The sequence below is a fragment of the Arvicanthis niloticus genome, chromosome 24, assembly GCF_011762505.2.
Source record: "Arvicanthis niloticus isolate mArvNil1 chromosome 24, mArvNil1.pat.X, whole genome shotgun sequence".
NCBI lineage: Eukaryota > Metazoa > Chordata > Mammalia > Rodentia > Muridae > Arvicanthis > Arvicanthis niloticus.
Window position 1 is genome coordinate 4032986 of NC_133432.1, and position 71765 is coordinate 4104750.

General features: G+C 49.7%; 1 long non-coding RNA gene across 1 annotated transcript; it reads left to right on the forward strand.

Moving 5' to 3' along the window:
- The first annotated feature begins 42436 nt into the window (after window positions 1–42436).
- LOC143437572 (uncharacterized) lies at window positions 42437–47222 on the forward strand. The gene is made up of 4 exons (XR_013106974.1): window positions 42437–42611; window positions 44083–44153; window positions 44543–44612; window positions 45561–47222. It is a non-coding gene; the product is annotated as an uncharacterized LOC143437572 (long non-coding RNA).
- The last annotated feature ends 24543 nt before the right edge of the window (window positions 47223–71765 follow it).

The window sequence follows — 71765 nt, forward strand, 5'->3', positions numbered from 1 at the left end:
CGTGCACTGTGGCGCATGTACATGCATTATACACACAATCCAACCTCCACACGTGCACCCTGGGGCATACACATGGATGTGCACACAAACTGTTTAAAAGGTTCATGTGTGTACCAAACACATACAAACTTGCCATTCCCTGAGTAGACAGGATAGCATCACCTCTGTTTATGTCACACTGGGCGTCATGTTAAGCCACTCGGGGAGGGGTGTGCCTAGGTGATGTGGAGATATGGTGCCCTGCATGAGACTTTTTGTGTTCTGTGTTCCAGAACTGTGGACACTGAGGGGTTGTTGCCATCAGCTCTCTTGGTGAGTGTAACACTCAATGTTAAGACAAGATATAACACAGTAACATCGATAAGCCTGAGAGGCATGAGGAAGAGATGACGGAGCCCATAGTCGAGGAAGGAGAGCCAAGAACGTGACCCAGCTGTCTGAGTTTGTTTTTAGGCTGCACATGCAACGGGGGTGGGGGAGCAGTTGAATAACAGAGAAATTAGGTCCATGCACCTGTGGAAAAAAACTAAGTGTACTGGCTGGTTTTGTGTGTCAACTTGACACAATCTGGAGTTATCACAGAGAAAGGTGCCTCCCTTGAGGAAATGCCTCACGAGATCCAGCTGTAAGGCATTTTCTCAGTTAGTGATCAAGGGTGGGAGGGCCCACTGTGGGTGGAGCCATCCCTGGGCTGGTGGTCCTGGGTTCTATAAGAAAGCAGGCTGAGCAAGTCAGGGGAAGCAAGCCAGTAAGCAGCACCCCTCCATGGCCACTGCATCAGCTCCTGCTTTCTGATCTGCTTGAATTCCAGTCCTGACTTCCTTTGGTGATGAACAGCAATGTGGAAGTGTGAGCTGAATTAACCCTTTCCTCCCCAACTTGCTTCTTGGTTATGTTTTGTACAGGAATATAAACCCTGACTAAGACACTAAGGAACACTGGAGCCCCTATATGCATAGTGGGCAGGGGTGACCTATTCCTAGGAGACCTTGAAGAGCATCCTTCCAGAGAGCCTGGGGTAGACTAGAGTTGGCAGACTGTTAATGCCTCTGCCCAGGTGTCTCTGAGGGATAACCCAGCCCTAGATCACGATCTTTTCAAACATGTGTCAAAAACACTATGTAGTACTTAATCCAAAGCAACCAGATAAAAGGACAGCAGACAGGGCAGAGGGAAACCAGCTAAGGTTGTGCAAGTTACCAGCGAGGGGTGCTCTGAGAGGCACAGTTCAAAAGAACTGCATGAGGAAATTGTCGAAAAGGACTGACTTTGGAATTCTTTTTTTATCCTATTGGTGTGTTGGTGTGCATGCCCACCCACCCATGTGGAGGCCAGACGGCAGCACTGGTGTAGGCCGCCGACCCGACTCGGCTGGTCAAGATGGCGCTGGCTTCTGGTATGATCTACTGGTAAACAAGTGCACTGCGCATGCGATCATCTCAGTTTTGGCACCAACCCCTCCCGAGTGGGATATGCTAATGAGGTACTGCAATCCTGACCAATCACCCCCTCCCGAGTGGCATATGCTAATGAAGCACTGCAATTCTGACCAGTCACGCACCTCCATGTGATTTCCCAGCCCAGGGCTGAGGGTATATAAGCAGCTCACCCTGGGCACTTGGGGTTCCCTGCAAAATGAAGAAGCGCTTCTACAATAAAGGCTGTTGAGAAGGATCCGGTTGTTCGCGTCTTCCTTGCTGGTCGAGTGGGGCGTGACACACTGGGTCTCTCCCTCTGTCACCATGTCTAATCCTTTTTGAGGCAGTGTCTCTTGCTGACTGTAGAACTTCTGTTTTTTGGCCACCAAGCCCAAGTGAGTGATACTCCTGTCCCAGCCTAGTTCCATCCAGATGTCACAGGCATGTGCAGGACCACCCCTGGCTTGTCATGTGGGTGTTGGCCTGGGAGCTTCAGACTTCCTGTCACAAAGCAGTTTCCTGTGCTTGCCCTTCCAGCCCTTAACACGGGGATACCACCGGAAAAGCAGTGTTTCAGAGGGGCGGAGTGCAGACGCCCTGACACGGCCAAAGAGAGAATCAGGGAAGGGGACAAACAGACTGGGAGAGCCAGCAAGATGCAGAAAGTTAAACACAAATCACAGACCACAGACAAGGAGTAGAGAGTCAGCAAGACACAACACAGAGCCGGGCAGTGGTGGTGCACGCCTTTAATCCCAGCACTTGGGAGGCAGAGGCAGGTGGATTTCTGAGTTCAAGGCCAGCCTGGTCTATAGAGTGAGTTCCAGGACAGCCAGGGTTACACAGAGAAACCCTGTCTCAAAAAACCAAAAAAAAAAAAAAAAAAAAGACACAACACAGAAAGATAAACAGAAGACACAGACCACAGACAAGGAGGTGGGACTCTGTCTCCGGGTTGCCAGAGACAGTTGCTCCCACAGACATAGTGAGTGTAAAGAACTGGCTAGCACTGACATTTTCAGAAGGAATTATAAAGCTGGGTCTCCATAGTGAGTTCCAGGAGGGCCACACAGTGAGACTGCCTGGGAGAGCAGGTGTCTTATGATTAAATTCACACTGAGCTCACTCTCGTTTTCCCCAAAACGTTGCTCTATGGTTGTCCGTGTGTATTTTGTTTATGATTTTCATCCTCATGTGTGAGCTCTTGTTTGATTCCTAAGGATGGGGGAAACAGCCAGCTCCACTGGCTGGACTCAGTTACATTTCAAGGACTTCAGGTGCCTGGCGGAGAATCTAGGTTTAACTGCACAGTTGGGAAAATTAACCACCTTTTGCGGGCTACCTTTTAACTCCTGCACCATGGAACATCTGGGTCCCTTGGGGTGGGGCATCCGGTTCTCTTCCCTCTCCCCCCTTTTCCCAACCCTATCGGTTGCCCTCGGCACCGGTCTGTCCGTGTCTGTCAGTTTATGTCTGTAGCTGTCAGTTTATGTCTGTAGTTTCGTCTGTTGTTTGATTGTTACTCTGTTTCAAATTAAGAGGAAAACAATGTTGGGAGGCAGAGGCAGGTGGATTTCTGAGTTCGAGGCTAGCCTGGTCTACAGAGTGAGTTCCAGGACAGCCAGGGCTATACAGAGAAACCCTGTCTCGAAAAACAAAAAAAAACAAACAAACAAAAAAAAAAAAAAGAGGAAAACGATGGTTAAAGAAAGATAGGCTTCCCCCCCCCCCCCACTGCCTGAATTCACAAAGGAGATAAAATGTTTTCTCCATGCATCTTCCAGGTACACCCAGCTCAGGCACACCCAGCTCACCAGGGGCTCAAGCCCTTAACCTTTCCCTGCCCTATGAGAGAGCACCAACCGCTCCAACCTCTTCCACACTGCCGGCTTGAGTGGCCAGTCTTCCAAACCGGCCACCTGAGGCTCATTTAACCTGTCTAACATGTTTGCAGCCTGAGATATCATCTTTAGACTCCCTGGGAATGCCAGCCTCACTTTGGTCTGGTTGTCGCTCTGTTTCATACTTTAAAAGGTGGGCCAAACATATCTGCTTGCTGTTCACCTTTAACTCAGTCTCAACACAGGGTGCTGCTCTCAAAAACTTGAAGCCAAACATGTCTGGAAAAACCCCAACTCCCGTAATGAATTGAGGTGACACCAGACAGGAGGCTGCTTGATCAAGTACAAACTTGATCTCTTGAAGAGACATGACCAGCTTCTCAGTTTCTCTGGCAAGAAGTCTGATGGCTAATCCTGCTACAGAACTTCCTTGTCCGTGTGAATTGGATTCAACAGGTAGCAAAATGCTCCTCCCTTGAAATTACAGCTAAAAAAAATTAAGTTTTGTCTGTTTTAAATATATAGATATATAATATAGCCATTGCATCTTATTTCTGACAGATCTTAAATATCTCTCTATATATCTCTATTGCTCTATCTGTCTATCTATCTATCTGGTGTTAACATGTTCTACATGTCTTGGTTATAAAATATTAATTTAAAATATATAGTTAGTAATCTATAATATTGGCAACAGAAAGTTGGCTTAAAACAACTCAGGATAAAAGCCACCCTGGGCAACCAAGCTCTCTAAAGATATGTCTAAGTTGGGATAGTGTTTTGTCCTAGAAACCAGACTTTAAAAGACAGGATTTTAAAAGGTCTCTGTAATGAGGTATGGAAGCTGCCTCTTCATGCGTTGGTATACAGAGCTCTTCTTGCTGGCAGCCAAGCTTTGTAATGTGAAAACAATACACTTGCTATTGATTTGAGAAACACTGGATTGTTTAAACTGTTTAACAAAAATTAAAAATAGATTTTGTTTTCTAAAATGATGGTTACACTGTTAGAACTGAGTCTTATCTTCTAAAAATTATGGCTAGGATCTATGACTTTATTCTTTAAAAAGATACTTTATTTTGATATTGCAAAAGGAACTTTTAAAAATTATATATATATATATATATATATATATATATATATATATAACACTATGGAGCATTTTAAAAATTATTAAATAATTTAAATGTCTGTTGATATGATGGTTACAAAAAATGTTTTATGGAACAACAATCAGTTTATAAACCTATAGTGGCGGTGGGGTGGGGAAGACAATTTTGATGGAAAAGGCTCAGGTAATCCCTATCATGATGACTATAAATCTGATGATGAAAATAATAAATATGATAACAAAAGATTTTAAAATAACACAGAAATGGGCTGCAGTTATTGGCAAGAAAACAAAAACAACAACAACAGAAACCCCAAAGCGTTGTCTGAAAAGCTGCACTTGAAAGAGCTGTTCCAAATGCATTAGAAAACCAGTGAAAATCCACTGTAGGAAAGACGAGGACCAATAGTCAGAACGGCTGTCGCAGGTTGCGCAGAAGGCTGTTCTTGTTCAGGGCTGCCATGGCCATAGTTTGCAAGAACTACAGTTATTGATGAATACAAGATTAATGTAATACATTCAATATTAACTAGATATATACTCCTGGGGGTTTTAGCCCTTGTAGCTTCGTTTTTCAAAATGAAATAATTTGATAATTTTAAAACCATATTGAAAAACCGAAAAGGTTAAGAATCGCTGGCTCATGGAATCCACCCCTCCTCCTCCCTGTCAGTTTGCCTGAGCTCTGGTGAGGCTCTAGCAGCCCAAAGAGTCCTCTCAGCCCCAACTTCTTAACCTTTTCCTGTCCTGACACCGGTTTTAGCCTAAACCGAGTCATACCGAAAACTATAACGTTCTGTTGTTTTCCTTATGAAACAGGTTTTCGGGTTAAAAAGTTTAAATACTAAAAAGGCTTCCATTCAAAACTGACTGTCAAGGCTCGGATTTAACAGAGCTCGATGGTCAGGCTAAAGTCTGATGCAGTTAATCATAAATTAAAGCTTAACTTGGTCTCCTGTTTTATGTTTGCACGGTAGTTTAGAACAAACTAACTAAAACAGCCAAAGATTGTTTAACTGAGCTATATAGGAGGTCGGTCAGTACGGCCATCTGTCAAACCTGTCAGAGGCCTGCTGAATGTGGCATTTAATATGTTTGAATTTACCATGACAGACAGACACTCCCAAATCCCAACACTGGCTCACCAAGGTCTTCAAGAAGAAATGGGTGCCACAGCAGCAGACACTGCCTGGGTTGTGGTATGTTAACCACTGGGCCTAACTGCCCCAATGCCTTGCCTGCTGTCAGCGTCTGGCCTGAAGACACACAGAGGGCACGGGAGAATTGATTGTCACACGGTGGTGTAGATGAGGCAAGGTTGGCCTCTCCCACCCTCCTCCGGCGCAGGAAAAGCCTCTTCGTCTTCTGGGCCTGATGGCCAAAGGCTGCCTCTGCCCTCGGTGCCACAGAGATGCAGGAGCCTGGGGCAACTGTCTGGGCAATGGCATAAGGATCAGTCTCAGTGGTTATCATTTATCCTTCTTCAAATTCTCTGACCAAGTTGACAGGTGCTTATAGCTTAACAGATAGACAACACGCAACTAGCTACTTACGTCAGAATAATCCCCTATGATGTTAGCTCAGTGATTAAGTTATCAGTTAAAACCACCAGGTCTCTCATTTTAAGAGAAGGCAGACAAGTTTGCTTTACTAACAGGCTGCAAACAGGCAGTTTGGGAGACTAGGACTAAGTTTCTGTTTCCCAGAAATGAGAACCAGGATCCAGGAACCTGTGATCTTCCAATTACCGCCTCGGGCAGCCGATCTGAGGACACCTTGTTACCTGGCCTGAAGTAAGAATAGGTAGCTAGCATGGATAAGCTACCCCCCTCCACCCCCGGAAGTCTCCAGAGCCTAACCAATCGTAGAATCAGATAGAGCTGACCGATCTGGGTAAAAGAGCTCAAATCCCTTCCTGAAATTCTCCTAGCAGACAATAACGCTGAGCCTGTGATTCTCCAGAGCTCTCCATTCCCAAACGGGGAGACAGACCCCAGCATGCAGGAAATTCAGCTGAAGAAACACTCCTTGCTTTTGCATACTATTTGAGTCTGGGGTATCGTTCTTTGGTGATTCTTGGACTTTGCTTCCGGGATGAGGTTTATTGTGCAGCCACCCGGGTGATCAGAAGACACCTCCCCCCCACCCCGTTGTCTCCCGGATATGTTGACCTGCGAGGCCCGATTAAAGGAAAGATAGAGAAGAGAGGCAAGAGACAGGCATGGGAGGGCCGCAGGTCATTACTGCGCCAGCAGTGAGTATATTTCTCATGGTCTTCTTACACCTCAGGACCGTGAGAAGCAAAGCCAGGAGCTAACAGCTTGTCCTAAAATCTACACAGGACTTTTGTTCCCATCACACAAAGAAACCCTCTGTTCCTTCCACCCAGGCTGTCGGAATCCTCAGCCCCTCGCCCTGAGCCTCAGACACACCCCTCTTATTACTCCACGCCTCAGCAGACTGGGGAATCTGCCAACAGGCCCCAACCTGTCTTGACTCTGCCTAGCAGGCAGGCTTTCTCTCTCTCTCTCTCTCTCTCTCTCTCTCTCTCTCTCTCTCTCTCTCTCTTTCATTTTCTTTTTTCCTCTGCTTCAGAGAAGGGGCAAAGGGCTCCTGACAGTTTTGACTGGGTGCTTTGGGCTGCTGGGCATTGGAATCTAAATGGCTGGGACAGGATGGTGCGTGTGTGTGTGTGTGTGTGTGTGTGTGTGTGTGTGTGTGTGTGTGTATGTATGTGTGTGTGTGTGTGTGGTGAGGGTTCTGCAGGAGAGAGGTGATGGAATGGCTCAGACACTCGAGGGCACCGAGGGAGCAACCCCAACTGCTGTTTCCTGGTTCTCTTTCCCTGGGCTACAGGGCTCCCAGCATACTGTGAGCTCACTTTGCCATTGCCACGCCTTGCTTATACAACATTTCACAGCATCCTCCTCCACCCCCAATCTTCTGGCCCGTGTGCTCTTTCCAACTCGGAAAGGGAGCTCACCCAGTCCCTTCAGGCCTGTGTATAGCCAGATCTTCTGGGGGGGGACACATTTTCTCAGCTAAGCTTCCTTTCTCTCAGATGACTCTAGCTGTGTCAAGCTGGAGTAAAACTAACCAGAACGCTTACTAACCCAATTCCAAGAACAACTTTTTTTTTTTTAAAGCCAGATTAACCCTTCAAGGCTGGATAATGCCAGTCCTAGAAACAAGGGGCCACTAACAAAAGTCTGAGGCCACGGGAGGGAGGCTCCTGTAGGAGTTGTTGTTCAAGACACCACACAACTTGTATGCAAGATGTAAAGAAATCAGGCCTGGACGCTTCCTTCCCGCCTCCCGCTGGCTGGCTTTCTAAGTGCCCTGAGCTGCCTGGAGGGTCACTGGCTGCTCCTGCCCAGCTGTGAACTCATGAACTCAGAGTTCTAAGGCCAGGGAAGACGCACCCATATGCACCTGTATGTGCCACAGTCCTTGTGACATCACCAACTGCTCCTTGATTGGATTTGAGGCCTATTCAACAGGAAGACATCCAAGTCTTATTTTTTTTTTTCTTCAGTGCCAGAGACCAAATCTAGGTCTCTTTATAAGGCCCTTGCTAGGTGAGCACTCTACCTGAGCTACAGCCCAGACCTTTCTAAAAATCCGAGGCAGAGTTGTTCTGGTGGACCCTGGTTGAACTCACTCTGCTCAGCCCAGGAAGGCCCCGAATTTGCCATCCTGTCTCAGCTTCCCAAACAGCCGGGATTGCAAGCAAGGTCCAACATACGCTGCTGCTATAAAGGGAGAGTTTTTTCTCAGTGGGCATTGGGTTTCATCAAACGCTCTTTCTGCGTCTATTGAGGTGACGTCATACTACTTCCATAGTCCGTTGACAGAAGTGGGGCTATCAGTTTCCTATTATTGATACAACAAATTATCTCCCTGTGACAAAACGCTGATACCTCCCAGACACTGTAGGCTAGACATGGGGCATGGGCCCCAAGAACGGGGGAAGAGCACCAGTGGGGTAGGACTTGGTCCTACGAGATATTTAGGGTTGTTGTATAATAAAAGTTTACTTATCTAAGTTACTATGTGCTACTGTAGCTGACCTGCCTTCTGTGATCCTCTGAGGCCAGAAAGGGCAGTTTCTGGCACTTAGCACCGCATCCTAAAAACAGCAAAGGACTAAGTAAGCAGCCTTTGTTCTACCTCAGCAGGAGCTGCTGGGCTCTGACTTACACCTGCTAGTCTGAGGTCGCAGGAAGAAAAGACACAAGAAGTTATTATAGAGTTTATTACTAAGTGTAGAAAGTTTTCTATGAAAGCTATTTAAAAGGGAAAAGTGGAAAGGTCCTGAGTGGGGAAGAGGAAAACTTCTATCTAGGAAAAGGGAAAAATTCTCTTCCATATACTACTCTATCTGGGGAAAGGGAAAAAATTGTATTCTATCTCTCTATTCTCTCTGCCTCTCATCTCTTTGTCCTCAGTACTTATACATCTTTCAGAGTACATGGTCACATGTTACAAGGTTCATCACAAGTTCACAACAAAAATCAAATCATAAATTGAAACAGAAGTTTACGGGAGAGAATGTTTACATGCATATCCATTAGGAGTAATTATCTGGCTAAACATCCATCACCTGTCTAGCTCCACAGGTTCACTGAAGGTTTAAAGCTATAACTAAGTTATTAATGAAGTTTTGTATAGATAAACCCAGTTGATATTTTATCTTCTGTCCTAGCACCTGTAATAAATCACGAGTTCCCTTTTAATGACCTTTGGTTAATTGTTTTAAAGCCTCTTGGACTGTGCTCTGAGTAGGAGAAAGTCTGGTTACTATCTAAAAGCAACTAACTGATGACACTTGGGAGACAGGCAGCGTTCTCATCGCAGTTTTGACTATTAGAAAGGGACCTAACAGCAGTCCCGTTGTAAAAGAGCTTAATAATCACTGATATAATTTTAGGAATTCTTATAGGATCATCATTAAGACTTAAGAAGTCATCTATTTGTCTATATAGCATCACACAAGACAGTGCATATTCGTGGATCTGCAGAGATCTGCTCCAAAGCAGTGTGCTATTGCTTAGTGATGGTTACAAATGTTTAATAATAATAGGAAAAGCATGTTAATAGCAGGAATCTTTCCTAAAAATAAGTCTCTTACAGCCTTGCTGAATAAGGGCTCACTTGTCGCAGATTATACAACAATCCAAGGCAGGCCATTTCAGGACGATCACCTGCTAGTTACTAGCTTGTCCCGTTATGGCTCCTGACACAAGGTACAGGAAAGGCAGTGTTTCCTCACCGAGACTCCAGTAGAAAGAATGCCTTTGCCGGTGCGGTCTCTGTCTTCTTGTGGACACTGTGCCCCTTTGCCCCAAGCCCCTTTCATCTCCAGAGCAAGGGACGATCCACAAACAGTTTACAGCCTCACGCCCTATCGCGCTTCCCCTGATTCCCAGTTCCCCTTTCTTTTAAGATCTATTTGGCATATGCGGGTGTTTTGGTCTGCATGGTTGTCTGGGTATCATGAGCTGCCCAGTGCCTGTGGGGGCCAGAAGAGGGTGTCGTACTCCCTGCAGCCAGAAGAGGGCGTCGGATTCCCGGAGCCAGAAGGCTGCGAAACCACCAAAGCTCTAACAGCAGGTTATCTCTCCATCCCCCCACGCCCCTCACTTTCTATGAATCTGGAAGGCATTATCTCGACTTAAGTCATCCACTGTAAAGTCTCACCGCGGCCCTGATCCTCCTCGCCCATATCATGTGACCTTCTGGCAAGTTCCAAGGATTGGGACATGGTCGCTGGTGTCTTTAAGATAGTTTTAGCCTGTGGTCACAGTTAGCACCGCGTTTCTGTTTTTGAATGGGCAACTACCACCGTGACTCTGAGCTGCCAGATTTGGGAAGCTTTGCTTCAGTCACACTGAAAAAACTCAAAGGGGGATTCTCACTCAAGTCTCAGGACGGCACCCACCCAAAAACTCACGAGAGACCGGCTTGCTACAAACACATGAGGCAGTTTAATATCAGAGCTCTGGGCCAGCCCATATCTCCATATCTCACATAGGAGATAGAGGGACTGACCCCTTGGCTCAGGGGTCTAGGGTTTATATATGGGCAGGGTGGGGAAAGGAGGAACTTTTGCGTGGGGGCACACGATTGGTTGTTTTACTTTTCTGAGCAGGCCGTACCAGTCCATGGGGGCAGGGTGCAGTTCCTCTCTTGGCCAGTCAGTTTCTGGGATGTTTCAACAGGCCTTCGTCTTGTAACTCCACCTCCTCTGTAACTAATTAACTGTGCCCAGGCCTAACAAACTTGCTGACAGGCATTTTTAACTATTTAGGTTAGGGAAAAAGGAATCACAGGGCCCTGCTATTTTATTAGTTTTTCGTGGGACCCATAAAATTTTCTTTCAACATCTCCCAGGGTCAGGGTAACTGAGGACTGGAAGGGGGCTGAGTCCGGCGGCTCGCAAAAGTGGTGACATGTGACTGAGGAAAGCTGTGGCATCTGGCGCTGCTTAGAGCCAGGGGGACTCTGAGATCCCCCTCGGCTGGCCCAGAGAATTGGCGCACCACACGGAGAGACCTCATTGCACAGGCTGGCTGAAGGGTCACAGGCTCCTTTCTGGACCCCTTGGTGGGGAAAGCGTGCAGAAGTCACTGGCCTGTGTAGCCATGAGACTATCCAGGGATGTTTATTGCTAAGGCTTTGGAGGTGGAGCAGGAAGCAGCCAGTGTCCCTGCTGGGCAATACAAAGGGCCAGTCAGGCCATGCAGGCTGGGAGCAGGTGGCCGGGTTGCAGGCTCCAGGGGACTTCCCTGAGCCAGCCCCTTCACCATGGCCACCTTAGGTGAGAGAAGATAATTCTGCTGAAGCTACAAGTCCCCAAGCATCCTTTAGATTTTCATTCTGGCCGCACTGGTCATCACCATCATCACATGGACCAGTGCCACCGTCCACCTTAGCGCTTCTCTTGAGAATTGGTTGAAGTCCTGTCTCCCTGTAAACATTCAGAAAACACCCGTCCAAGCATCCCTGTGCTGTTGCGTGTGTGACCCCTCTTCTGGGTTCATCAGTTTTGTGTCCTGTGATGACCAACCATTGTTAGCTTACTGGGGAGTTGGAATCACCTAGGAGACACACCTTTGACTGGGTGGGTCCGTGAGGGTTTTTCTACATAGGTTTACATGTGGACCTCATGAACTAGGGCCCATAATGAATTACAAAACAAAAAGGGGGCAGAGTCTGGAGAGGCAGCTCTGCAGTTAAGAGCACTGGCTGCTCTTCCAGAGGACCTGAGCTTGATCCCACCTCCCTCCCCCACAACCACAGGGCAGCTCACAACCATCTAACTCCAGTACCAAAGGATCCAGCTCCCTTTCTGGTCCCCATGGGCATTGCACACCTGTGGAGCACAGGCACACATGCAGGCAAAACACCCATACGCATAAATAGTAATTCAAAGAGGAGACGGGGAAGCAAGCCGAGTATCTGCATCCGGAACTCTCTGCTTCCCGACCCTGCACAAAATAAACCAATTCATCTCACACTTCTGTCTTCATGAGAGACCATGTCCCCTTAGATCATGACCCCAAGAGAAACCCTTCATCCCTGAAGCTGAGTTTGTATTTTGTCAATAAGAATGAGAAGAAGAAGGAAAAGAAGGAGGAGGAGGAAGAGAAAGAGGAGGAGAAGGAGAAAAAAGAGGAGGAGGAAGAGGAGGAGAAAAAGGAGGATGAGAAGGAGGAGGAGGAGAAGAAGGAGGAGGAGGAGAAGGGGGAGGAGAAGTCTCCTGTCTCGATCCTGGGTGCATCACTGTGTCATCTGAGTAATTTTTCAGTGGAGTCACAACATGGGGATGGGTTGCGTCTAGCAGGTGCTTTTGTCTTGTTGGCGCCTGCAGACCACTTCCCTGGCCTTAGTGCTCTCATATGAAGACATTCTTTATTATAAAGTTTCTTTATCCCCGTTAGTGGGACAAATGACACAAGATTGGGTCACAGCCTGGGCTTCCAGGGGCTTGCACTGTCAGCTGCATAGCAGTGTAGAGTTATGTCCTGGAGTGACCTTGCAGGTGACTGTCATTCCTTTCTGCACGAGTGCACCTGAAGGTACAGGTGCATGCACAGGAGTGGTATGTGTGGATGTGCACCAATGCACAGGAGTCCAAGGGCGACTCAAAGAGACCAGGAAATGCTGGGTGTCTTCCTCCTCTGAAGTGGCGTCCTGCCCCTTCTTGCTAGCAAAGGTTGTATATATATATATTTGTCTGAATTGCTACATCTGTAAGTGAATGCCCCGGCGCCAAACTTGTTGAGGCCAGCTCCTTCTAACACAACTGTAGCCATTTACTAACTACATATTACTTAAAAGGTGAAATTAACTTTAGATTCTCACTCTGTTCCCAAGTAATTGTCCACAGCCTACATTGGAAAAGTCTCCTAAAAGGTCATAATGGAACGGTTGTAACACTGCTGTGGCCTCACAATGCTTTGAAGCTCTCCTGGTTCACCACCTGTCTGCGTCTGCCACCCCTCTTACCTCACTCGGGACCAATCAGCTTTAAAGTCAGCCAATGATACTTTGTGTAGTTAGCCAAACCTGTTGTGTTCACACACACACACACACACACACACACACACATACACACACACCTTTCCTTCTGAACTTCAGAACCCGGTTTTTTTCCTATACAGAGCCTGCCTTAAGAACAGACTGGCACCACAGTTAGGCTCTTGGGTCCTTTCCTGTGGTCCTGATCAGTCAAGCCTTGGGGTGTGAATTCAGTAAGCTGTTCTTTCCTAATCAAGATCAGTGTTTGTATGGTTTGCGTGGCGGCGCGGCACTCTCCCACTGAGCCGTCTCCTGGCCCCTGCTTCTGTGTTCCTCAGTGAAAACTTCTATTTCTTCCTGCTTTCTCCCTCCTTCCTTACGTCTTGGGTAGAATCTTGTTTTAGATAGATTTGCAGCATCACTCTGGTTCTGCTCTGGCTTCCGTGACCTTCCGTGACCTCTTGAGCAGTGTGATGGGCTCCTGCATGGGCTCCTGCAGGTGCTCAGCCCACCCAAACCCAGAGCTGCAGGGCACCAAAGCTCAACCACGCATCTCACACGTGGCCACTGGGCTGCCCCTCGGCCCTGAGTAGCCGAAGGAGGGTTTGTTTCGGCACTCGGGGGTCCATCGTGGGTGGGGAGGCTTGGTTGGCTAAGTGGCCTGGTCCCCGGCAGCAGGAGTTTACAGGCCATGCTTCTCAACTTGCTGATCTGGAACCAGGCAGGGCTAGAACCTTCTAGGGTCCCCACTCCAGTGTCTTGGGCCTTGGAGTGGGGACCACATCTCAAAGCTCTCAACCTCCAAAAATGATGTGTCACTAGTTAGGGACTGAGTATTTAACACATGAGCCTGTATGGAACACTTCCACAATCAAACTATAAAACAATGGGTGCTTTCTATTTGTGTGTGTGTGTGTGTGTGTGTGTGTGTGTGTGTGTGTGTGTGTGTGTGATGGGCACTAACCCCAGGACCCAGTGCTTTCCAGGAGAGTGCCCTACAGTACAGCCCTTGGATTCCCATAGATCCCTGAGTGGCACAGGCTCTGTGGGCATTTAGCCATGCATGTGGTGATGCGTACCACAGCTTTGCCGGGTGGTGCCACATTTTCAGCTCTTTTATTTGTGCAAAATTAGTGATCTCAGATTCCCTCCCCCCGCCAAGACATCAGCAGAACTGCTGTATACATGCCTGCTTACTTATAATTAGTTTGTGGCACTTTCATAACGTGTCTCAGCAAACAAACGGCGGCCTATGATCAGGCTTCAGTTTTCTGAGTAACTCCAGGGGAAAGGAGTCACCTGCAGACCAGGGGTACCATGGATTGAGTTCTGAGAGGACACCCCCCCCAAAAAAATAGGACAAGCCAGCCAGGGAACCAATGGGCAGATCCAACAGTACTTGAGCCTTCACGATCCGTTAGCAGGAAGGGTTTCTGTGAGACCAGTGTCCTGTCTATCACCCCTGCCTGGACCACTCGTCTTACCACTGACTTCCAACACTGGCACTGGAGGGGGGGGGTCTTAGGAGTTCCATAGACTTGTGCAGGAAGGTCTGTAGACTCAGCCTATCACAAACAGCAAGACCTCTCCTGGTGAAAGGGTTAAAATTTTTCAAAAACTCCTAACAGACTGAGCAGAACCAAGAGTGCAGGTCAGCTTGGCCGTGATCTCTGTGTTTCAGGAACTTGGCTGACCACAAGATAGATGGCTGATTACATACAGGCTCTTAGAGAATAGCCTATACAAAATGTTCCCCATGACTGTTCCTTGGACCCTGTTACAAACTGAATAATGGGCTGGGACTTTCCACAGGTACTCTCCAATAACCCTCCTTTACTCCCCCCTAGGTTGTGGTTTCCCCCCTGAGTTGTGGTTTTTGGCTTTAAATTCTGTCTCCAAAGCTCCAGGGTCAGACCCCATTGCCCCTGCATGGGTCATGGGTCTTGACCTCAGTATACTGATCGAAATATACCTCTTGCTGATTGCATCAAGTTCGGTGTCTTGTGAGTTAATGGGTGGCCGAGAATTCCTGAGGCTTGGGTGAGGTCCCTTCAGGGCCTCATGGGTGAAGGCCTCCCTTCGTGGGGGCCTTACACTGGCCGTCTCCACAAAGAGAGATAACCTACATCGGAGGAGAGGGAGGCTAAATGTCAGTGAGAACAGAGGGAGGGAAGGTGGTCCTGCAGAGGTAACCATGGCCTGCAGCTCCTGGAGACCCTGAGCCCCTAGAGTGACCTGCTCCAGACAGCAGAGTCCAGGGTCGGCACCTCTGGTGTGGCACTTATGGGCCTAGGAATCTCCACTATTCAGGTGAATTGTGCTACCTCTGGCTCCAACTGGAGAGTGAATGTGTACTTTCTATGTGTACTTTCTAGAGTCCTTGCTACAGACTGTGCCCCTACACTCTAGGCACTCAGGCTTATGGACAACAAGCACAGTGGCATGCCAGCCTGGTCATGTGATACCCTCATGACAATTCCTCAAGAGCACATTACCTCGGAGTGTGCAAATTCTCCGTGGCATCCACCCACCAATGCACTCAACCAGTAACACATGTCTCAAAATGTGTCCCCTTCCTTAAGTGACCTGTGGCTGTGTGTGGATGTCTAGTTATGTTGGCAATAAGTGATCCAGAAGAAAAAAAAATTCTGTTCACAGGAGCATCCCAAAGAGCAAAGTATTTTGGGAGTGACCCTAACCAAGGAAGTCTGACATGCTGTCAACTTTTGCTGAGGTTAAGGGCTCTGAATAAATGGGAAGTTACTGTGTAGTCCAGTCATTAGCTGGGAACTTTCCAATGGGTCTAAAATAAATACAATGTTGCAGTGGCTATTCTTGGTTGTCAACTTGACTATATCTGAAAAGAATTACAGTCTAGAACTTATAAAGAACCCACAAAAACGAATTAAAGAAAGGCCCAGTTGTGATGATATGTGCCTTTAATCCCAGAAGACAGAGGCAAGCAGATCTTTGAGTTCAAAACTAGCCTGGTATAGAGCAAGTTCCAGGTAAAGAAAGGCCGAGTCTAGGCATGGTAGTGCACGCCTTTAATCCCAGCATTCAGGAGACAGAGGCATGCAGCCCTCTGAGTTCAAGGTCAGTCTACAGAGCAAGTTTCAGGTCAGCCAAGCTTAGGCAGTGAAAGAGTTAGAAAACTGAAAAGAACAAGTGGGCCATGCCCCAGCCTCAGCAAGCAGCAGAACTCCGCAGCTTTGGCCACATGGCTCTGGCTTTAGAGTAATAGAAGGGACTGCTGGGACAATTGATGCTGGTTTGCTGGAGCTAAGAAATTAGCTGTGATTAAGAAGAGACCAGCATCATCGAGGTGAAATCTGGGAAGTGTTTTCTGACAGCACAAAGAAGCTGTGTTCCAGAAATAGACCCTCCTCCTGGCTGCCTGCAGAAGACAAGTCTCCTTCTGGCTCTCTGTGGATCAAGATGTAGAACTCTCAGGTCTTTTTCCAGTACCAGGCCTGTCGGCACAATGCCATGCTTCCTGCTATGACGAAGATGGACAGAACCTCTGAAACTGTAAGTCAGCCCCAGTTAAATGCCTTGTCTGAGGGGTCTCTTCACAGCAATAAAACCATAACTAAGACAAATGTTTTCATCAAAATTCTACTGCTGAGTTGGGGATGCTGCATAGTCAGCTGCTTCGTGGGCACAATGCTACAGGTTCAAAACAACATACAGTTGTTCGTCAATAGATGAACCGAACAGAAATCGTGCCACATACACACAGTGGAACGCTATTCAGTCTTGAAAAAAAAAAAAAAAAAAAAAAAAAAAAAAAAAAAAAAACCTGTCATGGGAACAACAAACATACACAATGTGCTTCTCAACATTTAGAAAAAAAAGCCAACTTTGAAAACCACACAGATTTGCAGGTAATCCAAAATAATCACCAGAATCTTAACATAAAATTAAGTTGGGGGTGAGTGAGCTGCAGAGGCAGCCCAGCCTATAGAGAGCTCCCAGCACAAGTATAAGGACCTGGTTTCAAATCAGGTTGAGGAAGAGACCCGTAGCTTCCACATGTCTGCTTACACACATGTGCACATGTACGTGCATAAAGCCCACACAGAGAGAAATCAGCTAATGCTGTCAGGCTATACCATTTAGATCTGATTCCACCCCCCCACGCCCCTCCCTCACCAAAGTGTTAAAGATTTGGTCCACAATTCAGCGAGGCCAAAGGCAGTGGTGAGGCTGAGAGAAAGAGGTGTTAAGAGCATGAGGAAAATTGTGAGATGCTTGTGTCTTCACCTCCCTACCCCCCCTCCAACCACGTTTCACCCCAACTATTACATGACCATGCTTTTAGGCAAACCCAAAGCAGTGGGGCCAACTGGCTGCCCCATAGGCTGACACCTCCAAAACTCAGAGCCAAAATCAGCCTTTCCTCGTTTCCAGGTGATTTTCCCCTCTTAGGTCTTTTTTTTTTTTTTTAGTGACAGAAATCTGGCAAGCACAGAGGACTTCCACCGCCCAATCTAAATGCTTATACACAGCTTCCCTACTGTGGCGTATTGTATGCATATGGGCACACAGACCATCGGGGTTATCACAGAGCCCAGCAGGAAACTTACCTACACATGGCCAGTTTGCTTTTTTTTTTTTCTCTTAAAGAGAGATACTTTGACTATTCGTTAGAGCAATCCACAGTCTTTCAAACAGATAATGCTCACCTCCGTAGAGATACTCATAAAACAGAGCTAACTGTGCCTGTACCTCACACTCATAGAAATGAAACCCGAAAAATTGAATTAAATGTAACACTGAAAAATTGGGAACGAAGCAAAGGTAGATTTTTTTTTTTTTTTTTTTTTTTTTTTGGTGGCCCTTGTCTGGCAATTTATTGGGTATGACATCAAAGAAGCAAATGAAAAAAATAAACATTTTATATACGGTATGCTGGTAGTTTGGAGAGACAGAGGAGGGTGGAAATGATGGGTGTGTGGATTGTTTTATTTAGCGATTACTTTTCTGTGTGTGTAAGGAAAGAAATCTATGCCTCAAACATGACCCATCATTTCTAAGTGGTAGAAAAACTAATTGGTTAAGTTCCTCTGGAATTGGGTTTGTACTTAATTATAATTTATTGACAATGTCACTTCGTCAATACTGAGCAAAAATAGACTCAGAATATCTGAAAACAAGAGACGAGGAGGGAGGAGCGTGGGTAAAAATAAATCAAATATAAGTCCTTTACAACTTGCTCTGCCGGCATGTGCTTGTGCATCATGTGCATGCAGTACCCACACAGGCCAGAAGAGGGCGTCAGATCCTCTGCAACTGGAGTCACATGAGGCTGTGAGCTTCTATGTTCTGGGAATTGGATCCTTTGCAAGAAGCCCCGTGCTCTCTGAACCAGTGAGGCATCTCCCCAGCCCCCAGCTATAAATTTCTTTATAAAATCAAAATACAGACTGTGCTATCTCTACAGCCCCGCCTTGGGTTGTTTCTATCCGTGTGCTGTCTGGGTACACGGTCTGGCAAGAGAGTTGGAAGTGGGGATTTGGGGGCTATGAGATCTGCGCATTTTCCGTGAGACAATGAAATTTTTAGGATGGCCCTCGTTTAATGACTGAGAACCGGGATGGATGACCGGGGTTCAAAAACCGAACAGTGGCACTGAAATCAGATTATCAGAGGCACTTTTCTTCTAGCTAGGTAGGTAGGCCTAACTGTTCATTTAAAAAAAAAAAAAAAAAAAAAGCTTTCCGTGGGCTGGTGAGATGGCTCAGCAGATAAGGTGTCTGTGGCTAAGCCTGAAAACCTGAGTTCAATACTTCGATCCCACTTGGTGGAAGGAGCGAACAGACTCCAACTTTGTGGTTTGGAAAGCTACCCTCCCACCCCATTATCTCACCCGTGTCTGCCTCAAAATAACGTGTGGGAGCGGAGGTCAGTGGGAGGGGCTTGTTTGGTATGCACAAGTCCCTGGGTTTACACACACAGGAGAAAGGGGGTAGGTTGCCTGTTAACTTTAAATAATAGGGACATCTGGGTCATTGTTGGCTGTGGTGGTTTGCATGATAGTGACACCCACAGGCTTCTAGGATGGCGTGGCTGGACCCAAGTTAGTAGACCGGCTTGGGAAGGATTGGGAGGTGTGGCTTTGTAGGAGTCTGTGTATAGCTGGGGGCGAGCTTTGGGGTTTCAAAATTCTATTCCACTTCCAGTCGTTCGACCTGCTGCCACCCGTGGATCAGGATGCAAAAACTGTCGGCTACTGCTCTAGTGCCGTGACTGCCTGCTTCCCTGCAGTGGCAGTCTTAGGCTAAACCTCTGACACTGTAAGTCCCCAATTAAAGGCTTATAAAAAAAAAAAAGAGAGAGTTGCCTTGGTTATGGTGGCTCCTCACAGCAATAGAATATTGACTGAGACAGTGGGCATAGTGAAGTATCCCCGTCGTGTTGGCAGGATGACAGGGTGTCCCCATGTCCAAGCTCAACAATAGGTAGGTAACAAGTGTGCACATGATTGCTTAGAATCACAGGTTTTTGGTTTTGTTTTTTAAAAAAAAAAAAATGCCTGAGTATCTGGACACAATTGTTTAGACGCCACACTGGCCTCAATTGATACACAGTTTCAACACATTTCTGTAAAACTCCACATTTGTCCCCTTGAGACTCCCTGGAGAGCTGCCTATCCCTGGTGTGCTGGGCAGACATTGGGCACTCAGCACCAGTGCCTAAAGCACCCCCGTGAGCACTCCTGGTGTCCCTTTGTCCACAGTTATCAGAGAGAGAGAGGTGGGAGCACTCTGACTCAGCTTCTAGACTTTCCTCTGGTACCCCAGGGACATGGAGCAAAAAGGACTGTGGGGCAAGCAGGTGGCCAGACCTGCCTCCTGCCCACACCACTGTTGGAGTGCCTGCAGACCTCTTGGTAAAGTGGGGAGTGGCGCTTGCTAAGGCCATGTGGCTGAGACTCCATCTGGCTACTGATGTGAGGTCCAGATACTTCCTTCTTGCTGGGTTTGGGGTGCCCATCCAGCCTCAGTGAACTTCTCCTGGCCTCCCCCCACTTCCCGCCCAGAAGAACACGTTTGGCTCACTGTGAGCCAGTGGGGGGTGGGGTGGGGGAGACACTGCTCTGTGCCATGCCCATCCCACATTGGGTCACTGAGCCCGATAAAAGGCGTCTCTCTCCTCAGGGGTCTTTTTTCCCTTTATTAGTGTCTGTGCATTGGGCACAGCACTGGCTCCCCTACCAAAATATCCCTTTCAAGTGCACCCTGTACTTTTTGACTACAACTGCTCTCTTCCTTCCCCTCGCCCCTTCTGCCCGACCTCTCTCATCCCTACCCTCACCTTCTGCTCTCATGGCCTACGTGTGTAGGTAGGGCTCACAAACCAAACGCTCCCCAGGCTCTTGCGTTCCCCGTCTGGCTCATTACGCACAATATGGCGCCGCCTGTTCGACTCTGTCTCCTTCCCGATTTAATATTTCTCAGGTGCTGACTAATAATACCCACCACTTTTTTTCCCCCACCTCTTCCTTTAGAGGCAAGGTCTCCAGCCCAGCCTGGTCGTGAACTCCCTCCATGCTTGAGGATGACCTTGAATTTCTGATCCTCCTGTCTCTACTTCCCAAAAGATGAGATGATGGGTGGGCAGAGGGGCAGGAAGCACCGGGCACCTGGCCAGCAGTCATACTGTTGCTCGGGTAGACACCAGGACCTTGTGCGTGCCTTGCAGTTCCCACTGGGGGTCAGGGAAAGCTGTGTCACATGGTACTCCTGTTCTCAGTTCTAATGCTGGGAAGGGGTGAAGAAAGGGGGTGGGGTCCTGACACACTACTGGTAGGAATGCATCCAGACAGGATGGAAATTCAGTGACCTCTTTCTCTGTCTCTGTCTGTGCCTCTGGATGCACATACGTGCCCAAAGCATGTAGAAGCCAGAGGACAGCCTGGGATTTAGTGTTCTGAGGGGGGAGGAGCGTTCGCCTTTGTTCTCTTTGAGACCATGTGCTTTGTGATGTTCGTTCAGCAAGCACCCGCCCAGTTTCCCCAGTGCTGGGATTACAAGCACCCGAGGCCACGCCCAACTTTGTCATGTGGACTCCGGGGACTCGACTCAGGTGGCCCACCTCCTGGTCCCTTGCTCGTGCGTGAAAGCCATCCTTGGGTGGAGCTGATGTCACGGTAGTGGGGGTGGGGCTGGGGGTGGGGATGAGTCGGAACAGAAGGAGTCTCTAACAGCTGTCAGGAGAGCCGCCACCGCCACCGTGGAGAGGGAACTCCGACGGTGGGCGCAAGAGTTAGGAGGGCCGCTGCAGTGGTATCCACAGAGACCTTAGCTATCTTGAGAAAGCAGGGACAGCCCCGCTGATGAGGCCCTTCTTGCTGCTCCCGGTAGCCTACCATCCCAAGTTTGCAACCGATGCGAAGTCCTAACAGCTGTCTCGAAGAGGAAATTGTCCAAAGTAAGAAAAGAGCCTGTCCAAGGGAGGAAGGCCAAGAAATCCATCAGAAAGAATAGGGCGTCCAGAAAGGGAAGGGGCCTAGAGGCCGGAAAAATCTCTGACCCAGAGTCTCTGGGCAGATCAGAGTCACCTTGCAGTCCTTCAGGAGATGTTTGTGTGTTCTAATAAAGACTGTGGGTTTATTCTCCCTCTCTCCGCGCCTGAACTTTCTTCTATGTGGCTGCGGCTTTCGTGTTCTCTGTCCCCCCCCCTCCCAGCACCCCCACCCCCACCCCCGTCACTTCGCCTGTTCCCTCCCCCCGGCCCCGCCCCGCTCCCATCTCCTTTCCCCGACCCTTGCTTTCAGGTTCTCCAGTGTGGTGTTCTCATGCTTCTAATGGCTGGCTGGCTGGCTGTCGCATTCGCATTCTCTGTGTTGGTCTTTCTTCCTGGGATGCGTGGTTCTCCAACCCGTGGGATGAACGCAGCGGGCTGCCGGAGCACCCCTAGAAAACAGACAGCTGCTGTGGGTCTGAGCCCTAGTAACAAGGGGATAGCTGAACTGTCCCTGGCAGTCTCCTTATCAGGCCAGGACAAAGCTGAACAGGAGACAACACAGGAGGGGGATAGACAACCGAGACTGAAAAGGTGCAGAAGGCTTATAAGAGAAACCACCGACCCAGAGAGCTGTCAAACTTCAAAGACCACGAGTCCTGGCCCTGGTGCTGAGAGCCCTAAGGCTGGCCGCTCTGAAGAGCTGGGTAGTCCTGTCTTACGAGCTTTCCTAGTTTCCTTTCTGTTGCTGTGATAAAACATCCTGACCAAGAGCAACAATGGAGAGAAACCGGGTTTATTTGGGCTTATGTGTCTGGGTCGTAGTCTGTCAGTGAGGGGAAGTAAAGAGCAAAATGCACGGTGCTGCCTGCCTGCTTAGCTAGCATTCTTCTTAGTTCAGGGGCCACTGCTTAGGGGATAGTGCCACCCACAATGGGCTCTCAGCCTTCTTACATCAAGGCTTATTTATTAGCAAGACAGTATCGTGCAGACACGCCCGTAGGGCAACCTCCTGTATGTTATTGCTTCCCAGATGATTCTAGGTTACACCCAGTTGGTAGTTAAAATTTCCAGCATGTGCAAGCTGGCCTCCCAATACCCAAGGCTTGAAGGGACATAGGAAGACCTATGGAGCACCCCTCTGCCACCCCAAAATCAGACAAAGGAGCCCCAGGCAGCCACTTGGCAACATCTCTGTTGCAGAAACTCATGCATAGGATGGAATGTAGAAAAGAAAAGAAAAAAACAGAAAAAAAAAAAAAAAAAAAAAAACCCCACAAGCTCAGAGGCTCACGCTTGCCAATTGTAAATGGTGTTGGCCTGAGGATAGATGTGTGTGGGTCTAGGTCCTGGAATGTACTTTCAAGCTGAGCTCAGCAAGGCTGGCCGAGCCACTCATTTAGTAGTAACCTTTCAAACAAATGCTGTAGTGTCACGGTCTTGCGACTGTGACACCAAAGCTGTCTAAGAAAAGTTGTGTCTCACAGTTCTAAGGAGTACAGCCTGTCGCAGTGGGAGGGCATGGCCGTTCAGGTCACATCACATCCGCAATCAAGACACGGAGATCTGACGATGGTGCTCGGCTCATTCTCTCCTTTTGGTTCAGACTGGGCCCCAGCCCAGGCAATGGCTGTCATAGCAGGCCTGATCTAGACCATCCCAGGCAATGGCTGTCACAGCAGGCCTAATCTAGACCGTCCCTCACAGGATTTGGCCCGAAGTGTGTTTGCACAGCTACTCTAAACTCAGCATGTTGACGGTCAAGAGGGTAGCCCTGGAGCCTACGTGCAAAGACAACCCCCAACCCCACCTCACGCTAAACACTGAAGTTAATAATACCCTCTCCCCGAGAATCAGCACACCCAACAAGCACAGAACCGTGCAAATCTGTACAAAACTTGCTATCCATCTACGAATGGCTCCTTCCAGATGTGCGTGGGTCTCTTGGGTTTAAATAAAGCCAGGGGCTCTGGGTGTGTGGCTCAGCTCACAAGAAAGTGCTTTCGGGCAACACCCAGACAGTCTCAACTCAAGCTACCAGAAGCCATTCTCATCTTTGTGATGAGACCCAGAGGCCGCAGAATCTGCTCTGCTCTCGAGCCTGCTGAGACTGGAGCACACTGTGATGCAGAGACAGGAGAGGCTGACCCTACCTCACATACAAGAGGGAGGTGGAAAGAGAAGCAAGTGCCCGAATACTTGCTTGCTGCGTGCACACACCCACAGCCATCTCCTCCCAAAGCCTTAGAATCCCACTTATATAAAGCCTCGTAACAGAAAAATGCAAACAAAGGGGGATGTAGGTTTCTGAGCCTACAAACCTGCAAATTATAAAGGCCTGCTTGTTTGAAAACCACACACCTCTGAAACGTGAATTTTATGGGATGTGAGTTCAATACAAGAGAACGAGGTTCAAAGTGCACTCCTCACCCCCTACTCGTTTTTTTTTTTTTTTAAGTTCGACCCATGGGAGAGATTTAAAAAAAAAAAAAAAAAAAAAAAAACTATTTACACATATATGTCTGTGTAAGTGTAGGTCACGCATGCAGGGATGACCTCAGGAGCCAGATGGAGTTACGAGCTGCCTTATGTAGCTGCTGGGAGCCCATGTCCTCCAGAGAAGGCAACAACTCAGGGTAGGGCAACTCTGCTTTTCCAATTTGGCACAGGGATTGAAGGGAACACAGGAGGAGCATCAAGTCCTCTTAATCACTGAGCCATTTCTCCGGCTGTTACTGCTCTTGTGTCAGCGGGAGGCGGTGGGGGTGACAAAACCCAAAACTGGATTGATTCTACAGAGACCATGGTGGAGTCATCTGTGGAGACGCCACTCAAAAATAGCTTTGCGAACCAATGAGTTTGTTGTGGTCATGCACAGGAGCACGGGTGTCCCAAAGGACATGACACCTCTCTAAACAGCACACCCCAGCATGGGGTCACAAGTCAGAAAAGCCCTGGAACTCTCCTGTACAGTTTGTGACTGCCATCGCCCCCCCCCACCTCCTTTCTCAAGGGACAGCTGCTTATATAACCTGGGGGATGGGAGACTTGTGAAACTCCTGACTTTTCCGAGTTACCAAATCTCTAAGATTCATTAACTTCCTGAGTCAGATAAACCGTTCTCCCTCCAGAAGAGAAGGTTTGAACTCAGAGGAAATAGCTACACAGCTTATTATTTCCAGGTTGGGTACTGGCTATCGGTTATCACTCGGCCTGTGGTAGGAGGCCGCCTGAATCGAAACCAGGAATTGACCTTATTATTATTAGCTCAGCCTTAAAATGTTCAAAAGAAAAGCTGTGCAGAAAATCAACTTATTTCCATGGGGTAAGTGTAGAAAGGCATAGTATGGCACAGGGAGGGGTGATTTCTGGTGCCTGATGGCCTGAAATCAAAGCCATGTGTATCCGGAAAAGGAGCTTAGCCAGTCTCTCTGTCTATTCCCTATTCTGTGATGGAGACACGGTCCCAGGGCCTGCTCGTTTTCACAGACACAGCCTGGAGCATAGAGTAAGCACTGTCTAGAAGGTTTGTTTGTTTGTATCCAAAAGGGTTAGGAGGACCTATTGTGGTGGTGGTCTTCACAAGAAGGCAGTCACTTAGGGGAGGGCAGAGCTTTACTTTTCCAATCCAGTATGGAGATTGTTTGGGGAAAAAAAATTAACTAAGGAAGAAAACATTGGCTTGATACACAGGAGCTAGAATGAGTGAACCCTAAGATGAGCTTCAAGAGGGGGATTAGAGCATCTTACTGCTACAGCCAGTGTGCTTAGGGGTTCCTGAAGTAGGAGACAGAGAGGAGGGACAGAGAGAGAAGGAGAGAGGAGAGAGAGAGAGAGAGAGAGAGAGAGAGAGAGAGAGAGAGAGAGAGAGAGAGAGGCAGGGGGAACGCTTAGGTCTAGAAACAAATACAATTTTTTGGCCTTATCTATTCCTGGGGTTGAGGAGGTGGTTTCATGTCACACATGTGTGCCAGGCATGAGGGAGGAAGATGCTAAATAAGAGAATAAGATTGAACACTGAGCTTCCTTCTCAGCTGCAAGGCTGGCTACCATTACAGATGTGTTCTTCTTTACTTGGTAAAGGATAGGCTGCAGGGAGGCATGGCCTGATTCCCCGAGGCTTTAGCCTCTCAATCTCTGAGCCACTCTGGAGAAACAGTCTGTTACTAGCTCCCAGACACCTGCTGCCTCTTGTGACTCAGGGTGAGGCTGGGTACGAAACATCACGTCAATAAATCAACTTGCCCGGAATCACTTCCCCCAGGCAATCTTGACTTGAAGGATAAGAATAAGAACATGGTGGGTTCTCTCAGGATAGAGATTCTCCCAACCCCTGGCATCTACATGTCATCGCCTAGATGGAAAGCCAGAGAAGGATTCAGGCCTCTTCCCAAATTCTCCTGCTCCACAGTGGTGGTTGGGAGTGGGCGGTGGTTGCTTTCCTGGTGGAGAGGCTGTCCCCATAGAGTGAACAGAACATTGCTCACTCTGGGCACTTATTTCCACCTCAAACTTGACAGGCAACACTTTAGCCTCAAATGAAGCCCTGCAGAAGGTAGGGGTCCAAGACCCCCTCTTCCTTTCTCCAGCACCAGCCACCCTGAAAGACCAGTAGTCTGCTTGAGGCCCAACTGGCCCGGAACCCAAGACATTCCGACCAACTGCCCATGTGACAGTTGCATAAATAATTAGATCTGCCTGAACCGGTCAAACCCAGAGGAGCATTATGGAGAAGCAGCTGCAGGGAGGAGCTGCTGTGCTGGGGCGGGGACGTTCAGGGAAAGTCTCCCGGCTCCCGGGGTCAGGATAACTAGATCTGACCAAGCCACTGAAGCAGCCTGGACACAGGAGAGGCTGAACACAGGCTGCAGCTGCGCCACTCTGCATGTGTAGCCTCCTGCTTGAGTTCTGGCTCGCAGGGACTCGCCTGCTACAAAGCCAAGGGCATTTGCTGAGTAGTCCAGCAAACTCTGAACTGGGGTATATAGTAGGATGGCCTTGCTGGCCACCTCCTGGTCTGTCTTGGATTCCCATGACAAGGATGCAGAACCTCTTGCCGGCACTGCAGTAGCTTTCTGGATCATCCTGTTTGAATGTTTTAGCATCTTTGCATCTTGTGCCCTTGAGCCACACGCTTAGACAACATTTAAAACAGGAGCATGGATGTCCAGGGAAAGCTTCCCAGATACCCTCCTTCTGTTGTCCCCCACTGCCTCGGGGCCAGCTGAACCAGAGCTGCATTGGGAAGAGGGTCTTACAGTGTAGGGTAAACTTAAACCACTCAAGGGGCAGATTCTGAAAGGTCATATAGTACCAAAAAGCCCAGCCAGGTGCCTGCAGGCCTGTGGTCAGGTCGTCATCCAGCTTCGGACATGGGAAAGGGGCTTCATGTTCTCTTCTCGGAGGGCGTGTGGCTTATATACTAGACCGTTCCTTTGGTTATCTACTATTCTCAGGGTATAAAGCTTACTATATTGATTGCACATGAAGTCTGAGGAAAACGGACTGGTGCTTCCTGGCTACGCCTGAGCAGCCGGTACTACATACCGGAGACAGCCAGCTATGTGAGGGTGTTTCCTCTAGCCAGAAAACTCAGCGGGAGGGGGTATTTGGTAGTAGATGCAAATTCCACATGGCTTTGTGGAGTTCCCCAGGAGGAACTGTCATCCCTGTGGCCCCCACATCAGCCCTGTGCAGCGAGTGGAACATGATGTATTTGACAGTCCATAAGTGACTTGCTCAGAGTCACAAGGGTCTCATGGACCAGATAGAAGAAATGTATTTGGCTCCCTGGGGACACAGAGCATCAACCAGAGTCCATGATGATGCTGTGGACCCCCTCCCCGGGGCTTCCCTCACTCCTTTTCCCAGATTTTCTCACCCCATAGAAGCTGTTAAAATAGAGTGGGTACCCCGAAGAAGTGCTTGGCTAAGAGTAGCTTACCCAGTAAGTAGCTAACACAGACTCCTGCCTTTGCATTGCAGTCCTGCACCAAAAGTTAGGGTGTCTCGTTTTAGTAGAATGTAACTTGGAGAGTGGAGTCTACTCCAGGTCCCCGCTTCCTAAGAATTCTCATCAGCTGCGAGGGTCCTCTTGAGGAACCGATGTTCTTCTTGGCTCCTATGTGGCTCAAAACTCAAACCTAACGCAGTCCCATGGCCCCACCACAGTGAGTGTTCTCGGATTCCACCCGGCAGCCTTGGATGAACTGTTAATGTTGATTACTGGGGACAAAGTAGCTCCGTGGCTGTGGTTCCCTGGCAGTGGACGGGAAGCTGCCGTGACTGTGTGGTCTCTCCTGACCAGATACTTCGTATGAGAAGAAGCCTGGCTGGGACCACCTGTACCTGTTCTGAGGATGTTCCCTCCTGTTGCCTCCTGCCTGCCTGGACTCACTCGAGAACTCTCACCCCACCTCTGCCCTGCACAGCCAGGGGCAGGGTGCTTCTCTGAAGTTCCTTCCATAGCCTGCGTTCCAGGTTTCTTCTGAACCATCCTGGTCCTGCTACTGCCACATCCCTCTGCCATCAAATGTCCCTACTAACTTGATGGTGATGGCTCTCTAGTACAGCCCAGGCAGCACCCCGAAGCAGGGATTCTGTCATTCCCCCCACCCCATGGAACCCCACTCTGACATCCCAGTCTCTCCTTTCTGAACGTCTCCGAGTCTAAATTGCTCTTAGTGATGTCAGGTTTTGACAAGTATTTTCAGCTGTGTTAAGGCTGTCATTCAGCTTTCCTGCGGTGTTGGTTGCTGAGGTGGCCCCAAGAGTGTCCTGTCCTGGGGGGGGGGGGAGTGTATAATGTGTGCAGCTTCCCTGAAGATCTACACTTGGGGGGTTGGGGGGGACGTTAAGAGGTTGGCATAGTTTCTACTTGAAACTGAAACTGTTTGGTGGACCTCAGAGGAGGCTCTCTGGGCCTGAGGTTTGCCTCCCAGAAATTTACACTCTGTATAGAACAGACACACGAGCAGCATTAAATATGAAAGAATCGGACACAACATTCTACCCTAAATGTCCACTAAATGTGGCCAATCTAACCAGTGCAGACCTTATTTTACAGAGAGGAGAGGCCATACGGTCAAATGGCCATGATTGCCTGGGATGCAGGTCAATTGACTTCCTAAGGTGGTGGTGCTCATTATAGGTGTTTGCTGCCACACAGACAGTTGCAGGGAGCCAGGGGGAGATGCAGAGACCAGGGAGGAGGGAGGAGGGAGGAGGGAAGAGGAGGAGGCTGGGAGACTGTGAAGTTCCAGAAGCTTCCTCAGAGATCCTGCCACTCACATCCAGCAGCCACCGAGTTCTGTCTTGTGACCTTAGCTAAGGTGTCGTGTGTGGGAAGAGTAGGACTGTCCTCCAACAGTAAGGTTGCCTGGGCTCTCACTGTGTGGGCTTCCGGGGCAGCTGTCAGGGAACCTGAAGCAGCGGAAAGGGAATCTGTAGGACCCTGGGGAGGGCGGAAAAGCCGAGTCCCATGAACCTGGGTTCCCGGGATCGGAGGCCAAATGATACTGGGTGAAGCCATGCAGTGCCCTTCATAGGGGCCATCCTGAAGCCTGCACTTAAATATGGGCTAGCTCTTTGTGTTTCCCAAGGACGTATTTTATTTCTGATCTCCTCCTCCCGGTGTGCCTGTCTCTCTAACCAGAAACAAGTCTCTGTGCTGGAGGAGGATTTCTCAGGATGGGCGTCCACTTCATGGATTTTCCTATGATTTTGATCTTTCCGGCCTTGACACAAGAGCAGCTACGGCGGCTCTTTTCTTAATCTTGATTTCATCAATTTGAAAGCCAAGGAAGAGGTAGCGGCGTGGGAGTCTTTTGCCTCTGCTCACCACACCCTCATCACACTCCCTCTGCCCTTCACCCTCCATCACCTCACCCAACCTTTGTCGTCTCCAGTGGCAGCTGAGAAGCACACTGCAGAATTACCTCCCGTCTGGAAGGCGGAACACGCTCGCTCATACACAGGTGGCCCAGGCCCTCTGCTGAACCTTGACATAAACACTGACGCCCCACAGCTGTCCTGCCCCTGTCCCCGTGAAGAGCCCCTGCCTGGCTGTGAAGGGCCACTCCTACTCAGTGCTGTAGCCTGGCCTGGCAGCTGAAACCAGGGTTCAGCTTAGCAAGAGTCTGAGAGTCTCTGCAGAGACAGTGAACTCACTGCCTTCCTGATGCCTTCTGGACCAGATCCCTCACGATGAGAGTCCCAAACATGAGAAAGAGGAACTGCAAGTGGGGACTCCTATCTTAAGATGAGGGAAGGGTAGGGCAGAGGAAGCTGACACACAGATGGCTTCTTTCTGAGTCTCCACTGTTGCCAAGTGATCTTCTGAGTCTTAGGAGCAGTAGTGTTGATGAGGTGGCCATGGGGACCAAGAGCAGGGGGAGAGGGAGGAGAGAACTCAGAGCCCTGCTGCTCCTTGGACGGTGTTACCCCCACTATTCACCTCAAGACACCACCAGTGTCCCCGCACGTCTGCAGTCCTCAGTCGCCGGCCTGCACTCCTTCAGCCTCCCTCCTGCAGTAGGGATGGAGGGAGGTGGCTGGTCTCTACAATTTCCCATTGCTCAAATTCCATAGCTGTGATGAGGAAGGGATGTCTATATCATGCTTGTTTCTCTGCAAGGCCATCCGTCTCTAGAGCCTTCTGCCCGATGTTCAGTCGCAGACATCTCTAAGAACATGGAGGAATATAGACGCCTTCCTCTCCTGACCATTACTGGGTCCATACTTGTAAGCGTAGAGCCTCTTGCAATGCACGGGCCTTGGGATGCAACGAATCCCACGCTGAGTAACTGAGTTGTTTCCTAGCATCTAGCATGATGTTAGGTACTCAGAAAAATTTGAATTTTCATACCAACCCCACACGTCCCCATACCATTAAGATGCTAAATGTTAAGTGTAGCAGTGACGACAACTTCTCCAAAAAAAAATCTCAAGACTGTGGGTAGGACTTGGAGGTGGGCATGCGTAGGAAGCAGGGACCTGCCAGTGTTTGCACCAGACACTGAATCAAACAGGAAAGGCAGCTGGAAGTTCTCATGTCAGAGAATGGAATGGGTATGCCTGGAGTCCAGGCGCGCTATAGTCGTCTTAGAGTTGTGGACCAAGAGGGCGTGGCCTTTAGGATTCACTGCCTATAGGCTACATCCTGGGTCTCCAGGATGCAGATTCCAGACTCCTTGGGTGAGTGAGGGATTGAACTCAGCCAGGGCCACACATCTCTTTGCCATCAGTTCTCAGCTTTGCCCCCAAACTCCTCACGTCCTGAATCCTGGAGCTGGCAGACCTGATGTTGCAGTATGGAGATTCTCACCCACCACCTGACAATCTGCTAGAACATTGTGTTCAAGGCTATGCCCGCTGGGTTCTTTCCTACGAGGGTCCTTCTCCTGAGTCACACCCCAAACCCAAACCCAAACCCAAACCCCATGTGCCGTACAACAGATGGGCTGCCAAACATGACCCAGTGCTTTGAAAATCCCCGAGGCAGAAGACAGCTCTGGTCTCAGTAGCGGAGATAGGAAGGGCACTGATACTCAGAGAACACAAGCCTGAGGCCCACAAGCCCTACAACAGGGTTTCTGAAGCAGTGTAAGAGCCAGACTTCTGCATACTCTTCCTTTCCCTGTGACTGCACAAGCCCCTCTCTCAGTCTCTGGAGGGCACACACTGACTGCCCTGGGCACAGTCTCCCATGACTTCCCATCTCTGGTCTTGCACCTGAGTGTCGCTGCCCACTGTGGACGGAATCACACTTGCCCTGTCAGAAGTCTGACCTCTGGAATCACATGAGTAGGAAGTTCTAGACTTTAGGGTTCTTGGGGCATGACACACGGTTGCCCACTCTTTCCCCTGGGCTTTCAGACCCTCCCTGGGGGTCTTAAGTCTGAAACCAGATCAAGGCATTGCTTACTTCGATCTCATTGGGAGTTGGAAACCCTTAAAGAGAAGAGCTTCAGTAATCACCCCTCAAACCTACCCTCTTCCACTCCCCAGGGCCCCGAATCCTCTACACCAATTCCAGCAGCTGCAATGGGCACATTTTGGGCTCGGAGTTCAGGGTGCAGACCCCGAGGCAGGTCGAGATTAGAAGCTCGAGAGCACTCTGTGAATGCCCTCTGTGTCCTCGAATTGTGGATCTAGGCACCAGTGGCACCTTTCTATATGGGAAACTTAAAGGGTGGTTGGTGTGATCATGGGATTGGCTGTCCAGTTGCGTGTGGATTAACTGGAAATTGGGAATTGACTGAATTAGGTCCAAGTGTTAGTGATGGCCGAGCTGAACAGTGGAGACAGGAGTTTAAGGACAAACTAGATGTGGCCACTCTCTCTCCCCGTGCTCTCTGCAGAGGACTAGCCGCCTGAATGGGATCACTCGTGTGCTTACTAGTGCTCCCGAGACAAATACACATCTTCTTTGGGACAGTGAAGCAGTGAGGTCAGTGTCCAGGCCCAGAGGGATTCCCAGCAGGGCCGCAGTCTAACAGAGGTGTGACCAGGGCCCTGAAAACACTGTCTAGATGAGACCTGAGCTTGGGAGCTGGCAAGATGGGGGAGGGGCACGGTGCTATCTGCAGGAGCCCTGCCTCTTGCTTCTGACCTGCTGTAGAGCCCCAGGAGTTACTTCTAACTTCTACAGTGTGGGTCCCAATGGGCTCAAGTGTCTTACCTGAGTAAAATCCCCACATCTGAGAGAGAGCCTCACACGTGAGCATTTGGTCGATCCTCGTCAGACCTAAGCAGGCTGCCCCAGGGCTGAGCCTAGGCCAGGCCTGGGTTATGAGGAAGAAATAGGACGCACCCAGTAGCGGCCATGTAGGGCCCAGATCCCTCCACCCATGAGTAGGACACGGGATTGGGAATGATGACTGGCAGCATTCCAGAGGCAATGTCAATGTGATGTTGTCTGGACCACATAGAGACCATGGGACCAACTGCTATCAGTGATGATCTTATCACGCTCTGGAGCCTATGCCTTCTGCCCAGCCTGTAAATGGAATGGCCACAGCTACCATGGCGGAAATCATATCACTGTCTAGTTTAAACCTGTTTCTAGGCCAAACACCACGTGGGTGTGCAACCCACCCAAAGGCTGGCTGGCTTTTAGCTGCAGGTGAAAAATAGGAAGTGATCCCTCTCCCTACCCCGGACCTGTGGATTCCTCACTCTGTAGTCTCCGAGTCTGTACTGGACTTGGGTCTGTCCCTGAAGACAAGAGGCCTGAACCCTAGTATTTACCTCTTCCTGCCTACTCCCCCATAACAAAAATGTCTAGTATGCTGCGGTGGCTGGAGAAGGAACAGAACAGGAAGGAAGGAACTCTACTCGTTGGATGTCAGACTGTCTGTACTATGTAGGACCCAGTTCAGCCAGGACACCTGCGTCCCACTTGATCGCTCCTGGGGGGAGCACAAAGAAAGCCGCTGTGTAGACAGCCATGGCTGAACTCAGGTGAGGATGCAGACTCAGTCTAGCTACTAATGTGACCCCCCTTACCAGGTACTCCATATCTTCCCTGGGGAGCCCCAACCCTTTCTCTTAAGCCCCGCCCCCTCGGCAGAATGCCCTGGGCGGGCCAGCTCTGCACCCCTAGGGCCCCTTATCTAGTAACTGGTTCTCACTAGCATTTTGTCACGCAGATGTCCGTCAAATGTCTCTGGACAAATGTTCTTGAGATCAGGGATGTCTGGGGCAGTCCCTCTGTGACAAGCTTGTTCCCAGGAGATGAAGTGACAGTCTGATGTTATTCAGAGTTGTGCAGTCTTTCCAAATTTCCGAATCCAAAATTGTCCTCAAATCCAGAATCGCCTCGTTTTCTTATATGCAAATTTGCGTGAGCAAATTGCTTGACTGGATTCCTCGCGAAGGACTTCAGGTATGGTCTGAACCCATTTTGTGTTAAGCCAGACGGGAGCGTAAGCTGAGGAGCCCCCGTCCCATGACTGAGTTTATCCCGGCACCTGGCAGTGCCTGGCCTACCTTCCTTTTCCCAGGATGCTCACGCCGTGACTAAAACCTCTTGCCACTCTTTCCACTCCCTGTGGCTTGTTACGCTGTGTGTGGAAAAGAAGGAGCTCGTGTAAGCGAGGCCAGACTCCCCACCTGAGGAATGCAATGCACTGTTTCTGGCAATTATTTTCCGAAGAGAACTATTTGGCCTCCGTGGATATAGCCAAACGGACTGACGCCCTAACTCTGCACAAACTCCTCCTCTTAAAGCCCCACCAGACACGCATGCGCTGTGTGTCTATCTCTGAGAGGGGTGCCTCGCTGCAAAGGGAAGCCCGACCCAGCGCTGTACCGTGAAGATAGGCCAAGGAAGGATTCCTTCTGCTGCCTCTTGTAGTTGCAAGGCCCGGGGGGGTGGGGGATGGGGTGGGGTGGGGTGGGGATGTGGGCGAGACCAGGAATGGAGCACCCAGGGGAGGGGCGGAGGGAGGAGGGGCGAGCCTTTGAACTGACAAGCTGAAGGAGTGGGATTCTTGGCATTGCTGTGCACTGTCTGGTGTCATGCAGAATAAAGAGCAGTCAGAGGAATGAAATCAGCTTGGCAACAGGTTCTTAGCTGAAAATAGTCTCTCCCACGAGGTGGAGGCAGGACAAAGGGAACTCCGATCCCAGGGTTCACAGTTGTGGTCCACCCTTCTCTGAACATGACACCCACGTTCCACATTCTCGAGCCCTCCTTCCTCATACCTGAAAGGAACAGATGAGAGGCCCTTTGTCTTGAGAGAGCAAGCCGCATTCTCTGTGCGGAATGAGGGGCGGGGTGGAAACCATTCAGGTGTGGTCCATCATCCATCCAGTCCATAGCCCGGTCAGTTAACCATGAGCAGCGATCTTCAGACACCTTGTGGACAGTTTCCCCGGTGGTCTTTGCGCTCCCTGCCCCTTGTTTATGGAGCTGTATAGGGGTACGGAAAATGCATCCACTTCGTTTATAGTTTGTCATGACACTTCCAAGGAAGAGTGAACCTTGTTCCTGTCTGTCCCAAACTTCCAGCTTGAAAGGACTTCCTTTGCTTATGAGGTGACTCACTGGCCTCCCACCCTGTGAGACAGTTTGTGGACAGAGTCAAAGGCCAACCCCCAGGGTGAGACGGCTGTTGGGCAAACTGACCTCTGGGGAGGGCAGAAGGTGGAAGGCTGTTCCGTTCTGTGGCAGGTGCCACAACCAATCAATGCCTACTGGGTGAGACACCAGCAGAAAAGACTGGAAGTCTTGCGGTTAGCTATTCTGGACTCTGAAGGAATACCTAAAAGAAGCAGCTGAAGGCAGGGAGAGGTTTATCTGGGCTCGTGGTATGGGTCACTGTCGGTCTCTCACGACATGGTGGCTGTACTGGCTCCTGTCCCTAGCTATGGGGCATGAGGTTGTTGGACAGCAAAGAGCTGTATGGAGGATACAGAAACCGCACACACTTAAATTCATAGTTAGTTGTGACAGTCCCAGTGAAATGTGGGCTAGCAAAGAGTATAAGGGGGTCAGCCTATAACTTTCAGAAGCCAACTCCCTGCCTGGTGCTGGGGACCCAGCTCCACCCAGCTGCCATGATTCCTGCCCTCAAGTTTCCGAAGCCTTCGGAAACACCAGCTGGGAGTCAAGTGCTCCAACATGAGCTTGTGGGGTTACTTTCACACTCAAAGTATAACAACATCTGAGCTTGGGAGGCGTGGTGACTAATTGGGGGGCTGGGGATGTGGCATCTTATGATCCTCATACTGACCCTGCAAGATTTCACCTGTGTGTGTCTTTGTGCCAAACTCTAATGCAAACCCAGTGTTCCCCTTGCTCCTCTGTGTCCTTTCTACGGTATTTGCTTTAGTAAGAGCTGCTAACCAACTATATATATGTATGTCTGGGGTGGGGGTGGGGGGGGCGACTAGAGAGCCCTGAATTGTAACTGGTGTCGGAGGTGAGGGTAGACTTGTGGCACCACCTGGGTGGTGTGTCAGAGCCAAACTGCAGGGACACACCTAGAGAAAGGGTCATTTTGTGCTGGAGAACCAGATTCTCTGGAACAATCCTGACACCATGAGATATGTGGTTTGGGAAAAGAAGGATTGAAAAGGTGAGGGAGGAATGAAATAGCCCCTGATTTCTAAGTGGCCACTAGGCCACCACAGTTGAGAGTAACAGCTGTTTGGGGACTCATTACTAAGGTTGAAGTCCTTAGTGGACCCAAGAGGGTGGATCCAGGAGGGTGGAGCCGGGTGGGTGGATCCAGGTGGGTGGATCCAGGAGGGTGGAGCCAGGTGGGTAGGGCAGCTGGGACTCAGTGCTTAGTTTAGAAAACGTAAAATAAGAGAGCAAAATACGATCCCCTAGTTACCATTGTCTGTGAGAGCTAAAAATAAAATCACCTAAAATCACCGAAATGAGAACAAGATCGGCCCTGGGTGCTGGACTGAGCTCTGATGGATGTCCATCAGAATGACAGGCTCAGAGGCTGAGAGCGTCTGTTCAGGACGGACGTTCTCCACAGAGGAAGCACAAGTGCTCAGAGACCAAAATGAAGTAAGAGCTTGCGGCAGAGCGTGGTCTTGGAAGATGGCCTCGTTCAAAAGCTTCCTGAAGGAGGAACAGTGAGGGGGGTAGCATTTATGCTTTAGTGACTCAGGGACTGTGGTGCTGACTGAATGCTGGGGGTGGGGGTGGGGGGTGGGGGGTGGGGGGTGGGTCACATGTTTGGGTTGACATAGGACCCATAGAGTAGCATGGAATTCTCTCTCTCTCTCTCTCTCTCTCTCTCTCTCACACACACACAATCACAATATGAGTAAGGCCACTGTTTGTCCTCTCTGAGAAAGAGACCTGTCAGAGTCTCACTGCCAGCATCAGGGATCGAGTATCAGTTAAAGCAAGGGTGGTGAGCCCAACTTAATAGGCAACTGAGTCAAGAAGACACCCCAGCGGGGGGATATCACTCATGGCATGAAGTCTGTCTCTACGCTGTTGAAATGACTGTACCTAGTGTACAGTCTCATGGTGAGCCAGGTTGTGTTATGTGATTGTTCCCAAAGTGACATGACATGAACAGAGAAAAAAGGGTGGGGGGGGAGGGAGAGAGAGAGAGAGAGAGAGAGAGAGAGAGAGAGCACTAGTGGCAGGCTTTACTCTAAAACTTCTTTCCAGGGGAAAGCTACAGGGTGCTGGTGCTCCTTCTCCAACCAGCTCCATCCAGAAGCTAGCCTTACCCAGCTGGGATGAAGGCTTTCCTGCAGCCACGTAGATGGAGCCCCCTGACCCGTTCTGGTCTTCTCAGGCCTGTGTACATAAACTCTAGCTGCTCCTCCAGGCAATGCAGGGGCAGAGCTGCTGGTGACCAGGGATCATTTGGACACTCAAGGCAGGCAGAGGGTGTGAATCGGCCCAGCTGGGAAGGTGCACTGCAGAGGGCCATAGCTGAACATGCCAAGCAGGGCGGGGCAAGTGCTTGACACAACCACCAGTCGCCCTGGATGCAGGTCTAGGGAAATAACGCCCTCCTCCTCCCTGCCCAGTGCAGCTTGGTGAACCAATGAATTTATTGAGAGGTTTTCTCAGGAGCAAGGGTGAAGGAGTGGGGGGATACATACATGAAGATAGGTGACTCAAGGACATCTGTGCCACCAGAAAGCTTCCCGTCCCCCCCCCCCCCACACACACACATGGTATGGTCTACAGTCACATCAGTCACTGCTCTCTCCCAGCCTGGGATGGTAGAGCATCCTTACACAGATAGGATTCTGGAACCCAGAGAAAGGCAGTGGCACATCCGAGGTCTTAGAGACTTTAAATTGTTCTTTCTTTGGATCCTAACTCCAAACATGCAGCAGGGCTGGAACTAGGGTGGACCAGGTGGGGGTCTCCTGGGGCTGAGGGTGGGCTGCCCACAGGCGGTGGGGCCAGGCGGGGTGCAGTGGGGGAGCATTTCCCCCAGTGGCTACAAGTGCTTTGCTGGTTCACACCTGAAACTGCCTCTAGAGCAGTAGCCCTGTGTTCTGAGGCTCCCAGTGGCGTGAAATCAGTTATCCAAAGCCCAAGGGAGGGAGAAATTTGGTCCCAACTCCAGATTTGTTTGTCAAGAAGAGAGGGCACAGCTGCCAAGCAAGGGACACATAGTGGGACCAGGGCGGGGGGAGGGGGGGAGTGGAGCCTAGCCAGGCTCCTTGACGCAGCAGCTGAGAGGACCACAGGATGCTGTTTTTCCACAGCTAGCGCTTCTGGTCTCAGAAGCATCCCCTGCATGGTCCCCAGAGTCAAACTGTGGCATCAGAGAGGCATCCGGATGCTCAGGGCACACAGTGATTCTGGTGCAGGTAGATATATTTTTTGTAACCTGCTTTTATAAGGGTTGAATCTTTCCTTTTGCCCACCACCCAGCAGAGCTAGTGGAAGAGAAAAGTTACTAGGATATGGGGGAAGTGGACCTGTTAGCAATAGTTCTTTGGGGGCGAGCTTGATCTTCTTTGGCAGCAGTTCAATCCCGTAGCAAACACCAAATATGACTCAGCAGCTGCAGACTGGTCCTCAAGGCAGGCAGACACACACACACACACACACACACACACACACACACACACACACACGAGCTGGCAGGCTACAGACCAGTCCTTTCAGCAAGCTGACATAAGAATGAAGCAGTGACTGTCTTTTAATGCCTAAAGGGACGGTTAGGCACCACAACCGACCTGAGATGAGGCTGGGGGAGTGTCAAACTGCTGCAGGAAGCTCACCAGCAGTTCTTGGGTGAGCCTCTCTCTGTGGCAGCATGGTGCAGAATGTTTTACAACAAACACAGGGGAACCCCATGGGCTGGTGGACTCTTTTATATGTTCAGCCTCCAGCTGTTCTGTACCAGTTATTTGAGTGCCTGCAATTTTCTTTTATGGGCCCAGTTTGCTCTTGCCAGACAGACCAGTTTGATAACCACTGCAGCAGCAAAGCCGTTGGAATGTCAGCAGTGGCCCCTTTCATAAATTTGGAAATTCAATTCCTGTGAAGTTCTGTTTTTTTGGTTTTTTTTTTTTTTTTGTGTGTGTGTGTGTTTTTTTGTTTTTGTTTTTTGTTTTTTTGTTTTTTGTTTTTTTTTTTTTTTTGACTGTGGGCTCAGCTTGAGACTGTCCTCTCACACCTGCATCAATACCTTCCTAGGGCATATCTACCATATCAACTCTAATTTCCTTATTTGCTGCCCCCCCCCCAAATTGCAGGAATATTAAGTTGAGTACCCCATTGTTGTAAAAGATCTCTTTCCCAGAGGTGTATGGGCATGTCAACCTCATAAGGTCTCAACTTCCCTGTTTGCCTTTCTGGTCTCGCACAGGGTAATAATCCATTGGACATTTTGTCTTATTTATGATGATTTACCGATTCCTATAAATTGTGTGCAAACCTCCTGAGGTGTCCAATCTGGATTCCAAGACTTTCGGGAAAGTGTACTAACATCAGCGCCTGTGTCCACCAAACCTCCTATGTCCTACAGCATTCATTTGTACCATTAATTTGGGTCTTTGATCGTTGGCCATTTTTGCCAATGTTTCTAGTTTCCCAGTGCTCCCAGTGCTCCTGTCCTTTCTGCTGGAGCGTCCTTGCCCTTGGTGTAAGGAAACAACAGTTGAGCAATCCTATTCCCTGTGTCAATTTGCTTCTCCTTTGTCACATGTATAAATAATTTTTATATCTCACTTGCTACCCTCATCTACTGTACCTGCATGCACAATAAATCCTTGAGAAGTTAGTCCACTTTTCCCCAGGACTGTCCCCACTGTCCCTGAAGGAAAGGGAGGGTACACACCAGTGGTTAACTTGTAACATTCTGCTTTGGGGGATAATGTAAGAGGGGTGGGTATCTGTGGCCAGATCCAAAGCTGCACTTCCTTCTGTAGCATGCATAAGATCAGAAATACCCAATTTTGATTTTCTTGCCTGCTTGATACCTCCTGACTGACCGCAGGGCTGACAGGCCCCTCGATTCTTTTCTCTGAGATGGCAAGACATTACCTTATATGTCTCTTGGACTTGAAATCCAATGACCAGTGTTTGCCCTTTCCACAGCGGCTGCAATACCCTGGACTCTGTGGCTCAGAGTGACCAGAACCTGCTTGTTCTCTTCCCAGTTCCTCGTATTCTCTAGGGTCAGTGAGCCTGTTATTTTCAGCTGTGGATCCTTTAGCCTTACAATTTCTTTGGAAATGACCAAATTCACCACATTTAAAACATCGATATATCTAGCCACGATTTGCCCTGATGTTTGCATTATGTTCCTGAGAACCAGTTGTCTCCCTCATCCACTCATCTGAAGAACTATAAAGACTCTTCCCTGGGTCTGATTGCTCTCTTAACACATTCGGCGTTTGCTTTCTCAAACGCCAATATTTCTACCAAGGACTGTCTGGTTTCAGGGTCTGTTATGGCTCTATTCACAGTTGAACTCAATCTCTTTATGAAGTCTGTAAAGGCTCCTGCACAATTCTGTATTATTTTAGTAAAGGAGGTAAATTCCCCCACCCCCAGGTTCCCGGATCAAATCCCAAACTCTTAAAGTGGCGACTGAAGTTGTTTAACTACACGCCACCATCAAATCGGATTGGTTCTTGTAACTCAGCGCCCCGCCCCCTCACCCCCCACCAGGCAGCCTGTCTCTCGCAGCGTTGTTTCGCCTGGCTAGATTACATTGTACTAGCTCTGTCGCTTTGTGCCTTCACAGCTACAACCTTTGCGACTGTTGATCAGCTTGTAGAACAGCTGACACCAATCCCTTGCAATCACACTAGGCCGTGTAGCCCACTTATTTTAGCGTTTCTCTGACAGAGGAATGTAAGCCGCACAATACCTCTTTAAACGATACTTTAAATCTAACGTTTCTATCCGTCATCAGGTAAATTCATTATAAGCCTGTCCACCATTGTTGGCAGGCGTGTGCTGCACAAGCCTGAAGGCCCAAATTCTTTTGTGGTTGTCCTTGACTGGACTTTAATTACTGCTATTTCATGCTCTTCCAGGCCCCACCCTAGAAGCAGGGCAGGGCGGCAGCAGTTTACCGTATTCCGGCCTAGTTTGCTTCCCGCTGTCATGGTGCGGTGCATTCCGGGTCTCATTCACCAAACCTGAATTTTTCTCTCCCCCCACCCCAACGGCCCCTTTTTGTTTTTCAAGCACTTCTACCTCTATCCGCAAACTCTCTCAACGCATAGCCAACCCCGCAGTCTTCTCTAATGAAAGAGGACTGCCGGGTTTCCCAGGAAACGTTTTCAAAAGAGTATACATGAAAACTACGATGTGAAACCAAAATATCCTTTCTGGGAGCGAGGTAGAACCCAATACAGGCACAACTGCTGACATTCTGCCAATCTCCTTAAGCGTACACACACCAGGACCTACATCCTAGCGGGGCCCCTGTTGAGTCCTCCCTCCTTCCTCCTGGACTCTTCTGGTGGGGGTTTGGCCCACAGCCGGCACATTCCTCTCCCTCCCTTGGTCCCACCAGTCTCATGGTGTATGTCCTGTGCACCACTCAAGCCTGCACGGAGGGACACAGGCTGCCGGCACCTACCATAGCCTTCGGCCTCCCGCAGGGTCCCCAGTGTGTAACTGGTGCGCCAGCCTGGGGCCCCTTCTGGAGTGCACCTCTCGGGGTACAGGACAAACAGTCCAATCTCTGATTCACCCAGGAAGGGTTGACCAGTCTCAGAGTCCCAAAGGAGGAGGAAATAATGTTCCTGGTGAAGGTAACCACCTCCAACCAGTCCCTGTGCTACACCACCATCACCACTGAGTGCACAAACCCCAGACATTTTGATCCCAGAGGATTTGCAACAACGCACAGCCCAGAGCTAAGGAGATATTTTGGTGCTCTTTGCACCCCCCCCACCCCCAGCCTCTCTAACTCTGCAGTGAGTGAACTTAGCTCTACCCTCTCCACAACTCAAACCAAAGTCCTCAGCTCCATAACTGTGGGATTATTACAAGGTCCACACCTGATCTACACAAGCATCTACACAAGCACAAATCTCTTATGCCCCTCCCCCACTACGTGCCTCACTCACTCTTTTGATTTGTGTGTATAATTCACAAGGTCAGCCTCCCAAGAAAGAGGCCGGGAGGTTCTTACCCCCATTTTACAGATATGAAAGCTGAGGTTGGAAGTAAGTGAGAGTGGCTGAAGCAGGGGTTTGTCCCTGCATCCCCTCGGGCCAGTTTGGTGCCCCTACCCTCCTGCTGCTCAGTGGTGTCCAAGTCTGAAGACCCCCTTACAGACGCCCAGAAGGAAACCCTGGTTTGGGAATCAAATAGTGAGATTTAAAAAAAAAAAAGAGAGAGAGAGAGAGAGAGAGCAGGGTTGCGTGTGGAAAGAACGTTCTGGGTGGAGGGGCAAGCTAGTGCTCTCGTTTCCACGGACTCTAAGCAAACCAGTGTGACAGACAAACCAGTGGCCAGGACAGGTGATGGGAGGGGCCCTGGCCCTGAGGAGTATTGTAGATCTTTGATGTGAAAGTGCCAATGAGTATGAGAGCCCTGGAGTGTGGGGGCGGGGCTCGAAACTCCACGGGGCGGGGTCAGCATGTCCCTGAGGGCCCGGGAGCACAAGGGCAGGGCTCAGAACTGCACGGGGTGGGGTCAGCATGTCCCTCCAGACCTGTGCATCCAAACTTTACAAAAAGTAAACGACAGCTCAGTTTCTCAGTCACCCGAGCCTCATTTCAAGTGTCCTTAGCCACACGTGTGTCTGGAGGACAGCACACACACACACTGGCTCCCAACACAGAAAGGGTCACAGGCGCACTGTGCTAGAGACACCACTCAAGGCTTGGGTGGAAAACGTTTTTGGGAGAGAAAAAAGGAAGCCAGTGGGGACGGGCTCCAGTGACTCAATGAGATTGTCAGTGGTCAGGGCCAGTGTAGGGCCTGGCGCTCAGCCAGTGTCCTGAGAAACGGGAAGGTGATGATTCCCGAGATACTTCCAGGTGCTCCCACCTCCAAAGTTCCACCCGGTTGCCATCCTCCTCCACGAATCATGGCTGCCCGAGAGGTCAAATAGAATATGACCAAGAGGGCAGCGGGACTGTCAAGGCCAGGTCAGGAGGCTGAAGTTGGTGCTTTGGGGCTCTCGCCTTCCTGCTGCGCGCATGCGCGATACTGCCCACCACGCGCCTCGCCTGAGTTGGCTTGCTTTCCTGGGAATGTTTCATGTGCTCGTGATGTAGATTCTCCTGTTGCTCACTGCGGGGCTGTGTGGATACTGATGGTGGCAGGTGAGGCTCTGCCTGCCTTTGAGGTTCTCCTGCTTTTCTGTCTTCTGCATTTATCAGTAAGAGGGGAGGGCCGAGTCTCCAACTGCAATAGAGAATTTGCCTGTTTCTTCCGCAAATCTACCCGGTTTTGCTTCCTACGATATGGGACTATTCACTCCAGGGAACCCAGCGATGTGGAGGCTGGGGACGCTATGGCTTTGAGGATTGGCCCACCGAGCCAAAGGTGAACCCTGTTTTCGTCCACGATCATTTTCCTCACTGTGATGGCTGCTTTGCTTGATGGATCTGCAGCTGCTTGGCTTACTTTTGATTTGTGTGAGCAAAACCAGCGCCTTTCTCCACCCCTTTTCCTTTAGCCTGTGTTTCCGTATTGAAAGTCGGCCTTTTTGTACACAACATGTGGTTAGGTCTTATTGCTGTTTAATCCATGGGGCTAGCCTCTGACCTCTGACATTTAGGCCACTCCCATTTAAAGAGATTTTTGAAATGGGAGGATGGAGAGACACAACACCTGTCAGGACAAACTGCAGGTGGCAACAGCCCACGTGCGCACCGTTTTGAAAAGCAGGACAGGCTCAGAATGACAGAAAGATACACAGGGACCCCATAGGAGGAAGCTGCCTTAGGCTGAGTTTTGAGTTTTGAAGGCTCCGCCGAACCTTTACTGCTGAGTGAACTACACGGTCTCTCAGGACGGGGAAGGGTTGTGGGACAAGCTAAGCTGCCATTCTACGTGAAGGAAAGGGTTGCTCTTGTGACCCTCTTGTGAAGCAGTTCTGTGTTGTTTTATGAGTTACTCGCAGGTGGCGAGTGAGGCTGTGCCTGAGGGCAGGGACCGCAGCAGGGAGTGGGTCACTATGGTGTGAGTTGGAGAAGAACTCTGAGGGGAGAGTTCACAGAAGGGGGTCGGGTGCCACCATCAGGTGGAAGACTGGGACATACGCTGTGCCTGAGGCTTCCCTCCCCCCAGATGCCAAGTGTCTGTTGTCCTTCCCTGCAGAGAGAGGCAGGTTCCTTTACATGAGGGGAAGGAGCCGCCCACCTAAGGGCAGGTGAGGCCAGTGTGGGTCCTGTGATGCAGGCCTTACTGGGAGCAGACTGAGCCAAGAGAGTCAGGGTGAGGGCATGGAGTATGCAGATGGGCTGGAAGGGGCTGTGGGGAGTAAGGAGAGGGCGGGACCGCCATGCTTGCTTCCAGACATGGGATGCAGCAGCTTTACGTGGCCCCTAGAATGGGTGTCTCTCTCCCTCCAGCTCCTCTGCCATGCTTATGATGGCACTGGAGAGGGAGCATGAGAGCCTGGTTAGGCAGAGGGGAGAGCAGGAAAGCATGCGGCAATGGGTCCTGGCATGTCTGGGTCTAGGGTGGTGACTCTAAGACCCAATCTCAGGTGATAGCGAGGAACAGAAGTGAGGGACAGAATCTCTTCATCCGTGTGTGAGCATAGGAATCTCCCATTCTCATCCCCAGACCTCTCCCCCATGTGTGATGCATATGACGGTGACTGCTAGTGTCGGACACCAGAGAAACCAACCCAACAGGTAAACGGGGTGTCTCGCCTCTCTTCCTTGAGGACTTTGAGGGACATCCTGGAGAGGGATGAGGCACCTCTCTTCTCTGAAGAGGCGGGAAACCATGAGTTGAGTAGTGTGGCTCTGGATGGTAGCACACTGGGTCCAGGGCTCACGAACGAGGTCTGGAACTCTGGTTAGAGCTGTCTTCAGAGCTTTATTATGGGGCCCCTGCCCTGGGCAGGAGAGATCCTTAGCTGACGTCATAGACATAAGGACGGAATTGCCGAGTTGCGTCCCTGTTGAACTGGAACTCCTGCCCTGCTTGCTGAGTCTCCATTAGCGTTTGCACGCTCGGCCATCCTCCTGACCCTCCCCGAGTTCTCCCAGGGCTCTGAATGCAGTCTTTTTTATTCAAGGACTGTGAATACTCCTGAGTGTGCACGGCGCAAGCCTACAAACTCTCTCACCTCTACCAGAGATGGTAAGGTCAGTAAACAGTAAACTGGGCTGTGAGGTGGGCTCACTAATGGGGAGGCCTGTAGAATTCAGCAGGGACCCAGAAAGGAACCCAGGGTGTTGATCACGGAGTGGTGTCTAGAAAACACACTAACAAACCACCTATGCAATGTCACTGGATCCTTGAGATGTCCTGTAAGATGGAGCAGGGCAGCTGTGGGATGGCAGCCATCAAAGGGAAGCTAGGGGGTCTGTGCGCATGCTCAGGGCTATCTCTTTTTACAGGTCCTTTGTACCCTAGAGCCCAGGCAGGCCATAAGGACAAAGGGTGCTGGGGACACAAGCAGGTAGTTTGTAAGTTTGGTGTAAAGAGCTAACTTCTACCTTCTCTTTCACCTACGTGCCATTGGGCTTAGCCATGTGTGGCCCGTGGTTGGCACAAATACTTGGAACGTGCGAGGAAAGAAGCTGGAGGTGGGCTCAGAAGGTGCGGCCCAGGCCCATGTAACAAATGCCTGAGGAATCACAAGTGTGCACCCACACACACAGGTTGCTGGAGTGAGGGGTGGGGCACTGGAGTGCCCAAAGGCTGCAGACCTTCCCTGTGGGCCTTGGATGGTGGAGGGGATCTCCCTGGGGGCTCTGAGCTATTGCAGGACTGGTCCCCTCTTCCCTGCTCCAGCTCCAGACCTCTCAGTGCCCCCTCCCCCAGGAACAGTGTGCTCTGCAGAGGGGCAGCTGCTGTCTGAGCAGCTCCTGCGAGAGGCAGTGCTTGGGTGTCCTCCTGCCCTTACCCTGAGAAGCCACTGCAGGGGTGGGGCCAGGGCACTGAGGCCAAGACAGTGGACACCACTCAGAGACGCTGAGGCCGCTAAGCTGTGGAGCAGGGCGAGCTGAGAAGGAAATGCTAACCCTGTGGGTCTGCACGTCCCTGCCCAGGTGTCTAACCTAAAGCAGTAAACCCTCGTGCTCTTACAGAAGTCCTGTGGATGCCCTAGTTCCGTTATCTCCTAGACGGAGGAGCCCCGCACACCCGGTCTTTCGCCAGTGAGCATGCCTTTGTACCCAGGCTGTTCTGGGAGTAAGTAAATGCTGCTCTCAGCTCTCCGCCGATGTCCCTGGTGGGAAGAAGTGAGCTTCAAATTTCCACTTCACATCCTTCCGGAGCATAAAGAGTTAATGGAGCACACATCATCCTAAGACTTCACAATCCTTTCTCTCACCCCAGCTTTCTCTGCAGCTGTCTGTGTGCTCACGAAGTCCAGGTTGGCACATGGCTGATAAGACTCATCTATGGGTCATCTAAGGCTCATCCAGGCTGTGCCCTGCCTGGGCCACTGAATGCCTTGTGCCATTTCCAATAAATCTCTTACTTGTACTTCAAGTTTCCATTTCCAGACAAGAGAATCCTCCAGTCAAGCCCTGGGCTCTCTCTGGCCTCTCAGGTTTAAGAGTCGGACTCTGTGTGTGTGTGTGTACTGTCACAGTTCTGTGAGCTCTTACACACTTCAGGAACAGGATGCTGAGGCCGATGCTCAATGCTGCCTTCTCACACTCCAAAATAACAGCCAGTACACAGGGCCTGAACAGGGTCAAAGCAGAAGCATTCCTTCACCACAGCACCTGCTGGGGTGCCCGGGCCTGCAGGGGATTAGAGGAGACCACCCTAGGAAAGGGGAGGGAGATGCACAAAAGAATGATGGGACAAGAGACACAAAGAAGAATCACAGGTCTGAATGTCTGACCAAGTGCTTAAACTTTATTGTTCAGGCCGCCATTATAAATACAAGCAGGCGGGAGGGCCATTTAACAGTTAGGGTTTAGGGTCATCCTGTAATTGCAAAGGTCTCTACGCCCACAAGCATTCCTTAGCCCAAATCACTTATCTAGTTTCTCACAAGCAAGAGGGCAATAAGGCATTTCTCGCTCAAGTTGCTTATCTGGTTAATATTTTCTCTCAGGCAGGAGGGCAATAAAGTCTTGGCTCCTGGCACTGGGGGAAGTAGACGTGGGCTCCCTCAATCCGTAACCAACCCCTGCCCTATCTACAGTCAACAAAGGGTCTGAAAGGAAAAATGACTTTCTCCAGCTTATTCTCACTGGGTATATAAACTACATTTAAGGGCAGGCTCAATGCCCAGCAGCAGATGGCCGCCAGAAACAGCTCTCAGTGGTATCCTTGTATCCTTGTCTGTGGTTTTATTTTGTCTCAAATTTCTTGGTTTAGGATTTGTGTCCCCCCCCCCCCATGTGTGTAACTAGTCTTGTTTGCATATTATGTTTTCTGATTTTGTCTTTTTATGTTTGTTTGCTTTTCATTTGCACTTTATGATATATTTTTTAATATATATATTTGTCTCTTTGTTTTATGAAAAGAAAGAGAAAGGAGACCTGGTGTTGGAAGAACCAAGGAGGTGGGGAGGATGTGGGAGGAGGTGCCGGAGTGGAAACCACAATCAGAATTTACTGTATAACTTTTCAACTAATAAAAATGAGTTATACCAGGGCTGGAGAGATGGCTCAGTGGTTAAGAGCACTGACTGCTCTTCCAGAGGTCCTGAGTTCAATTCCCAGCAACTACAAGGTGGCTCACAACCATCTGTAATGGGATCCGATGCCCTCTTCTGGTGTGTCTGAAGACAGCTACAGTGTACTCATAAATAAAAAATAAAATAAAATAAAATAAAATGAGTTGTACTCTGTAAGAGAGCCTTGCATGAGCACTGGGCACACATCTATGCTGCCGTTAGTTGTGGGTGCCGTCTCATGGATGCCTCTCGAGACAGGTTACTGCAGGAATGGGGACTCTGTTTGGGAACTCTGCGACTGCTGGCTCCTCACACTGGTCTGAAACTGGAGCCCTTGCACAGGGAGGCTTCTTGGCTGCTCCTGCCAGGCTGGCTGCATCATCAAGGTGGCTGTGGGGGCTGAGTGGTGTTCCCTGAGGTGTGTGGGTTGGAATCCTAATTTGCAGTGAGAGCATCCTCAGGCCGAGACATGGGGTGTTTCCGGTGGGGCTGTCAGGAATGGATGTTGGGGAGGTGGGGAGGTAGATTGAGCCTGCTCTCTCTCTCTCTCTCGCCTGGAGGTGCTGTGGGAGGACAATATGGGCCGGACTGGTTAGCCTCACCCCTTGATATCAGACTTTCCAGACCCTAGTGGTAAGAATAAGTGTGTTTTCCCTCATAAACTCTGCAGACATTACACAAGGTACCGTCCCAGAGCCTGGCCATGGGCCTTTTTTGTTTTTGAATAGTCTTTCATTGATGCAGCAGAGCCTACAAGAGGAACAAACTTACTTATTGTTAGCTGTATTTCAGGGCCGTCCTTCGTATCACGAAACGGTAACATGACATCATGGCTTTACAAACCGCAGCACCTGGCGCCTTTTGGTGACTTTTTACTTTATGCTCCGAAGACGCTTTTATCCAGTAGGGACTGACACAATAAGACACAGGTACACAGCTCCTCATAGGCACCTGTTGGGGAGGGACCTGGTCGTCATGGCTTCAGCCATGGATGAAGCTCTGGCAGCACAGGAAGGCTGACACGATGCTAAGTGCACAGCTGATTGCTTATTTCAACTACAAAGTGTAGTACAATATTTTACGAATTCTTTGAGAAATTTTATACATTTGTGAACACAGTCACCCCCACACCTCCCACCAACTCTTCCCAGATCTGTCCCCTGTCCTATGTCCCTCTTTATCCCTTTCTTTCTCTCTTTTTTATTATTTTGTTTTGAGATAGGGTTTCTATGATGTAGTCTTGGCTGTCCCGGAACATGCTATGCAGACCAGGCTGGCTTTGAACTCACAGAGGTCCACCTGCCTCTGCTTTGTGAGTGCTGGAATGAAAGATGCACACCACCATGCCCAACTGACAGAATCCAGTGGCCTGTATACTCGTGTGTGAGAGCATCCACTGGCTCACAGGTGCTGGACCAGAGACCTTCCCTTGCCCTGAAAGAATATTAATTCCTTTCCCTAGAAGCTGCCAAGTGCCTACAGCTTCTCAGCCTGGGGTGGGGGCTCAAGAGCCACTCCACACTGTCGGCTTTAGTTTACAGAGGCAGCCATGGTTGCTGTGAGTTCATATAGCACAGTGGTTTTCTCTTCTGCCTGGGTGTTTGGTTTTTTGGTTTTGTTTTGTTTTGCTGCAATCCTCCCCACCCTTCTGTCCTTACAGTAACCCCCTCCCCCTGACCCCACCCCATGATGCTGCCTGAGCCTTGGAGTGAACATGATGAGTGTGTACACGTGCATGTGAGCCAGCCCTTCACTGGCACTTTGATCAACTGTGAGTTTGTGTTAATAACTCTTAGTCACCATCCACGGTAGAAGGCCTAGCTAGACCAGCAACTGGTTCTCTTACCTCCCTGTCTGCTATCCTCCTGGTTCGCAGCCCAGCCCTCCTCCAGGGCTGTCCTCTAACCATTCCTCCCTCGGTTCCCCAACCATCTGCCCAGATGGTCCCTTCTCCCCCATTTTCCCAATACCAGCAGCTCCAGGCTGTACCAACTGTTGTAGCCTTTCAGCTCAGCTTCTCCCGACTCCACTGCCTCCTAAGGAGGTGATCTGACCCGGCTGCCTTCTCCCTTCTTTCTCAGCCTTCTTTGTAAATAAATCTTGCCCCCGTAAACACATGGCCATGTCAGCTGTGGAAGGTCTTACAAGTTTCCTAGTTGACCTTCTGGTCCCACACTGGCACTGAAGTATAGTTATCAACATGTAGCCCACCACACATTCCGTCTGATCTGAGATACATTTCCAACTCCTAGAAACCGGGTATAGACTTTCCGAAGCGGCCATTCTGAAAACTCGTGGTAACGATTGTTTTGTGGCGTGACAGTTATAACTCCCGAGTCCACCAAACCGTCTATTTTTCAATGTCATTGATGTGCAACTTTAATTTTGGCCTGCGATCATTAACAACTGTTTGCCAGAACGCAGGTTTTCCAGTACTCCAAACCCTCCTGACCTTTCTACGGGAGCGGCTTTGACTTTGATGCAGGCGAACGGTAACAGCTGAGCCATCCCATCACCTGTGTTAGTTAATAAAGCATATTCTTTTATTTTTTTTTAACACAAGCCGTTGTTTTCATTTCTCCTTTGAACTCCTCATCTCTAAATCCCGTATGCACAATGAATCCTGGGGAGGTCAAACTGCTCCTTCCCAAGATCGTGCCAACTGTCCCCGAGGGCAAAGGACCATAAACCCCAGTAGTCACTTTCAAAACTGAATTTCAGTGGGTGGTGTAAGATGTTTTATCTGTGGCCAGGCCTAGAGCAGGGCGGCTTAGGAGACCTGCAATACTTAGTTGAGCCTTTTTTCTGCCTGCTTGTTATTTTGTGTCTGACAAGAGGCAAACGGCTTGTACTTTTTTGCTGTGGGGCCTTGAGCTAAGCCCCCATTTTGTTTCCTGATGGCAGGGAATGGCCTTGGGTCTCTCTTGGACCTACACTCATTGGTTCAGTGGCAGCCCTTGTCACACTGCCCAGGCCCTCTTTACAGTTCCTAGTTAGGAAGAAAACATTATCCTTAGAGATGACGCAGACACAGTTTTGTTGCGAACTGCCATAATAAAAGCATAGTGAAAGCACTGTATGTTTTGAGATCTAGAACCATTAGCTATGGCTTGCCCAATTATCAACAGTATTCTATATGCTAGAACCAATATCAGTCATCTGCCTGATCCACTCTTCCATAGGTGCCACCCTCCCCCTTAATAGACCGATAGCCTTTTTTTTTTTTTTTTCATTTTGTATTTGCATTTTCAAACACCAAGGTCTCCATTAGTTCTTGTCTCAGATCAGGGTCTGATATGGCTTTGTTCACAGCTAAAGCTAATTTTTGTAAAAAAAAAAAAAAAAAAAAAAAAAAAAAAAAAAAAAAAAAAAAAAATCAGTGAGAACTTGCCCTGAGCCTTGTATAATTTTTGTAAATGATGTGGACTTCTTTTCCGCCTCAGCAACTTTGTCCCAAGCTCTTCTTAAAGGTGCCGGATGATGTCGTTCTGTGACTGTATCTTCAGATTGAACCTGTTCTTGTATATCAGCGTACCAACCTTCGGCTATCAACTGCTTCCTCACTCGTTATATCAATTGTCCCCCCTCTCTCTTGTGCTGTTACAAATTGCTGGCTTCTTCTCTCCAACGTGACAGTCATTGCAACCGAGGAACAGCCTCTACTGCAGCAGTTACCAGTCCCTCCCAGGATTGGAGAATACTTCTGTTTTGAGAAGACCAGTTACTGAGAGTTTGTTTCACATAGGGTAAGAAAACATTGCCTCTTTAAAATGCCCCAGGCCTGCCATTTCTACAGAATGCCACCCTATTTTGTCCTAGCCCATGGATCATCCCCATTGGCAGGCATACACTGTATAATTACAGGGAATGCTGTAGGTGATTTTGTGACCAGGGACTGCCTGTCCTCCAGAGGTGCTGTGGGCTTAATCCTGTCTCCCGGAAAAAGGCTGTCTCACCTGACCATTCTCCTGCCTTTTCATTTCCTCTACTCCCCTCTGACAAGATTCCTTGCCCTCTTTCGACCTGGGGGGCAGGAGAGAACGCCATCTTTTCATTGCTGGAAATGAACCTGTTTGTTCTCTCTTTTTTTTTTTTTTTTCCGAAAGAGGAGGAACGGACAGACCCTCTTGCTTTCCCAGTTCCTCCAGATTTGATTCCCAAGCTTCTCCACTTCCACCTGTGTTTTTTTCAGTTGCTCTGCCAGTCTTTCAACCTTTTTATAAACAAAATAACCCAGAATGAGGAAAAGGAGAAAAAAAAAAAAAAAAAAAAAAAAAAAAAAAAAAAACACCAACAACATGTGGGGCATGTCCCAACCTCAGCCTCTGCAAACACCCAGTGGGCTTTTTGAAACAATGTATCCATCCATCTCTCCCTTTTCTTTGCCTATGTTAGAATAGTAACCAGTTCTCTTGACTTATGCCGGCGCCCCTCCCAGTTTCCAGCCAAGCCCTACTTGAGCTGTTCCCCAGCAGAGTGCTTAAGCAGTTCCTTCTCCCAGTTTTCCTAATACCAGCAGCTCCAAACTATATATCAACTGTTGTAGCCTCTCTGCTCAGCTCAGCGTCTCCTGGCTTCACTGGTTCTTTATGGTATCTTTTGCATAAGTCCACTGCACAAAGAGACTCCTCTGATCATCTCTAAGTGAGGGACCCAACCTGTGGATATAGAGATACAAACGTACAGCCTGTTTCCATTGAACAGAATAGTAGTGGTAGCTTCACCCCCTGGGGCCTCTGAGCTGCCAACCATGAGTTCTTGGCCAGGTTTACAGTGCCAGGTATGCGTTTCCTCCTGTGGCCCAGGCCTTAAATCCAATTGAAGTGGTTGCATACCCCACTGACTTCTGTGCAACTGTTGCACCCACGGCCGTCTCTTGCCTCGTGGGTCACTGTTGTGGTCCATGGGGTTGACAGTTGGCTGAGACTTGATGACATTTTCCTTTCGCTAGCCAACACAGTACCTTCCAGTCCTGTGGAAGCTGACCTCAGCCGATGATTCTTCTGTTAGGATTATTCTAATTTAGCTTTCCAACCCCTCCCCATCGTAAAAATCTTGCTCTCTGCCAATCCCAGATCTCCGGGATTTGGGTCTCCATCCTGAGCCACGGAAACTTTGAACCTCGGACCAACTGCTCCCTGTTTCTCCAGATTGCAAGCCCTGGCCAGGACCTTCCTGTTCTCTCGCACAAGGAATTCAGTGGCTTTAGAGCTCAAGTGTGAGTCTGCGCAGATGAGCGAAACTTGGCATCTCTGCACCTCCTTGGCTCATCTGGCATGACGTGCTCAGGGCTCACAGACACTGACGGAGCCCCTGCCTTTAGCAACAAGTGTCACCTCAGCATTTGGGGTGAATGTTTTCATCCCCCATATATGGACATGAATTTTGGAAATGAGCCAAGCCAGTGGCCTCTTGCTCTCCTTTTGTCCACCTTTTTTTCAGAGGGCTTTTCTGTGATATGGGTAAGGGTTTGAGGATGAGTTTGAGGTATTGTGGCCGTCAAGGAGAGTGGCTGTCTTTGCCTAAAAGACTCAGAGCCATTTGCCACTGCAACAGTGTACCCAGGCAGATGTGGCAGTATTCACAAGTGACTGGGAGTCTGAAGAAGTAAAACCAAATAATATGTTAACATGAATATGTCCCAATAGCTCGAACCAACTCAATCGGCACATAGTGCGTCTCTAGGTAAGGTGGAAATAAGTCTTAAAATGAACCTATTACCAATAGATTCAAAGACCAAGGGAATCTCAAGACTAAATGAGAGATGGCTAAAAGCCTGAATTTGTAAGGATGACACACATCAAATAAGTGTAATAAAAACTTGGGGGCTGGAGAGATGGCTCAGCGGTTAAGAGCACTGGCTGCTCTTCCAGAGTTCAATTCCCAGCAACCACATGGTGGCTTGAAACCATCTGTAATGGGATCCGATGCCCTCTTCTGGTGTGTCTGAAGACACCATCAGTGTACTCACATACATTAAATAAAATCAAAAAAAAAAAAAAAAAAAAAAAACCTTGGGGAAGAGATTAAAAAAAAAAAGGTCTTCTGATGTATTTAAGCTACAAGAAAGTTTTGCTAGCAGCTGGTGGTAAGCAACTATATTTAATAACTATGCATGAAAGCACAAATGTATTTACATGAAATATATACATTAAATTAGAAAAACCTAATACCACACACACACTGCACATAGATACACACCACACACAGACACATACACAAATACCACAACATACTACAACACACCACATACACCACACAATTAAATGGAAACCCAGCTGCAGAGGACTTCGGCATGGATCCATCTGTGCTGCAGTCCACCAGTCTTATGCTGCAGCTGTTGTACATCCATCCTGTGTGTGTGTGTGATTCCAGGTCACAGTTTGTCCACGGTGGCGTCTATCTGCCACCCGCATACTCTGCCTCCTCCTCTGGGACCACAGAAGCTGAAGAAGACCCGTGAGCTTGCCTTGTCTCTTCAAATGCCTGTGTGGCATATGGCTTCTCCCGATGGCAGTCATGAACTCTCCAACCAGCTAAGGTGTGCTTCGCCCTCCTTTAAGATGAAACGAAAGATGCAGAGACCCAGAAGTTGACCTGGATGATTCAAAAGTCACTTTGGGAAAGCACTGGCTCTGCAGACACCCTCCAAGGTCAGAATGCAAAGGGTTCCAGGAAAGTGGAAATCTTAGCCCTGAAATATTCCTTATCCACTGTTGTAAACACAATCTCACCCACACTGAAATGAAGTGTTTATTTAATGCCTAGTGGGCAGCCGGTCTCCCTTCATGGTTTTTAAATTTAAAATGTGTCCTTGAGAATTTCATGTTCCCTCTACTCCTCAAATTCATGGCCTCTTTTTTTTTTTTTTTTTTTTTTAAAGTATTGTCACACACAGACACACACGCACAACCCATAGAGTTCATTCGGGATTGCTCCCATGCACACGTCTTTAGAGCTAGTTACAAGTACACGCTGCCACGCCCAGATGTTCCACGAGCTCTGGAGAGACAAACTCTGCACACACGCAGCAGGCACCGCTGCTGCCCTCGCGGCCTCCACACACGGGATCCCAGCCTCAAAACATCCTCGACATCACTGGGACATCCACTTCCCCTTCTGACCACTAGATGTCAGTCTTTACCCAGCCATGACACTGCGCTTCCCCTTCAGACCACTAGATGTCACTCTGTATCCGGCCATGACATTGCGCTTCCCAGTTCCTCGAAGCCTGGTGTGGAAAGGATGGGCAGGTTCTGGTAAGTTCCCCCTTCCCAGAGGATGGGCCAGAGAAGAAACCTGTTCTCTGGGTTCTCACATCGCGGTGGGACGGCAACTCCACTGCCAGCTCTCAGGATGCTCACAGTTCCTTTTCACTGATTGGCTCTGAAAGCTCCCATCGGCCCCAGGGATCAACTTCCCACCGCAGTATGTAAAAACAAAGTGTGAGGTTCCTGTTCAAACCTGCAGGAGCCCCCACAAAAGCCAGTGTGTGTACCCCACGCGTGTGTAATCCCAGCGCTCAGACTCCTCGGAAGCTTGATAGCCAGCTAGCCTGGCATACAAGGTGGCAACATAGACACTGCAGCCTCAAAAGAGAGCGGCACCCACTGACACCCAAGACTGTCCTTTGACCTCCACATGTGCCGTGACATATGCATGCCCGAACTCGATGCAACATCACGCATTCTTATCATGTGCACACACGCACACACACACACACGGACACACACACACGGACACACGCATGCGTACATGCACACACGTGCCCTCGAACACAAGCACAAACACATGTCTATGCATACACACACATGCAACATCACACACTCATGTGCACGTACATCCTTATACATAGGCATGCGCAGGTACACACACACATGCTTGCCCCCCCACACACATGTGCACGTGTACACACACACACACAGGCACACATATGCACACACATGCTTGCCCACACACACACACGTGCACGTGTGCACACGCACACACACACAGGCACAGGCACACATACGCACATAAACACAGAAATTTTTTTGTGTGACTGGAAAATCATGACCCACAGTACACACATAGGGGTGATGATCGATCAGACATAAGGTTTTATGGGACTCCAAATACCATCAATGCCCAATTATCCTGCTGCCTAGAGACATGGCTGTTTATTGAGCTGCCGTTACATGCTGGGCACCCAACAGACAAAGCCTGGAAAACACAGAGGCTTATGAAGCACACGAGGTAGAATTGTCCTATAAGCCGTCACCCCTGAGACCACTGGACCTGGGCAGGCTGACGGTAGTCCTCACGCGCCCGCACTCCAGCCATGTTAGCGTGACCATCCCTGACCTTGCTAGGTCACGCTTAGGTAGTCACGTTGGTGGAAATATTTTTGTTGTCAGTAACAAAGCGTTTGGCCAGGTATGGCGACACACTCCTGCTGACCTAACACCGGAGCGTCCGAAGGAGGGGGTCTGAAGTCCACAGTCAACCTAGTTCATAACAAGTCCCTCCTCAAAATATAATGTGAGCCACTCACAGTGCATACACATTGTGTGTTTGGGGCCACCTGGGAGGATCCTGTGGATGGAAGTAAGTGGGGAGGGGGTGTGGGCAGCTGGGCTTCAGAATTACCACAGCTCAGTCAACTACACTGGGAAAATATACACAACCTGAAAACATAGTGTTCAGGGTGAAAGTGAGTGAGCATCGAGAATTAGGGATCATAGAAACAGCCGGTCTAAGGATCCCGAGAGACAGCATCCCAAACTGTAGAAGACTCCATTTTGTTAACTGGTGGTAACGCATGTGGGGATTCGTCCGAAGTCTGCTCCCTTTGTAACTCCTTCACAAAAGACTGCAAATGCCCAGGCTGCTTTCCCTTCCCTATGCAGGATAGATGGATGCATGCTCTTTCTTAACCACGATTTATAGAAAGAAAAATTCATTGTCCACCCCACCCCCCCTCCTGTAATTGTAACACATGTTAACTTTGCAGCACACCCAGATCAGACACCAGCCATCCAGGGGTCCCACCAGAGTCAGGCTTGATGGGCCTGGGTGACCCAAGAGCAAGAATATCACCTCAGTGTCCCACCCCAACCTGAGTGACAAGCTCGCAGACATTACACAAACCGAGTCCCATCCTTCAGTCAGTGTCTGCCCCCTATACCCTCTCACACCCCAGGACCACACGGAGCTGGGAACAGCGGGGAGTGGATAACGGGGATCTCACCTGAGGTCTCCCCTCTTCTAAAGGGGTGCTCAGATCATCACCATGGACAGAGAGGTCACTTGTGGTTTGAATATGCTTGGCCCAGGGAGTGGCACTATTAGGAGGTGTGGCCTTGTTAGAGTGGGTGTGGCCTTGTTGGAGTGGGTGTGGCCTTGTTGGAGTAGGTGTGTCACTGTGGGTGTGGGCTTTAAGACCCTCGGTGTGGGCTTTAATACCCTCACCCTAGCTGTCTGGAAGTCAGTCTTCCACTAGCAGCCTTCAGATGAAGATGTAGAACTCTCAGCTCCTCCTGCACCATGCCTGCCTGGATGCTGCCATGCTCCCACCTTGATGATAATGGACTGAACCTCTGAACCTGTAAGCCAGCCCCAATTAAATGATTTTATAAGATTTGCCTTGGTCACGGTGTCTGTTCACAGCAGTAAAACTCTAAGATAACACTGTACCACTTGTTTATTTCACCATTGTGACTGTAGGGCCAGTGTGGTCTGTAGGTCACACAGCAAACTCTGCTAAGTGGTAGCTGGTGGTCATGGGCCAGCAGGAGATGGCAATGCCACGACAGGGGATTGCTGATTGCTCCAAACGCGGGCAGGCCTTTGTGAAAACTCCTACACACAAGCTGATAACTCTGCTCTTCAACTTTGCACGTGTGTGCACACTCATGGCTGCCTCTGTGTGTGTGTGTGTGTGTGTGTGTGTGTGTGTGTGAACCCAAGTCCCAAGTACAGGTGGAAGTAAAATTCATCGCCCCATCACTGGTGAAAATCTGTGGAGTTTCCTGGCACCCTCATTTTGTGTCAAGTCAGTCAGAACTCCATGGTACTGTGCACCCCTGCACATAAGATTCGTCTCTCTTCATTAACTAGATTTCCCAAGAGCTTAATCTTTGGGCTCTGTTTGAATCTTATCTCTTCCTCTTCACGGATCCCTGCCTTCAACAAGATGTGAGACCATTATAATTCTCAGTGTCTGGGGTGTTGATAATCACAGACTGTATGCTCAAGTGTCCCAGCAGAGGAAGATCGACCATGGTGACTTGCCACGGATGGGACCAGAACTTGCCTCCTGCAGATCATGCATCAGCCAAAAACAAAGCCTCCACTGCCGTTCATTTCAAAGCTCGTGGGCAACATGTAGGTCGGGAGACAACACCCGGCCTGGACACTTGTTGCATGACACAGCCTGGTGAACAAAAGCAACAACCTCACAAGTTACGCAAACTGCAGAGACCAAAGAGCTACCACGGTAGCTGAGTCGATACAAACCCACAGAACAGGGTCCCACCTCAGCTTCCTCTCACCCAAGGAACCCGGGGAGAAAGACCAAGGGACAGTCAACCAGCAAATGACACTGACAGCTGGCAACCTGCCTTACTCTTGCCATTAAAGTGAACAAGGCAAAAAACCGAATTTGTCTGCACTGTTCAGCGAATGGCTCCAAGTCCATTTCACACTCAGAACCCGAAAGTTCCCAGACGCACTACGGAGCCAGTGACATCACTGCACTTGCAGAAGAAGATGGAGATGTCTTCGAAGCTTCCGGGACAGGCAAAGATCACCTAGCCAGGGTCAGCGGTGCCGCACAGGCAGGCAGGCAGGCAGGCAGGACCAGATAAGCTGCTGGAAATGGGAAACCCCTGCTCCCCACTTAAACATGCATAAGATCATGGTGGAAGGGCAGGGCATAAGCCTCAGGGTGGAAAAGGCTTTTTGTCACACTTACTTCTAAAAAACAGCAGATGGGCAAAAAGATACTCCAGGGCACCATGTGAAGGAAGACAACCATGCCGCCAAGAAAAGTCACATCCCCCATCTCTTCAGTCTCAGGGAAGCAGAAGGTGACCATTGAGCACCCAACACCACACGGTCATGTTGGTCACCATTAGATCTGGTGTCATTGCGGGCACTGAGGGGGTGAGATTCACCTTGACTGCCCGAAGACTTGAGACGGGAGGGGAAACTGCATCATTGGCTCCAGAAAGCAAAAGCACCGCTCCCCCAGGTGTTGCTCCCCTTCTTGGGGCCTGACGGAGGCACACACTCATGGCATGGTCACAGCCCCCCTCACCTCCGGACTCCCAGCAGTGCGTCAACGTGAAGCTTCAGATGCAAGTGATGGGGTGGAGTTACGGCCATCCACATAACGGAATGTCTTAGCCAGTGTTCTATTGCCTTGAAGGGAAGCCGTGACCACGGCAACTCTTATCAAGGAAAGCATTTAACAGCGCTCACACATGTGCGTGTGTGCGTGTGTGTGTGTGTGTGTGTGTGTGTGTGTCTGTCTGTCTGTCTGTCGTCTGTCTGTCTTACAGCTTCAGAAGCTTAGTCTGCTATGATCATGGCAGGGGCCGTGGTGGCACTCAGGCAGACAATGGAGCAGTAGCTGGGACCTCCGTCCTGATCTGAAGTCAGAAAGAGACCCCCTGCAATTGGCATACAGTTCTAGAAACCTCAAAGCCCAACACCAGTGACACACTCCCTCCAGCAAGCCCACACCTCTGAACCCTCCTAATCCTTTCAAACAGTTCCACTCCCAGCTACCAAGCTACTAAGCGTTGAAATATATAAGCCCGTGGGTGCCGTTCTTGTTGAAGCCAGCACAACACCTCACATCCAGATGACCATGAGCCACCTCACGAATGCTGGGAACCGCACTCACGTAAGCACTCCTGACCATTGGGTCACCCAGGCCCGTGCTTGCATTTAAACACCAGCAGTGAAGGATGAGTTTGGGTAGCTGTATGGCCTTGGGCAAAGCCTCTCACACAGCTGTTTCCTTTCCTTCCTGAGTGAAGAACAGGTAGAAAGGCACCAAGGCTACCTCTGTTAACTAAGCAACAACAACCTAAGAGACTTGCCTGGGCCCCATAATATCACTGCCGGTAATTACAGAAGTGACCCAAGGCCGATTGATGGCCAATGGAATTTCTTAGGCTCGACAGAGACCCTGGATCGTTCTAGATTTCCCCTCCCCCTCCTCCCTCACATAGCTCTCGGCTGTTTAACCGTTCCCTTCGCGCCTCAGGGACGGCTTTCCTGGGACGATAATTAGATTTAAGCCCCTGGTCCAGTCAATAGATTCTCATCTCAGGGTTACCAAGCCGATCATGGCCAGTAATTTACAGCTTGAGTTGTTCCGAAATCAATACAGATTTTGCTCTTCAACGAGAGGGCTGTAAAACATGGTGACAGGCGGGCCCCCAAAAGCCGTCAGCCAGCTTGAGAGCAGAGCGTTTGCACAGCCTGCCGAGGGGCCTAGCAATTAAGATGGCTGGCCTCCGTCCAGTGGGCTGTGGCCAGAGCCAGCAGGAGCTCCCCCTGACGGGGCCTGCCTGCTCTCAGCTTTGGAGCTCTGTGTGAGTCGTCTTGTTTGACAGGTGCGGTGGGAAGGGAACAGGTCCCCACTCAGGCTGAGTGGCATTTGGGTGTGACTGCAGTTTCCTACACTCGGGGATTGGCCTGAGTTCCTTGATACTTTGGCCCCCTCATCTGTAAAATGGGCAGATAATGGAGACCATAGCCCAGATGGAGAAAGGAAGACATATTTAGACAGCGCTTGGTTTGCCACAGTGGAGGAAGCTGAGCCCAGCTGCTCAGGGAGTGGGGGTGGATAGTGGTACAGGGTCCAGTATGGTTGTGGGTGCTGAGGTGGGTTCCTGCTTCTTACTCAGCCGAGTGACCCTGGGTCTGTCACTTACCCACTGGGCACCACCTCCTTCTACCGAAGGAATGCTGGGGTCGCTTTGAGATAATTCTTACAGCAATCAATTAGCCCAGGGCTCAGAGGACCCATGGACTCTGCAGAGCTCAGTCCTCACAGTCCACATAAAAAGCCAGAAGGGAGAGGGTCTTTAAAAAACTGTCTCCGGAACTTCCCGATATGTTGACACATGCCTGTAATTTCAGCACTGGGAAGACAGAGGCAGGAGTCTAAGGCCAGCCTGAGCCACACAGTGAGCTGCAGGCCGGCCAGCATTCCAAGTCTGGCTCTGTCTGCTCTGGTGTCATTACTGGGCCCATTTTTCTGATGGGAAAATTGAGTTAGAGAGGCAGAAGATTTTTTTTTTTTTTTTTGCCTGAGCTCAGGCAGCCATCAGAATGCTGATGTGATCTGGATGTGAAATGTCCCTCCACCCCCGGGGGTTTAACCTGCTCAGAAGCTGGGCTCCCGGCCAGCTGCGCTGTTTGGGAAGGTGGCAGAGCCTCTGTGGAGAGAAAATGAACTGGAGTGGGTGCTTCTCTGAGGAAGCAACATGGGCAGAGGAGCAGGAGGTGTCATTCCCCAGAGCCTCGGGCACTGGTGAGGCCCCCGTGCCTAGCACACTCAGAATAGGTCAGTATGCGTTGGCTTCATATTTTCATTCATTCATTCATTCATTCTATGTATTAAGAACCTATCAGGACAAACACAGTACGGCAGAAAGCAGGGTGCGTCCCGGAGGAGTGCCCAAGTGAGGAATCCGGGCAGAGCCGAGGCATCGCTGGGAGATGGGACAGAGCGGGACTCAAGGAAGACTCGCCCAGGCACACAGAGGAGCAACTGCAAAGGCCCTGGGGTGGGAAAGATGGCGGCCCGTATGGAGACACACAGCATACAGTTGGGGAGGAAGCCGAGTGCACACGTGCACCCTCAGCCTCTCTGCCCCGGGCACCATGAAGCCAGAAGAGTCAGCAGGGTCAGCAGGAGTCAACAGGGGTCAGCGGGGCACTTTAGGACAAGACAAAGAGCTGGGACTCCGTGCCAACGGCAGAAGGGAGTCCCTGCTGTGGGGAGAACGGAACAGAGGGTCCTAGGGTGGAAGAAAGAACACACAAGTTGCCACCGTAGGGCAGTGTGGGACTTCTCTTTATCCGACCCCTGTAGCTCGGCGGCGTGCTTTTTGTCGGCTTACAGTTCCTCATGAATACCCCCTGCCATTCTTTCTTAGCACAGTGCTCTGTGTTAAAATTTTCTTTCATTTTTTTTCTCCTTCCCTTCTCCCTCTTGCTCCAGCCCAGCTCGCTCCACCCCTGTTCACTTTGGGCCCCACTTGCTCTGGGTCCTCTGCCCCCCCCCCAACCCGGCTCGCTCTGGCCCAAAGTACACTGTCGCTATCTTCAGACACTCATATGAGGGCATCAGATCTGATTATGGATGGTTGTGAGCCACCATGTGATTTGAACTCATGACCTCTTGAAGAGCAGTCGGTGCTCTTAACGGCTGAGCCACCTCTCCAGCCTGTTAAAATTTTCTTGGCTCTTGAGAATTTCATACACATGTCCAACGAAATATGAACATAGGGACTACTTCCGTTTCCCCCCACCCCCATAGCCTCCTCACAGTCTCCTCCCAACTTCATGGTTTTGCATCCATTTCTTTAAAAAAGAAAAGAAAACTTATCCACTTTCTTGTCATGAGCCCAGTGTCCCCAGCACCCAGAACTTGCTCCCTTCCCCATAAGCCCCATGAACAGAAGACTCATCCTAACAAACCTGTGTAGGACGCAGTCAGGAGGCTCCTGGCAAATCTTCATTGGCTGACGGTCATTGCAACTTAAGATTCAGGCTGCTGACCTAAAAGGCTTTTTCAAACAGTTAAATAGAGTCATCTGAAGCAATGGTGGGCGCTGGGTGTTGGGGACAGCAAAGACCATGTAAAAATTCACTCAGAACCTCTATTAAATAGGAGTGCTCACCCACTCTCCAGATGGGAAACTGAGGCTCAGAACGGTTGGGCAACTCGCCCAAGAAGAAGTTCTGAGCTTGTGAGGGGGAGAAGCTTCCCTGCTAGCCCACTGAAGTGTCAAGCCCCCAGGCTCTTCCCACTGCCTCCCCAGGGACAGGCAGAGTCTTTCTCCACCGAGTGTCGAGGAAGCACCAGAGGACTATGGGTAGCTATTATGTTCTCAGAGATCAGCACAGGGCAGGAAGCTGAGTGCAGGTGGGGAGGGTCTGTGGGGATGCCTACAGCAGAGATCAAAAGAACACAGTGTAAACACGGGAGGATGAGCCTTGGGTACCACACGCTCACCCACACGCTCACTCCCCCACTCTGTGAATCACGGGTGAGCGCGTGGCTGCACCTGTAAGGCCCCCATGAAGGGAGGACCTCACCCAAGCCTCAGGAATTCTCGGCCACCCATTAACTCACAAGACACCGAACTTGATGCAATCAGCAAGAGGTATATTTCGATCAACATGTTGAGGTCAAGACCCATGACCCACGCAGGGGCAGTGGGGTCTGACCCTGGGGCTTTGGAAACAATGAGAATTTAAAGCCAAAACCACAACTCAGGGGGGAAACCACAACCCAGGGGGAGTGAAGGGGGGGTTATTGGAGAGCACCTGTGGAAAGTCCCAGCCCATTATTCAGTTTGTGACAGGGTCTGAGGAACAGTCATCATGGGGAACATTTTGTATAGGCTATTCTCTAAGAGCCTATTCGTAACCAACCATCTATCTTGTGGTCAGCCAAGTTCCTGAAACACAGAGCTTATGACCAAGCTGACCTGCACTCTTGGTTCTGCTCTGTCTGTTAGGAGTTTTTGAAATTTTTTAACCCTTTCACACCCACACCACTTTGCCTGGTCTGCCTAGTGCTCAGAGCAGCCGCCATCTTCGTCAGAGTATCACAGTTGGGCCTGTGGACTGTTGACAATTGCTCACAGAAGGAGGGCCACAAGACCTTAGACAGAATGTCCAGCCACCCTCCCCAAGCATTCGGGTGCAATTTGTCCCTAATTGTGTTCCGGGTTGCAGGGAGGTGCTAGAGTACACAGATAGGACAGCTAACAGGGATGGGCTCCATGCAGCTGGTGTGTGTATGTGAGGTGGAGGTGGGGTCCTCCATGTTGGACACAGACCCTCCAATGCTTCAGGGTCACCCAGAGTTCCTTCTATGACCTCTACTTGAGATCTGTAAATAACCTAAGAAACTAGCTCCCTAGGGTGAACTTGGGGGAGGCTGTGGTTTGTCACTGGGAACTCAGGAAGTAAATGATGCTTATATCTCCCTCCCTAGGGAAGACTTGTCACATCTATCACATCAAGGCACCCACAGAAGCCCTGAGTGTTACCCACAGTTTCTGGGGCAACAGCCCTGCTGGGGTACCTTCAACAACCACTAGCTCCCCAGAACTTGCTGACGATCTATAACTCTTCCTCCTCACACATGCATGGGAATTTTAGAAATTATAAAGAGACACACCCCCTCACACATATCCAATCACCAATCACACACCAAACTGGCTGTTTCAGATGCTTCAAACGCTCGCCTTTTTGCAAGGCTTGCAGCCTGTAGGGCCTTTTATCTTCCAGGGAGCAGGGAAAGCCTGCCATCAGGGGAGCAGCTGACAAAGGCCTCTGCTGGTCCCTAGCTGCCACCATGCTCCATTGAAGTAGCTGGGAGATGACTCTGTCCCCCCTCATTGCCAGACTGGGCTCAGGTTCTCAGTCCTCGGGTTGCTTTAATTTACTTCCACACACGCCAGCAGTCCCCGGCCACCGTGTGGAGTCACTTAAGGGTGGCTGTCAAGAGTGTGAAGAAATAATGTCAGCTATGTAGTCCCCCTCATCCACAGGGGATGTGTTACAAGACCACCGGAGGATGGATGAAGATGTGGAGATTGCCTGCCATCATCTCTCTGTACATGTGGTGACATTCTGTTCACATCCTGGGCGTGGTAAATGCTATCCACAACTGTGATAAGAGACGCCAGGATAACACACTATGCTGTGAGAAAGGGAAGTGGCCGTGGCCCCTCTGCGTCTCAGAGTATCTGACTCTATCGTCGAGAGAGCTCTCCCTGCATCTAGTGAGGTGACTTAAATTGAGCAGGTCTTTGACAAACTGCCATACCGTGACCGTGGAGTGGGTAGCTGAGAACCTGCCACAGTTGCTACTGCGTAGGTAGCACAGATAGTGTGGACTCCACAAAGGGGTGGTTCTCTTCTTTTGTTTTAAGATTTATTTATTTATTTATTTATTTATTTATTTATTTATTTATTTATTTATTTTTTACTTTATGGGTATGGGTGTCTCTTGCCTGCATGCATGCCTAGGCTCCTTGTGCATGCAGTACCTCCAGGAGCCAAGAGAGGGCGATGCATCCCTTAGAACCAGAGCTACAAGAGGGCTAAAAGCCTCATTCTCAGTGCTGGGTTTTGAACCTGGGTCTTCTGCAAGAGCAGCTAGGGTTCTTAACCAGTCTTTCCAGCCCCCAGAGGAATAATCATGGTCCCAGTAGGATGCCATAAGACTTTAATCATCTTACTTGAATTGTGTACAACAACGTGTATGAGTTACTGTTGAAACTTCCTATATGACATCCTCAGCCTGCTGGTCACTGCAGGTCAGTGAAACTGTAATACAGAGAAAGCTGGGGGGAGCATCACACTGGGTAAACACTGGCGTCAGAAAGCTACTCACTTAAAAAGTAAACAAGACCGTCTGGGTTCACCTCCGAGGATACGATTTCCAGTGTGCGCAAGTGACTACTGGTCCTGCCTAGGTCACACACAGCCTGTTCTTCCTGGGGGACAGGATCAGGGTTCTATCTCATGGGGACACTGACCGATCTCTCCTACTCCAGCACTGAGGTTCCAAAGTGGCCTTGGCTGCTCTAAGCCACCGAGGGGACATCTTTCTGTAAAAGATCTCACAGGCAGCCCAGATCCTTTCCAAGGGTTCCTCAAAATCCAGCAGAATACATATCTGAATTTTTACTGCCCACCCCGTAATAGGAATATAACTTGTGACTGCTGGCACGCTGGGCTTCGGCAGCCTCCATAAATCTGGCCCTCTGATCAAATCCACATGCATTTCAGCAGAGCGAGGGGGGCGGGGGGGGGGCCTTGGAGGGGAGCAGGGAAGGACCTGGAGCTAGGGCTGAGGCTTTTTGGGTTAATCACAGTTGGAATATTAACCACGAATCCTGCTGGTTTCCTTGTGAATAGATTCAGACACCCCAGCATGAAGGTCTGACTCGGCTCACACAATCAGAACAGCAAGTGTCCAGAACACAGGCTCGGAAAGTGTCTGAATGCAGTAAGCTTCTGCGGCTGGCCAAGATTCATTTCCCCTGAGAAAAACAGTGTTTCAACCACTCGAGGGGGCGGGGGCTTGAATCAAGGTGGAAGGCTCCGGACTAGGGAGAGAGACGGGGAGGAGCAAACCACTGTTTAGTTTGGTTTCCCACTTCCAAAACAGGCTCGCAATTTTCAATGAATGCTTGATGGGTTTTTTTTCTGCCTTATAACTTTGTTTCTTCCTTCCTTCCTCCTTTCTTTCTTTCTAAAAAGCAACATGCCACTCTGTGATTGCCTTTGTTGGGCAAAGGAGTTCAGACACTCGGGGAGAAGGAGATAGAAATTGTGTTAAGATTAAGATTTACAGAGGAGAACTGAAGATTTAGAGAGAAGAGCTCAGCGGTTAAGAGCACTGATTGCTCTTCCAGAGTTCCTGAGTTCAAATCCCAGCAACCACATGGTGGCTCACAACCATCTGTAATGGGATCTGATGCCCTCTTCTGGTGTGTCTGAAGATAGTTACAGTGTATTCATAAAATACATGCATAATAATAAATAATAATAAATACAGTGTATACATAAAATAAATAAATCTTAAAATAAAAAGATTTAGAGAGGAAAGTCCCAAGTGACTCCCGGGCATTCCAAGGTCATTCTTCACGAGAACGGACACCATCTTGCCCCAGTACTGCTGCTGTCCTTCACAGAGCAGAGCTTGCCCTGTGGTGCCTCCTGTAACATGACAGCTCTGAGGGGGCACCAAGGACCCCCATTTCCCAGGTATGGAGACAGAACATAACCCCATTCCCTTTCCTTTCCCTCTTTTTAACTCATGGCCCTTTCTCTTCAGTCCCTATGTAGCTGGGCCTACAGGTGTGCCCTTTCCACTAGACATTTCCCCCAGGACTGAGGTACCCAGAGGTGCCCATCATTTTAATTATCGTTGGTGCATCTTCCTGTCTTGCAAGGAGCTTTGTGGGATACTAAGTGTCCGACCAACCAACAGCCAAGCAAACACAACAGATGAAACTTTCTTGAGCTGGTTCTGCAGCTTGTGCCTCAGAGTTCACCAGTGAACTGTGTCCCTGAGCTCTGAGCTCTTTGCAAGTGAAGGGATCATGGCTTGGTCAGTGGACTGGGTGAACATCCTCTTATCTCCACATGGGTCCTGTCAGTGAACTGAACAGAACACCCGCGGTTCACACATGACCCCAGGCATCACTGCCTCTCCACTACCCCAGCCCTCACAGCCACTCAACTGTGTGAAGAGATCCCTTCCTCCCAAATCTCTCTGCATCTTCCCAATCAGGGATTGAATCTGTAAGGGATCCCTCCCTCCATTCCCCACAGGCTCCTGTGTAATACAACAAGTTGCCAGCAGGTGGCACTGTTCGGAGGAAGTTGTGGAGACTATAGGAGTTAGTGTCTGCCTGAAAGAAGTCACATGGGGGCCAGCCCTTGCAGGGTACATTATCCCCCGGTTCCTTCCTTTTTGTGATGGTCACATCCCTCTAGCCACGCTGTTTTGTCTCAGCACATGGTGCCAACAGGCAATAAACCCACGGAATCTGTGGGCCCAGAAATCTCTCTCTCTACTAGTTATTTTGACCATAGCTACGAAAAGATAATGAAAACATCTGGCCACCAGTTTAGTCCACATGGCTACCAGCTCTTTCCCGGATTCCTCTAACCTTGTCCTCATAGCTCTGCCTGCTTCTAGCCCTTCAAGCCTTGGGTCTGTATCTTATCAGTAGCATCCCAAAAGGGGTACCCCAACCTAGAGCATGCAACGAGGCCCCTAGAGTGTGAGAAGAAGCCGAAAAGTCTCCATCCTTACCTTACCCTTTAAAGGTTGTATTGTGTGAATACTTCCTAATGTACCGTCCCAGACCACTTTTTGCAGAGCCCGAGGCAGGGATGGAGTGAAGGTCTACCAGGAAGACATCAGTGAGAGAGGAAGGGAAGTAGACCACAGAGAGGAAAAACCAGGTGACATTTAGTCAGGGTTTCCATGGTGATAAACACCGCGGCTAAATGCAATCTGGGGAGGAAACGGCTTTATTTCAGCTTTCAATTTACAGTCAATAATCAAGGGAAGTCGGGACAGAAATTCAAGGGAGGAACCTGGAGGCAGGAACTGAAACAGAAGCCCAGAGGAATGCTGCTCACTGGCTTGCTCAGCCCGCTTTCTCGGGGACCACCAGCCCAGGGATGGCTCCGCCCACGGAGGACTGGCCCCGCCCCATCAGCCATCAATCAAGACAGTGCCTCTCAGGCCTGCCCACAGTTGGATCTTACAGGAGGCCTTGCCCCCTCCTCTCAGGTGACTCTAGTTTGCATCAACTTAACATTAAAGGAGCCAGTCAGAGGTTGTGTGTCAGCAGATCCACACAAGGTGGGAGGGGCGAGCGCTACGGGAAGTGAATTATACTATGAGGCTCGACCTTTAGTATTCCTGTGTCAGCCACCGCAGGCGCTGCCTACGTTCTTCTTTGAGACAAGGTTTCTCATTGGTGTGGGCTTGCTGGGTTCACTATGCTGACTGGCTGACTGGCTGACAGGCAAGCTTCGAGGATTGCCCTCTCTGCCTTCCCAGCGCTAAAAAATGATAAGAACACACCCTGGTGTGTGCCAGCTCTATTCTTGTGTGCCAGACAAAAACTCAGCAAGAGAGCCAATCAGAGGCTGTGCTTCCGGAATCTGAGTTCCAGTATTAAGAGAAGATGAATCCCTTGGGTCAGGCTGGGACCCCAATGTTGGCACTCCTGATGAAGTGGAAGGTTCACCTCTGCTTGAGAAGCTCTGGGACCCAGGAGCACTGTGTGGTTCTCTGCCCCCACGTTCATCAGTAAGCACCTTCACCAGTGGTATGAAGCCTGAGGTTCCCCAGAAGTTAGATGACTTGGCTGATGTCACTCTAAATAGGCATCTCCAGATAGCAGTTCTCAACCTGTGGGTCATGACCCCTTTGGGGAGGAGGTTGAAGACCCCTTTCACAGGGGTCACCCGAGACCATCATAATAATTCATCACAGTAGCAACATGACAGTCATGAAGGAGCTAGAAAAATAATTTTATGGTTGGGTCATCATGACATAAGGTACTGTATTAAAGGGTCACAGTATTGGGAAGGTTGAGAACCACTGCCATAAGGTCTCCATTCACTCACCCATCCATCCATGCATACATACATGCATATATAATACATACCAACTCATCCATGCACACACCCAAACATGCATGCATTCATGCATATATCACACCAGCTGATCTATCCACACATATCCACATACAAGTATGTGGATATGTGTGTGGTGTACAGAATGTGAGTGTGTGGATGTGTGTGTGTGTGTAGACATGTGTGTGTAATGTGTGTGGACATATGTGTGGGGTATGAGTGTGTTGACATGTGTGTGGGGTGTGAGTGTGCGGACATGTGTGTGGGAGAGTTTATACCCTGAACCCAGAGGAGGACATCAGGAGTCCCGATCCATCCTTGTCTGCCTTTGAGTCAGGGTCTCTCACTGCACCTGAAGCTAAACTCATGAGTAGCAAGCGTCAGTGATCCTCACACCTCCTCCCCCACAGCTCTGGGGCTGTAAATGAGCATCCAGCCCCATCCACCCCTGGCTTCTTACAAGGATGCTGAGGATTCAAACTCAGGTCCTAAGGCTTGCACACCAGGTGCTCTTGCCCGCTGACTCAACCTGCCAGCGCTGACGTGTTTTTAAGACAGTCTCTAAGAGTTCCTTTTATTTCAGATAGGTCTTCTTTGATTTCGCAAATACCATTTCCACCCGCTGCTGTATTCTTGTTCCCTCCGTGGTGTCTTTTGATTATTATTAACAGTGATGGCTGTTTTCCAAGTTTCCAACATTCTCCTTTAGTTAACACTTCAGGGCGGTGTTTAACGGTTTTTGCTGACTGCAGGAACACAGCACAGACCTCCGTTGTGTTTGCCTAAGAGCTTCCCTTTGTGTCTTCACGTGTAGACGTGTAATCACCAGGAATTGACTTTTGTGACTGGCGTGGGGCAGAGCTCAGAATGTCCCAGCCCCCGCCCCCACCCCGTGCCAATATCCGCTTAAGCCAGCACCAGCCTTTTGGTACAATCTCTTTTCTCCCTGCTTGCCCTGATACCTTTGTGATGTGTCTGGCAGATACATTTGTATCAGTCTGTTTCTGACCTCTTAGCTCTTGCTCAGCGGGGTGGTGTGAGCCTATCTTTAGGAAGGTCCATTTGGAAAGGAGGAGAAACACCACCGAATCTGCTGTGTCACGGACACAGCCCTGGTCAGAGGAGGGCAAAGAAAGCCACCCAGCCTCCAGAGGCAGCTGTTCAGTAGCCTACAATCTTCCTAATTCAAGTTTTGGGGTCTAAAACATCTCTGGCATTGACCGTGGGGTCTCCCAGGGGGCAATCCAGGGGCAATCCAGTTTACAGTGGGCAGTGGGCAGTGGGCATCCTTGGCGGCACAGGCTTAAAAGTTCATCCTCTGTGCCTCCCACAGGGCTAAGCAAAGCCCTCTGCTCTGCTTCTCTCTCCCCTGCAGCTAGCTTCTCCCCCGTCAGCACAAGCGGTGAAATACAAGGTCTCCCTATAGCGATCTCCTCCCCGCTCACTGCCGTTTAAAATATGAGACACTGCATCATAGTCCGGAGGTTCAAAATTACCTCGAAGTAATCATTTCCTAGAGGGCTGGCAGTAAACATTCTGTCACACGACTATAGATTTTCTCCTGTCTCCATCAGTCACCCCCCTGGGAGATATTATGGGGAAGGGACGGAACCTGGGAGTATCTGCACACACGTTCATGGCTGCCGGGTCCCTGCTGAGGGTGGTATGCTTGGTGGCCTGTGGCAGACTGGCTCATGGAAAGGTGGGGTCCTTCTGCCAAGGATCGAGAAATGTTTGAGTGCTGGGTGGTCTTTTGGGCTAACCTTGGCATACCCCAGACCAAACCAGCCCCCTGGGGAGCTGCTGTTGGCCTCTGCTCACCTATTCATCTTTCTCATGTGCCAACTTAATAGTCTTTAGTCTCTGCAGAACATAGCTGCTGTATTAGAAAGCTAACACTCTTTCGTAGAGGAGATGGAGGCTTGGAGATGTTGGGTGTCTTGTGTTGACAGAGCCAGGCTTTTTGGATCTGGTCCTATTTCTAGAAGTGCTATCTCATAGCACACAGCTGTAGGCTTAGCTTTGTTTCCCCCCAAAACCTACTTTTAATTAGGGTTTTCAAACACTTCTGCCCCCCTTCTAGCCCACTGTCCAAAAGTTGGGGAGAAAAGACGGTAACTAGAACAAGGGAATGTGGACCTGTTTAGAAGTAGTTCTTTGGGGTGATTCCAATCTCTGTCAGGGTACCAGCAGTCTAGTTCAGTAGTGTCATTACCCAACATGAATCAGTAATGGCAGCATGATCCAGCAGAAACCGCTAGGCTCTCTGCCAAATCGGCTTGAGTCAGCAGGAACGACCAGGACCAGCCAAAATGCCATGACTCTTTCAATGAAGTGACGATCAGTCAGGTGCCTAGGATGCTGCAGAGGACAGGAAAACGGGGAGGAAGACTTAATGTCTGAGGTTGTTAGGTATGGATGTCAGAGTGCAGGTGTGTGTGTGTGTGTGTGTGTGTGTGTGTGTGTGTGTGTCTGTGTATGCATATATGTGTGTGAGTATATATGGCTATGTTAGTGTGTCTCTGGGGGAGTATATTAGTGTGTTTGTGTGTGTGAGAGTGTGTGTGTCTGTGTGTGTGAATGTGTATGGGTATGTTAGTGTGCCTGTGAGTGTGTGTCTGTGTATGTGTTTGTATATATGTGTGTGCATGCGAGTGTGTATAGGTATTGTTAGTGTGTCTCTGGGGATGTATATTAGTGTGTTTGTGTGTGAGAGAGAGTGTGTGTGAGAGAGTGTGTGTCTGTGTGAGAGTATATATGGGTATGTTTGTGTGTCTGTGTGTGGGTATGTTTGTTTGTGTGTGTGTGAGTGTGTGTGTCTTTGAGTATATGCCTGTGTGTATCTCTGTGCACATGTCTCTATGTATGTGTGTACGTGTATGTGTTTGTGTGTGTCTGTGTTTGTATATGTATGTGTGTGAGTATGTGTGGGTATGTTAATATGCATGTGTGTCCGAGTGTGTGTCTCTGTGCAGGTATCTGTAATATATGTGTCTGTGAGTGGGTTTCTCTCTGTTTGTGTATGAGTGTGTGTGTGTGTGTGTGTGTGTGTGTGAACAGCTCTGGCTAGACACTGAGCTGTGAAGCACAGAGTGCCACAGCTTCACAAAGGACACACGGCCACTCCTTTCAAGAAGGTTGCAGGACGCCACCCCCTCGTCCTGGAGCATCAGCCTCCAGGGAGAGAGAAGCGTAGAGGCCGGCTGGCCCATATTGCACCAAAAGCTTTGAGTTCCTAGTA